At 40.6% G+C, this 72,089-nt stretch overlaps 1 long non-coding RNA gene across 1 annotated transcript; it reads left to right on the top strand.

Moving 5' to 3' along the window:
* Nucleotides 1-41,912: 41,912 nt before the first annotated feature.
* Nucleotides 41,913-68,347, top strand: LOC130183806 (uncharacterized). Its single transcript, XR_008829880.1, has 3 exons — nucleotides 41,913-42,178; nucleotides 50,096-50,225; nucleotides 68,103-68,347. It is a non-coding gene; the product is annotated as an uncharacterized LOC130183806 (long non-coding RNA).
* Nucleotides 68,348-72,089: the final 3,742 nt, after the last annotated feature.

Below are 72,089 nucleotides of genomic sequence, written 5' to 3'. Positions count from 1 at the left end.
TCATCCCTCCCTTGAGGGGAGGGTGGACACAACAGCAATCAGCCCCCTGCCTGTCTCACATCCATCACACCTGACCAGCACTGGGTGGTAGTTACACAATGCACACAATCACACAGTATGACACAAAACGCCTTGATGTGACTCACACCCCTGTACCCCAACTGCCTCCTCACAGAGAGCACCGACCGACCTTTTCCATCAGAGGTGTGTGGTGATGCCGACACCACCATTCACAGCTGGAGACTGCCGCAAACTTTTGTATCTTTTCAATCGGATGCACTTTACTGATGCATATGAAAGCTGCAGTAATGGAGGAATAAATGTAAGCAATTAGTGCAAATGTTATCACGCATTATGTAAAGGTCATATTGAATCGTCAAAGGACTACGTGTCCATGGGCATGTTAAAATTTTCATCCCATGGCTTCGTAAATAAACATGTAGAGCTGCTTTGTCTTCATTCTCATTCCCCGTCTACCTTGCAGCCATTACTCATGCACATTTGCATATGGAGTAGTTAGGGAGGCACTGCCGGTGTTGCGTGTGTGTGCGCTCACACTGTATATGTGTGGCTCCGCTTTCATTTATGTCCAACAAAGGCCTGACTGAAGAGCTCCATGTTTCTCCACTTGGTATTGATCCGTTAATTGTGCAGCTTAGGTGTAAACATGAATCAATGCTATGGTGTTGCAACAAACGAAGCACACAGCCTCTAAATTAATTACCCAAAAATAACGAGCGGGGGTGGGGGGGGCCCTCGCTGGAACAAACAAAAGGGAGAAGTGGACCACAGTTACACTGGGATGTTTGAGCTACAGGAGAGTTGTGTTAGGTGCACCTAATGGAATAGTCTTTCATGTGGGAATCTGAAATTATCTGCTAAAATAGGCTGGAGAAGTGCGTGTTGGTTGGGGAGAGAAGGCATTTCATTTCTGGTATGCATCATAAGGGACTGAATTCATATTATATGTTACTGGGGAAGACATTTTATTCCTGCTTTCCAAGTGCTAATGTTTAAAATTCAGTATGCTGGAAGAATAAGAATTAGGTGGCACACATGCATACATATATCTAAAATATTGGTTCAAGAGGTAGAGCCAGTATATCTCAATTTATATGTGAACATCCAGTAATAAAGGAATCAATTTCTTGCCTGCAGAGGAGAATGATATGTCTATGAGTCTGCTAAAGAGGTCACAGCAAGAATATCTGGTCACAGGCGGGGAGATTGAGAAAAGTACTGCGCCTGTGCCACCTCACACTTTCATGTTTATAAAACAGCTTCATCATTCGGTGACATTATTATAGCGAGCTGTGATCCGTTTTCCGAGCAGAGAGAGTGTTTTTTTTTTAATGTTCCATTGCAGAGCTTTTCATTTAGAGACAGACATTTGAAGTAACACAAAAGCCCACAATTGCAGATCTTCACTTTTTACACTATCAAATACCGTCACAATTCTGAGGGAAATGTCTATTAGCATAAAACAGTGTCTAATCCTTTTCATTTTCTTGACACAAGCTCTTCCTCCGTGAGGCATCAAACCTTCGTGCTGTTTTTTAAAAAGATGAAAAGCTGCTTTGGTTTATTTCTCGACTTTTTTTTTTTTTTCTTTCATTTAAGACACTCATTGCATGTTTCTTTTTTTTCCCCCATTGTCCTGTGTTTGTACTCTTTTCCATAGATGGCTTTTAAATCGTCAACTCTTTGTTCTCCGCTGCTGCCATTTTAATCCTTACTTGCAATTAGTGCAATGAATAGTGAACATCCTTGTGTGCTCTTGATACTTCTTGTCAGAAGATATATTTTTTTAAAGATCACACAATGCCTAAGAAAGTATTAAAGGTTGTAAAACTTTGAATCACAGTGGATTAATTACGCTTTTTCTTTTTGACATGGATCAGCCAAAAAAAAAAAAAAAGACTTTTTAATGCCAAAGTAAAGACAAATCGCTACAAACTGATCCCAAGTACAAAAACTACTTACTTACTGTTTGCACACGCTGTGCCCACACAAGATCCCGTTGACTTATGACACAAAACAAGAATGCGTTTCTTGTCAGAGAGATGACTGCCTGGCATAACAGTAGGTTTTCAGCAAGCTGACAAACTGGAGCCTCCAAGACTGCACAGTGTTTGACCCTCTCCCTCATCCCTCTAGGACGGTGCTGCAGAATAAAGGCAACCTTGACTGCAGTAATTACAGGCTACACATCACCACCCACCAATTACAGTGCAACATTTTGATTAGTTTGTCACTGCAAACAGGAGCCAAGGCATTTTGTGTGAGCCATAACAAGAGGGAGACTTTGAGAGCAGACACGAAAATAACCAAGAGAATCATTAACCCCCACATGGGCTACTGCTACTATTACTACTACTACTACTACTTTACTGCTACTGCTACTGCTGCTACACATAAGAATAATAACCACAATACTTGCCTGCTAACTCTAGATCAGTAAACTCATAAAAGGGTTCAGCCAAAATATAAAAGCCATATTTTGGTGCTGCTGCTGAGAGCATCATGTCTGTGGAAAAAAAGAAAGAAAAAAAGAAAAAAGGAACTGTCTCATTTTAAATATCGTAACAGCAAACTCCAGTCTCCAGTTTAAGTTTTAAAGACTCAGAAGTTGTTTTACATGTCTATGTCTCCTCACGAACACGGGTAAAGCAATGATCACTGAGCCGGCTCCAGCTGCTACAAAATTCATCTGCTGAACTTTTGACTAAAACTGGGGAGAGAGAACATATTACTCCATTTTTGGCATCACTACACTGGCTATACCGATTTGTTTTAGGGTTGATTTTAAGATATTATTTATTCATTATATATAGCTCCTCACGCCGAGGCTCCAGATTATATTTCAGAATTGCTCTTCCTCTTCCGACCTGAGCGCAGCCTCAGGTCCTCAGACTAGAACCTGCTGTCTAGATTTAAGACTAGAGGGGCTTGTGCCTTTTGCCTTTAAAGCACCTAAACTCTGGAATGAGTCAAATCAAATCATTATCATCGTAGCACTTTCGAACAATTGTTTTAACTAATTTTTGTTTTTGATCTTATTCCTGTATCTCTACTGTCAACTACTACTTTTTAATATTGGTTTCAAAAGATGCAAATAAACATATTAGCTGTAGTTTTCCTAAGTAATGTCAGATATGATCAGCAATAAATCTTGACAATTACCTTTGGTGTATAGGCAACAGAAATGCATCAGTTTACAGAATGTTGTTCTTAAGTTTCTATATGTTATCAGGCAATAGCCAAGCCTTATCTCAAGAGACACTCTCAATAAAATTGGACCAAAATGATAAGGGCGAGATAAGAGCAGTGCTTTCAGAAAACAGCTGCAAAAAGGTTTGCATATAGACATGTGCGCACACACGCACACACATACACACACACAGTGTGTCTAGAGAGCTGTCAGGAATGGTGCACATAGAGTTGAGGGGAGGTACTGTGATTGTGGCTGGTACAGGGAGAGACAGAGGGTAAGGTTCTCTTAAGAGAGGAGAATTGGTTTTACCATTTTACTGCCCTGTGCACAGAGACCCTCGTGCACACACATACACTGTTCACATACGTCACTGGGAAGACACAAGGGACCGAGGATCAACCTTCAGAAGAAAAGCTTAAATGCTGGTTGTTGGGCCAAGAGAGCAGATGAAAACAACATCCCTCTAAATCAGTTGCTTTTCTTTCTGTCAGCCCTCCTATCAATCCATCTCTCCCCACATCGTCCCCTGCTCTCACTCCTTCACTCTGTCAGCTTTTAAAGCCATCTATTTTGTGTTTCATTCTCTCCCTCATGCTGCTCCTGGCATATTGTCCTCTCTCCCAGATGGTGGTTGATCTGGGAGACGTCTCACTCCGCTCCCCACATATGGAGCCCCTTCGCTGGGCAGAGAGGCTCTTGATCCCCACTCCTCCACCCCCCCACCCACCCCCCACCCATTCCAATTCTTTGCCGGCTGGGGCGAAGCCAAAGCCCATATCAAGTCCCAGTGGAGGACACATCCCACTCACTGAGTGTCCAGGTACCTCCGACTGCCAGGAGGCTGGACTGGAATGACACACAAATACACCACAGATTCAAATTCCCATCCATTTCATGGTAGGTATGGGCTACACATGGTAACAGATCCATCCCATGTGGCCTGCTGCCACAGTGTGAAACGCCAATTAACGATGCTCATTTTCCCCCATTGGTTCCCGAAGCCATCTGATTATGGTTATATCGTTCCATTAGAATATATATATTACTTTAATAGATTCAATTTCATGATTACACAGATAAATATTAGATAATCTCTTGGGTGTTCATGGAATAGTTGTCAGCTAGGATACATGACACGTATTAGCATTTTTTACACGACGCATATGTAGATGACAGGATGTATGTACAAGATGGAATGCATGGGTTGTTGCTATGGGAGGTAATGGGAAAAGAGCTAGCACTCGCTTTCTCCCTAGCCTATCAAAACGCAGCAATTCACAGAGCTGACTTAAATGGATAACTAGCGTGCTTGGTGCATAGGGACTGGAGGGATAGCGATAAATGACTGTGGGCAAAAGAGGCGGGTGGCTGCGGGAGTCAGGGAGCAAAGCTGAGACATTAGACAGTGAGGCAGCTGGGGAGACACATCAAGCCATGTTCATAAAGTTTTACTGGGATGTAAAAGTTGCTCATTGTTTACTATCCGAGCGCGAGGGGAGTTGAAATTGGCCAACAAAGCCACTGTGAAGAGTGGTTATTAATTGCTGTGTGCTCTGTTACCGCCAAGGGTGTAATGATCAACTGTGGATTGTTTTAATCAAGCTTGGCATGATCTGATGAGCTGTGGAAACTTACACACTGATAGATTCTTGTAGAAATTAGAATTCTAGAGAGATCACCATGTAAAAAAAAAAAAAATAGAGGTGGCAAATAAACACTATGACTAAAATCAAGAAGAGGATGAAACAGAGTTGGACTGGAGGGATTATGGAGGCAGGAAGTTGCAGGGAAATGAATGTGGGGTACACTGATTGAGAAAATGCACACATGGATGAGGGTATGGCTCACACTCTAACTCTCTCACACACACACACACACACACACGCACGCACACACGCCGACTGAGTGAGCAGCAGGGCTGTGGAGTGTAAGCAGGTGTCCTATGGGAGAGAGTGTACCATTAGCAGATCATTTCCCTCTCCGCTCCAGCAGGCCCTCCTCTATCATACCTCTGCTGTCAGCACTGCCTCGGAGGATTACTGAAAAAGAGAGAAAGGGAGAGAGTTAGAGAGGGAGAGAGGAAGAGAGGAAGAGAGAGAGACTGAGCAAAAGGGTGGGAGAGGAGAGTAGAGTGTGAAATTGAAACTTGCATAGCCCCTATGTGCCCTCAAAACTGTGATTATTACCCGGTAGGCATTTTTTTTTCTCCAATCTATATTCCCCCCGGGAAAATATAACCAGAACATGTCTAGGGTCCATATTCACTGTGTGGTCTGTGGGCCATGTTACCAGAGGCTACAATAAAGTAAAAACACAAGATATAGCGGGTGACAGAGTTGTACTGAACCTCAAATGCTTGTCCCCAGCCACGCAGCAGACACCGCTGAAAAATGTTTTGCTGTGGTTTGTTATTTTGGCAGAGCGGGTCAGTCTGTGACACCTCCCCTGATCCCTGACCGTCTGACTCTCTTGAGAGCTGCACTAGCTGGGGGCAAAGTGGTGGCCTGGCTGGCAACAAGCCCACTGTCATCAGAGATAAGGACACCTCTCCACAGCCCCAGCACAGGGACAGAGGGAGAAGAGGCTGTGGAGATGGAAGGTCAAACAGGAGTAGGTGGATTAACGAAGGGCGAGATGGGGTGAAAACGGGGTAATGAAGCGAGCGGAGGGAGAGATGAAGGGAGATAGTGGGAAACCCAAATCCTATACGGCTGTTGGTATACTGTAGACACATGAACATGTGCATACAGAGATATCCCATGGGGTGGTCTTTACTGTGAAATGAAAGCAGACTGCAAAACAGTGGCAAGCTATAAATAACTTTATGTAAGCATGGTTACAATAGCACATGAAAAAACCTAAGACACGCAAAGACTCATATACACAAGTGTGAGCATTGTACACTGGTCAACAGAGTATCTAGGAATATGATGTTTTATGTCTGATTCGAACGCATCATACACTCCTATATGTAGCCCCGGTGCAGTATCCATAGGAAATACATTAATATTGGATTCCTCACTGAACAATTTGCATTCAAAGCCAACATTCATTGCCAATTCAGGGAGCAATGTGCCCTTTACTTAGCAAGGTGCACGGTAAGGGTGTGAGTGTCAAGGTAGTAGATGGATGTGTAGGGCACTAATTCAGGAAATGCTCCTTTGGGTCGCATCTATAGGGACAAACAACCTCACTGGTAGTTTAGGTTGGAGGAATTGTTGTATCCAAACTTAAACCAGAGTTTTTTTATGCACTGCCAACTATTGATGACCATAGGGTCTGTCCTGACCCAGCTGAGTACAGGTGTACAACAACACCTCAACACACCTTGCTTTGATCATGAGCAGGGATCAACAGATTTATACATTTAAGGTCTTCAGAGATGAAGGACCTATAGTTTCAACTGACAGAGGTCAGTGCAGTAATGTTGTCCTCCATTTAAAATCCTTGTCAACAGTCTTGGGAAGGACTCGCGAAAAAAAAAAGTTTTATAAAGCCTTTTGTTGCTCCAGGTGGAGCTGCGCAAAACTGCTGTGAGTTAGAAAGAAATGAGCTTGGCAGAACAATGTAGCCTACTTCGCATTTTTGCTCAAGGCTACAGGCTACATTAGCCAAAACTAGCATAACACACGCAAATCGTTGAATTAACTCTCCAGCAATTGAGTTGAGCATTGTGGGTAATGCAGGCACTGGGTTTTGACAAGGGAGGAATTAAAAAATATGGTATCTCTGGTTCTGCTGCAATTTGAAAGAAAACTGTCCATCGTGAGTAGCATCTGCCAGAGCAACAGCAGCAATAGTCTTATGTGAGCCCACATGCTTGTTGACATGTCATCATATGAAGTTGTCCTATATCCCTGCGTCGATTAGCCAGCTCAAGTAGTGCAGCAATTTCATCACATTCACTTGCCAGCCTTGCATATCCTGGCAACTGCTCATTACAGACTGTACTCCTGTCAGTGTGACACACCATGCGTGTGCTACAAGAGTTAAAGTGTTCCACGGATATTGTAAACATGTATTTGAAATTACATTCAATGTAAATTGATTTGCCCACTTCAAATGTTCCATTTTGCGATGGGTTCGTGCAGTCAAAAAGCATTAACATGCACATGTACAGACACGAATATGTGAGTTGGAAAGAGGCCTTTGAATTACCTAAGCTAAAAGCAAAGTTGGTGAACAGTTAAGGAAACAGATGCCCCTTTACATGTATTTGACCTTGATCAGCATTGCCTCAGTAGACAAAGAAATAAAAAGGAGGAGGGAAATAAAGACCTCACACAAATAGCCGTATAATAATTTGAAAAGTGGTTAAAACAAAATGCTGTAATACATCACATCTTCAGTGCTCACTCTGTAACAAAGCCCTCTCTGTTAGAACATCAATGATATGATGAATTAATGATTTGTGGGTTGTCAAACAACAGTATCTCTATCACAGCCAGCTATTGATGAGCCATCCTGCAAGGAAAGTAAATGATTAGAGGTAGAAACCGCTCCTGTGCGGAGTCACTGAAATATATCACATAAAAACTAGAGCTATACATCTGTATCCCAGACTTGTTATTCGGTGTTTGAAACATGCAACAAAGACTATTTCAAAATTTTTGCTGGAACCAAAAAAAAAAAAGAAAAAAGAAAAAAAGAAATCCATTAGGGGTAGAGGAAAAAGTAATTTGTTATTCATATAAACCCCTCAAAGCAAATAGCTTCAGAAACTATGCAGTAATACAATGAAAGAACACTAATAATTATGGAGCAATGACGTTAAAATGTTATTTAGATGACAATCCATCCATGTTGCATTCTGGTTGGTCTAATCTGACAACTGTCTGCAAAGAGGTCAGCCAATCAGAAGTTGTTTTGGGCAGCCACTCTTTTAAAGCAATGCTAATCTGAGTCTTCTTATTTAGGGGAAATTTCCTCCCAGCGCTGACTGGCGCCTAAGGCTTCGCTCGCAGCCTGCTGTAACTATGGTAGACTATTTCCGCCCCAGTGAAACAGACAGAGGGAATTGCAGCGGCAGCTTGATCTCATATTCACCTTATGATTCATGGATGACAAGAAATCACAGCGTTGGATTTACTTTAACCTATTTAAAATGTTGAGGGATCTGACAAAATTGTAGTGTGACACTAAAATTACAAAAGAAAATTTATCTTGAAAAACCAGGCCTCTTTTTTACTCTCTCTCTATAAATTACAGGGACTATCACAGGCAAGGCTATGTTATTTGGCTCTCTCAACAGTATATATACACATCTGCTAGTTCAGGTGCTGGATGCCATGTAAGGTCACCACTGCCAAAGCTGACCTGACAGACAGAGTGGCTGTCCATTGAGGGGGATGCAGAAATAAAAGCTTCGACCCGGATCAGTGAAGCATCAGACACACTAGCCTGAGCTCTTTGGGTCTCTGAGGCAGGAGCTTCTACTCTGTCACTCACTGGGTGAACACACACACATGCCACACACAAACACAAATCAAAGAGGCAGAAACAAAAGCATAAATGTACTGTACACTGACAATAAAAGGGAGATTTAACCTATTTTTTCAATCAGCTTCTCACAATGAGAGATGGAGTGCGACACAATCTGTTTATTTTCTGCTAAAAATACAAGGTCTGTTTATATCTCGCATGTGAGATTTCTGTATCTATCTTTTTGTCATTGCTTTTCTCACTGGTTTGAGGTCGTTGGAGAGTTTTGCAACATTTGTTATCAGCACTGTCATTTGGATTTAATTAAACCACACCTACACAGCCCAGATGAAGCACATTCTGTTTCAGAGTGTTGAACTCCTATTGAGTAAATCGGCATTTTTTTATACTTGTATTTCTCATTGTTGTATCTTTACTTGCTTATTTATTTTTTTATCATGCATTAAACTATTCACATTCCACACAGACTAACAAGACACCACAAATTAATATATGACAGATCCATGTTACACTACAAATAAGTGTTAACTTTAAGGCCTTCATCACCTACAAAAAGATTCATCACTCACCGAGAAAAACATTCACAATAAAGTGCTGAACAAATAGTAAATGAAAAAGAAGTAAATGCTAATTAAATAGTCCGTCTTTCCTCCTTTTCCATGCTTTGAGGCAATGTTAGCAAACCTAAACACATTAAAATTAAACAATCATTCCACTATTTGATCATCTGTACGCCTGAATGAGGATGGCTGCTTATTCACTCGTGAATATTAACGTTACAGAGAAATACTTTTAGGGGCCTTAAATACACCAGGCTGGCACAGTGGGAGAGATGAATCCGATCTGACTGTAGAAGGGGAGAGCGCATGTCAGAGTAAGGTGAGACTCAGTAAGAAGTGTGGATGTATAACACATGTGAAAAGAAAAAAAGGGAACACTTAAGGAGAAGCCTGTGAAACACGACAGAAACTAAGCACAGTATTAAAGTCAGCACTTTCCCCCTCCCCTCTTTTATCCCTTCATCTTTACCCTCTCGTCTGTGTGTGCCCCCCAGCTCTTCTGGTTAGCATGTACCCACCTCCCCACCCGGGAGAGAGGGCTGCGGCTCTGCTGTGAGATAAAAGCTTGCAGCCTCCTCCTTTAATCTTTAACTTCCATTTTTGAACTTTTTCCCTCCATTTCAGCCACCACCACCACCCCCTCCCCCCTGTGTCACCCTTCTATTTAATGGCACTTTTATCAATGTGTCATTTTGGTTTCTCCTTTGTTTCTGCCACAGACATTTAGTGCTTGAATTCCCAAATCTTTGTCTAAATCTGCCTGTCCTTTGATGTCTGTCCCCCTTTTTCCCCTTTATTCTCATCATTTCCTCCTTCTCCACACTGTCCTTTGCTCTTATGTTTCTCCTCCACTCTTGTCCCTCAGCTCTCATCGTCATAGTGTTTATACGATTTTGAGAGTTGATAGGAGCACCCTGGGCAATCTCTTACTCAGCCAGACTTTCATTTTCCTCTGCCTCATACATCAATCTGCACCTCGTTTTGTCTTTGTCCAGAGAGATACAAAAGAGGCAGCTCCAGCCAAAGCATATATATATATATATTTCTTTTTTAATAAATTTGCTTTCCCAAGCCAGGGTCAGATGCCAGCAATGAGAGACCACTGAAATTTTATTTATGCTCCTCTGTTTTCTCAAGCCTCATATCAAAGGTTTCATTGTTTTCTTGGTCCCAGTATTGTAAAAATTCTTTATTTGACTTAATGGCTTGGCTGACCTCCCTTATAAAAAATTGCAATTAATTAAATTGCACACAAAAATAACACGATTCCTTTGGATTATGTTTGCTGCTTATCGTTTGTATTGAAAAGAAAAAATAAAGAAGTGCTCATAAATCAAGAATAATCATACAAGATTGTCACAAAGTTTCCAAATTACTCTCACCTAGGTGTTGAGATATTTTGGCTGATTAGAAGTCGTCTCAGGATTCGTGCTTGATTGACATTTCCTTGACGCTCATGGTGGTTTTGTTGCAAATAGGGAGGAACAACTTTTACTGTCTTTGAGTTTTCCAAGATGCATGATGGTGTGGCTAAACAAGTAAAAACACTGCTGACGCCTGCAATGGAAACTGCATGAACATAATCAATATCAAACACACAAAATACAGTCGTAGATGCGTATGAAAATATTGTACAATACAGTGAAATGTTCACTTACACAAGTGTCAGTGGAGTTATTATAGAATTCAAGAGAACAAAGAAGTGAAATGTGACTGGCTCTCTGCCCAGTAAGAATTACATTTAAACACCCTTACATCCAATTGGCAAAAAGCCATGAACTGCTCACATGCCAGCACACATTGAATGCATGCATACTTTCATATGCCAAGCCACTTAAAAAATGCACATTGCCTCTTGCTTCTCTTCAAAAATAAATTAGTGTGTTTTCTGTATTTCAAACAAGCCCAGCAGGGCAGCTGTGGCTCAGGAGGTAGAATGGGTCGTCCACTAATCGGAAAGTCGGAAGTCTACATCCTGGCTCTTCCAGCCTGTGTTTCAAAGTGTCCTTGGGCAAAACTCTGAATATCAAATTCCACCCCATGTATCATTGAATGTTGTGCTCACATATGATAGGAATAGCACTATATGTGTGGGGGAAAAAAATCGCTTTATCTTTGTGTTTGAATTTGGCTTCCATTGTAAAGCACTTTGAGTGGTTGATAAGACTAGAAAAGGACTATATAAGTGCAGTCCATTTGCAAAGTGACAATGATTACTAACTCTCGTAGGCTTCAACATTTAAGAAAGACTACAGAGATGGTTCTGTGAGCATGTATTTATTGCCTAGATGTCAACCTCACGGTGGCACCAGAAGAAAAATCACAAAGATTTGTGCCAATCCATCAGAAAATTAAAATATTGGAGTCTGAGCTAAAGTGCTGGACAAGTCAACTGACCAACATTGCCATCCATTGAGCCATGCCACTAAGCAAGGCTAAAAATAACACCCAAAAAAAAACAGAATATGTCTAAACTTGTGACCTCAGAGTCATCATAAAACCATACAAAACTTTTAGTTAATATTGACCCAACCAAATTTTTGGTCAGCATATTTTTCTTTATTCCAAACAGTCAAAGATGAAAAAATCTAATCCATGAGACAACTCAGTTCAGACTAATGGTTCAGCTGTAACAGAGGAGGTGACTTGCTGTCAGCAGCAAGCTCCAGTGTGTCCAGCTCTAAATCTTCCATCCTTCATTGATTTGTGGACAACACGCTAATTTCAAAATGGTATCTCATTCTTTTTTTATGCTGTGGAATTCGCTTTATGCTGGCTGGGAGAAGAGGCTTTGAAGTGCAAAGACGAAAATATAGAAAAATTTAAGTTAGGAGGCATGTCTTGTTGTCTTTCTCTTTCATCTACTAGAAAACTATGACTAACTTTCTATTACAAGCTCCATAGAAAAATATAGTTGACTTTTATTCTATCTCATATTTGTTAAATACAATTTGAAAATAGTTTCTGTCATGTTTCATATCCTGTTTATCACCAGGAGCAAATAGCCAGGATCTTTTCTCAACATTCAAGGGTTAGTCCATCACCAGCCCATATATTCGGGGGCCTCCATACAAATTCTTGTATTTACATTGAGTCCAGTTTTGAATTTGTACGTCTCATGGACAAGGTCTTCAAGTACTTTGCATGGTGTTGAGCAGGGGTTCCCAAACTATTTTAGCTAGACACCCAAAAGAGAAATTTGGTCTCTCCCCAGGACCCAGACTTACAAAACTACATCATAACATCAGCAATCCAGGCTTACACTGATCAGTAATGTTAGCTAGCTAGCAACACACTAGTCACCAAGAAACAGACAACACATGACTCACACAACTCAACCGCTACACAAACAAACACATAACTGATTGATTTTTCCCCTGTCCAAACACTGTCTCTTGAAAGTCTCTTCACTACACAAAGGACTCGTTGAGGATGCTTCGTTTGGCACAACGCTCTCATCACTGAGCACCTCCCACACATACAACACACACTGAGGCCCCTTCTTGGCATTTTGAATGGTTTTGGTGAAACAAATGTTTATAAACTACCTCAGCCAAAGAGCGCAAACAAGTTTTCAGGTCCGGGGTTAACGAGGGGAGAGAGAAGAGAGAGTAGTTACTGGATGTAACTCTAAGTTCTGTGAGTATGTGAGCTTAACAGACAAGCACAGCAAAAAAGAAAACCCTTCTTCTATTTGAATTAGGAGAATTAGTTCACATATCATAGTAATGCATTATGCATTTTACTCTGCCAATTGGCGACCCAAGAAAAAGAAAGGAAAAGAAAAAAAGTTTGGGAAAGACTGGTACTGACCATGATTCAGAATGTGAAAGGAAATCCTTCTTTATAGATAAATATTTGTACTACCTGCATTATATGACTTGAATTCACTTCAAGTGTGGAAGATCAGACTTCCTCTACAGGAATATTGTGTCACTGTTTGTATTCAAGAAACAGAAGAAGAAAATTCCACCTGGTCCATACAAGGTGCCACTTTGGTTGACCACAGTCGTCCTATATATGAACATGCACGGTGCAGTACAGATAAGAAGGCAGCAAAAACTCATTAACAACTAATATTGACAAGAAGCATCAGAACAGGGTAACTTTACATTGATTGTTTGGGTTGTTGTGCATAATAATAATCAGACATGGAAAGTTGCATATGTGTGTGTGTGTGTGTGTGTGTGTGTGTGTGTGTGAGAGAGAGAGAGAGAGTCTGATTAGAATGTGTGGGATGCAGAATAGCAGACAGACATTGTGGCTAACAAGCATAGGCACTCCTAATCAAGGCTTCGCTCACTCCTCAGTAGCAGCATAAGGTCACCTGTGATTGATTCAAATGAGAGGAAGCTCCAAACCATTCCTTGCATGTCTTTAAACCCAAAAGGGCTGTTGTGTGTGTGTGTGTGTCTGTGTGTGTGGGCATTCTTGTGTGTATGAATTTGCTCTTGGAGTGTACGAATTACAACAACACAATATAATGGAATTGTGAGAGATCTAACCACAGCGTGTTACATGTTCAGAGAGATTCATATTCCTTAAGTGGGCAGCTGCACCAGAGAGTGTGAGAGCAGCTGCGCATAAGGGTTTGAGAACAGCCTGAAACGTGTGGGTGTTTTTGAATCAATAAGTCCTCCAAATCAAAGTATTTAATGAATGTGAACCACTGTTCACTTTTTTCATATCCAAAGCTTTTTTTTATTAAGTTCATGCCAAGCTTCACTTCAAAGTAATTCAGCCATTGTGTTCAAAATGTATATTTATTAATAAAATTTGAACCATTCAAAGGTGAGCAACTCTAAAGTGAATCTGTGAGTTATACCCACAATCCTGGACACATAAACCAGTGGAATTAGATTAATTTAGTTCATGCACAAATGTTTTATGTAAGAGAAAAGGAAATTTACTGTCCAACACTGTCCTCAAATGATTTCTATTGTCAGTGAAAGTGTTCCTTGCTCAGTATTTTGATGATTATCAATGTTTTTGGGAGGGATTAAATGTTCCTTCCGAAGCACACAGAAATATAATGTTTACAAATCCTAGATAAAACAAAAGGAACTTACATTTACACAAGTAATTTTTTCATTGTCAGGTTTTACACACTACCAAGTAAGCCGTTGTAAAATTCCACACATAATGCAAAAGTGGAGTCCATATGCCACCTACATTGTACCAATTTAACAACAAATCCTTTTGAAAAGCCTGTAGCTACTGCAGCATCTCGTGGATGAATGAATTCCAAAGAGCCATCTCAAAATACAACAACACAGATGCAAGTGATACGATGCTATAATCTTCAGCAAGGGTTATTACAACCTTTCTATTAAAGGTCAAAATATGAATTTTACATAAGGTCAGGGGAAACAATGCAGCAATGATGTTGTTAACTTCAAACATTCCACAGCTCATTATATAATTTAACTAAAACTAACGCTAATGCAGCTGTTAGTTTTCTGCACTGATGATTCAAGTGGGACATTCCATTCAAGCTGTGGAATTTCTCCAACTATGAGTCACGTAACATTGTCTATGGAAAAATTGAACAGAGCTCTTCTGCAACCAGCTGCACCCGAATTAAAAATCGTTCACACGCCAGTGGCTGACGGTGACAACTTGTATCCTCCGTGTGATGAGAGCAGAGTTAACAAGCTCACACTGATGACGGGGCATGCATATACAGTACATACACACTGGTGGCTGTTTGTAGTCTCACTGTCTGCAATCTGTGTCACATACTGTACGTACAAACAAACTAGGATGTGGGTGCGTTCAATCACACAAGCAACATTTAATGCAACCTAATATCAGACACAAACTCCAGATCCTGACCTTAGGTCCTGACTTACAACATACATCCTCCATACGTTAATTCAGACAGAGAAGCAGCATCATCTATGGAAACCCTAAAATATGTCGGTACATGGCAGCATATCTTTGTGGATTACCTAGTACAGTACAAGCAATTATTATTAAAATGTAATCCATATCATGATGTAGGATCTTTGATTGTAAAAAGCATAATTTTCCCCGAAAACATATACATTTTCTAGGACGTTTTATTTTCTCAGTGTCTGCCAAACTCTCAGGTTCAGTCAGACTCAAAGCCTCAGGATGCAACCCATTGTCAATAAAGAGCACTTCAATCAATAAAGTTGTCTGAAGTTGGACATCAGGCCAACACTGGAGTTTACTCAATAAAATGTAATACATCAGAAGATATAAATTGCACAGATCAACCTGAGGTTGTTGCAGCAAACTTATGACTAATGCTGATTCCCTCAAATCCTTGTGAGGGATGGGAATAGAACGAGCAGGGCCAAGTTTGGATACTGAAATATGCACAACAGAAAGATGTACGACAACAGAGGGAGACAAGTGTGAGTCATCTTCACATGCGCTACTTAGAACTGACATGGGAACCTCCAGGAGTCAGTAGTTTGCAACCGAGGTGGAGACCTGCAATCATGAACCCTTTAATTAGAGAATGAGAGAGCACATATGAAAAATCAAATTCTACTCAGAAGAATTACCATTTTAATGACATTCACCTTTCTCAGTGCTCAGTTTTCTGAACTAGAGTATCAAGGATGTCAGGGATTTTGGAGCCCACTCTGCATGGCAGCTAATTGCAGCTCCTACAATCTTTTCGACATAGCAGATTGAAGTCTAAATGAAGCTCTGACCTTCAATTTGCTCTCTCTTCATCAGTTCCTGTTTTTCTCTAAGTAGCTTGATTTCCTCAAGGTTCCTCTCTTTTTTCCCTTTTATTTTCCTCCTCCCTTTCATTTAATCAAAGCAACTGTGTCTTTGTTTCTCATCTCACACCACATGCTACATCATTGTCTTTGATAAGATCTGCCCACACTCTCCACAATGTTTGATCTTTGGCATGTGTTTTTAATTGAAACACACCACACAACATCTATATGGAATATCTTAATCCATTTAATATGCTTTATAATGTACCTTAATAGTTGTATATTTTCTTAAAAGGAAAAGAGCCTAATGAACACTTACAAGGCTTTTATAACATGAATATGGGGGGCACAGAGAACAGCTTTGAATATAATGTGGCTGCAAATACAGTGTAGTTATATCAGTGCATGCACACTTAAAGAACACACAAAAACAAAAACCCAGGCAGCAGGCGTCCATTTGACCTCACTTGGACTAAGCTCTCATCTATCTGTCACATAGGCTTTAGATTAATAGGCAGTGCATAATAGAGTCTCATGTTAGCTCTACAGAAAAAGAAAACAGTGTTACATAATGGGAAAGCTGGAACTGATCAAATGGCTGGGCTTTAGGTCCCACTCTTGACAGTCAATTGGAGTTGTTTGAAAATTAAGTGATTTCATCTGAACTTCATTTCACATTGCATTCAATGACACTTTGCGTTTTAATGAACTTTGATTAAGGATTTACAGTACACTGCCCCCCCACCCCCCCACCCCCACCCCACGGTAAACGGTGGTTTTCAATCTGTTGAAACTCTGGTTAGTGGTCTTTTACTGGTCTGTCATACAAACACACAACATGCTGTTTCTAACTAACCGCTATGACCAACCCTCTGGCTTTAGGTGAACGTAAACAGCACAGAGACGGCGGCAACAGACGCAGAAAAGAAGAGGGAACAGAAAAGCAGCTCATTATCACAGCTAATGCTCTTGAGTCACTTATCACTAAGTAACAGTACAGGTGCAGGCGAGACATTATAAACAGTTGCAAAGTGTGTTGGGATAATGAACGTGCCCCTCCAGACCCCGTTTATTTTCCCCCTACACCTGCAAAGGCAATTACAGACAAGGAGCAACAATGCACAAGATTCAAGAGTGTTCACAGTGCAATTTCTAATTAAACTGTAGGGCAGAGGGATTGGGGGAAAAAATCCCCATCACATTGTGTTATTGGACAAACAAAACAAGGACAAATCGACTGTGGGATTGCTCGGATGAGGAGCCGGTGAGCTCCTACTTCAGGGAAGGACAAACAACAGAACAAACAAATTCTAAAGGTACCTATGAAGCTTCCTACTCATGTGCTATATGCTGTTCCGCTAATGAAAAAAGCTGTTACTGTGGATTTCAGAGTGCATCTGTGTAAAATGCACTTTGCTGAATTCATTTTTAACCTTGGACTTTAGGTCAGGTATATGTAATCTTAGTATGTGCACGATCGAATGTACATTTATATGCTTTGCTGTGTTGCTTTAGAACAAAATGTACAGACATAACAAAGGGATTTAAAACAGGTCAGAAGCGGTGACTATGTATATTTCTATAAGCAAAAAATAGTCTAATACAACCTGAGCCTTATTGTCAAGTAGGAACTGTAACCTAATTGATCAGAAAATCAGACTTTAAAAGCACAGTTTGAGATTTTAATAATCTTCCTTCTTCCTTTTTTTCTGTTAGTTAGATCAATATAACTCTCATATGTGTATATGAAGCTACAGCTACTAGCTGGGACGTTTAGCTTAGCACAAAGACTATAAACAGGGGAAGCAGCTAATCTGGCTCTGTCCAAAGGTAAATAATAATTTAAACTAGAAAATTCCAGGGAAATTTTGAGTGCCACGGGGGCTACTGCCGGGATGAGTACATGATTTATTTCCAGTGTTCAAAAGTCACCCTGATCATATTCTGGTTTTGAGAAATGTCTTGATATAAAAGACTCTGATATAAAACAATGTCACATCCCTCCACCATGTATTATGTGGGAAATATCTCATATTCTGTCTTGTTTTTTTTAATAAAACAAGAGGCAACATGTCTTCAAACTGGCATTTAAAGGGTTAAAATCCTGAAAACTAATAAACATTTGATAGGTTTGAGCAGAACTGAAGTGGTTTAAGAGATTTATGCAAAAAAAGCAGAAAAAAATATAGATATATGATGATTTTATAGCATTTTCTTTGTGTGTCCTTTTTTGGACGCGAGGAACCCCAGAGGGTACAAAATGTGTTACCAGTGTATAATAGACCTGTAACAGTAACTGACATTAGATTTTAAAAATATGTCAAAAAAGACACTTTCTTGCAGAAATCCATACCTTCAGCTGTAACACAGCCAAAATGATCAGCAAATCAAAAAAGAAAAGTGAAGAAAATGTCCAAAAAAGGACAGAGGGACCCCTGAGGGTTAAAAAATCCCATGAACCACTATTTAAATTACCACTATTATGTTTTTTTCTGTGCTAAATTTAACATTACTGGGGAGGAGAGCAACGCGACTAGAAGTGACAGCGAGAGAGGGCTAGTAGCTTCTCCTCTCCTCTGTCTCAGCGGAGACCGTCACAACATCTGGAATTTTCTAGTTTCTCATATAAACAACACTCAAGTATAATAACAAGCTAGCTGTTTGCCAAAGTTTTCAGTCTGTGGTTAGCTAACCTGTTGGTGCTAGCTAGAATAGTATCAATGTTCTCCTCTAACTCTAGTGAAGCAGTATGTCCTGTCCTGTGAAGCTAATGTTAATGTTAGCTTAAGCAGCTAAAGGTAGTGCTAACTATTCCTACAAACAAACCTGTAGGTTAGCTGCATTTATTTGAAAGTTTTAGGCAGCAGGGATTATAACTAGAAAGTTGAAAAAACATTTTACTGTAGTGTCCATGCTGTAGCGCCGGCAGTTTTTGTTTTTTTTCATGGGAGCTGTAATTTTTTTCAGTAAGTAAAGTAATCATTGTTTAAGTTTGTTAAAATCACAAAGAATTCAATTTCTTGTAACAAGTGTTATAGCTGTTAAACCCTGGGAGCATGCTTCATTTTTCAGATAGACAGATGAAACTGTCTAAACTAAATGAGAGATTGCATGGAGTTACAGAAGCCAGTGGAACAGAGGTTACATGGTGTCAGGGTTTCTACTCTCCATTAGCCAGACTGTATACTGTAAACTGAGTCAGACTGACTTCTTTGTTCAACTTTGACCCATTCCTTTCGCCATAGCTCTATACAGAACTGTATTTTGGTTTATAAATTATATTGCTTGTGTTTTTAGACAACCGGTCTGAGGCAGAACAGTCTTGTGTATTACCCCAATCATAGAAGTATTCTATTAAAAAAAAGGAGATACAACAAAAACTAGCAAAGATAAGGCGAAAGTTGCAATTGACAGGAATTTTTCATTAAGTTAACTCAGCAGCACATGTCTAACATTGTGATTTCTATTTTTGAATTTAGTTAGGGATATACGGTATAATATTTAAATTCTCACACTTCCCTGTTAAAGTCAGAAAGGCGTGAATGATGTGTGTGCGTCTACATTTTACAGCGACACAGCCGACCCTCTTAGCCCGGTGTGTGCAGACAGCCGAGCACCTGAAGAGCGGTGGGTGATTACCGGCCTTAATGGGCTTAACAAGCATGACAACGGGAGGTCTGCTGTCCGTCAATCAGAGGTGAGGAGGTGAGGGGAGCACACAAGCCATTAGAGGCAAACAGAGAGAGAAGGAAAGAAGGTGGTGGGGGAGAGGTGGAGTGATGAAGGGATGAAGTCAGAGGGAAGGACAGGAAGGGTAAAAGCTGTAATGAAGGAAAGTCCTGTAATGAGCTGCCCGGTCAAAAACTAAAGGGGCATTTAAAGCTCTTTAACTCTAGACATTCAAGGTGAGAATTCTCGTAAAGCTCAAAGCAAACAGACTCTCTCTCTCTCTTTCACTATATTTTCTTTTCCTCTCAAACACTTCTCCAAAACGTTTACATAATATCTATAAAACCACCATCTCTTTTCTATTTTTTTCCTGGTGCTAGACTGAGGGAAGGGCAGATTAACAGATCTGTGATGCAGCACTTCAGCCATCCTCTTGCATTTATCAGAGCCAGTGCCCCTCCAGATCTATTTGTCATCACAGCTGTTAGCATGAGTGGAGTTAGTCAGACTCTACTTTACCATGATGGGGTGTAATGATCCCAGCTTCCAGCTCTGCACAACATTCCCAGCTCGGATACATTACACACTCATTTAGCAGAGGGAAATTCAAGCTGGTGCTACAATCGCTTTCTTGACTACAGAAGCTGCTGAGAGCTCTTTACTTTTATTCACTGTGGAATAAGTCTTGAAAAAATCTCATGCTGTATTGTAGTAGAATATTTGATGGTAGGTGGATGTTTGGACTGAGGTGCTTTTTTGGTAACTTGGCAAAAACACCAGGGTTTTAGATTTGCCGCCGACTCTTAGTTTGGTGATGTTGCAATTATGGAAACACATTAATTTTAGAAAATCACCTGGTAGTCACACAGACATCAACTATAAGAGGCACTTTTTAGGATTTTAGGTGGATAAGAATGAGGGCCTGTGAAGAGCATTTTACGTGGGTGTAGATGAGAATGGATTGAAGGGGGATGTTAATGTGCCATGGTGTGATAAAGAGAGCGACAACACCTGTGTCTCACTACTGTAGCTCAAATAGTTTGGGACCGACGGATGAGGTATGATATTGTCTGGGGTTCTGGCATCAAAGCCTAAAAATATCAAACCTGATTTCATGTGAGAAAAATGACACAGACGACAACACAAAGTTCCAAAGTCAAAATTAACAAACTTGCTGCAACTGTCTTTACCCCATGGTCCTTTTTTTTGCATTGTTAGCTAAGCTGGCAGTATGGCTCAGCTGACGTAGCTTAACTTTTCAACTAGCGCCATCATCAGGTCAGAATTAGTCATTCCCATCAGCCTTAGCTGTACTTTGTATTTAGTACACACAAAATGTAAATGGTAAACATGGTAAGCAAACCTGTGCGATGTCCTTATATTAGCCTTGTCATCGTGAGCATGTTAGCATTTAGCTCAAAGAACTGCTGTGCCTAAGTAGAGAGATGCTAGCATGGCTGTTGATTCTTAGTCTTATTTGAACTATTATTAATGAGAAAAATTTACACAGATATAATGCTGTAAAAGTTCCAATTTTGCAAGGGTGTGCAACTTTACACATATTTCAGCTATAAACCACATTATAGAGTCTAGCACAACAACAAAAACCCACCTTCACCTTCTGTGGCTGTGCTGTCTGTATGGTATAATTAAAACTCTCAGAGCCTCCTAATGACTTTCAAACAACAGTATCATAGTTTCTTTTTGTTCTTAAGGTCTCAAAGACTGAAAACCTCATTGCAAAATGATTGGTGTCGTTAACGTTTTGTGACTTCCAATTGACTTCTAATTGAATTTTAATGATCATGCAGTTGCATGACATCATGATCGGGCTATGGGTAAGTATTCACTCCATAAACTGGCACAGTAAAAGCATCCCTCCCATCTGTCTCAACGCAGAAAAGTAAAATCATAATGGAGAAGACATTATTGTTGCATCTCTATCTGAGCACGAGGATAAATCTAAACAAGTAGAACCAAGGAAGAGTCTGAAAGTTGTTAAGTACTGGAGCAACTATCGTTAACAAGTCGTAGCTGTCATTAGTGGACAGTCACCATAGGAACACATTAAAAGTCACTGCCTCTAAAGGTCGACACTCTGGCCATTGTTTAGAAATATAGGATCTTTTATTGAGATGAATTTTGTCTCTGCCTGCAGATTAATCTGCACCTTCTTTATGGGCGATCCCATTATATCAGCTCGTCTCTGATCAGATCTCTCCCTTTTAAGCTGCTGTTTAGTTCACATTCCCTAATGAACTCCTGTCCTGATGGAGCAATTGAACCTTACAGATTAGATAGGGATTCTAACACAGTTTATCTTTCAGGTTGATTATTTCTGTATGCATGTGTGTGAGTGTGAGTGTGTGTGTGTGTGTGAGAGAGAGGGGGAGAGAGAGAGAGAGAGAGAGAGAAAGAGAGAACAAGCTGGCAAGCCTCTGTTGCACTTTTTTTGGTTTGTTTGTTTTTCTGGCATTGTGTGTCATCTTTGTGAAAATGTTAAACTATACTTTAATATTAGGTTTTGCTTTTCATATGCCACTTTGTTGGCAGTGAGAACTTCACAATTTTAAGCCATAGCCTGGGGTCATTTTTGCAATTTTTCAATGGAAAACAAAACCCCTCCATATTATACCTTCAAAACTTTTTGTATAAAGATTACTTTTAAGTTGATTAAGTTTAAGTTATGGGTACCTCTCAGGGGTAAGCCAACTTAAAACTACTTAATTCAATTTCTAAAAGATGAGGCAGTCATGTTGCTTATGGTTTTACATGAACAATACACGCTTTGATAGTTTAAGTTAAGCTTTATTGAAGTTAAAATTAAGAGAGTCGTCTGTGTTAGTCAATTTATCAAAAACAGGTCTTTGTTTACAAGGTATTACAAACTCATTATTAAAATAAAAGTAAAATTTAAGTAAAATAAATGAGGCTGACCTAGCTTATTTTTGGTGACCCTGCCTCAAGCAATTGTGCCTGGAAGAGAGGCCAGGAGAGAACACACCAGCCAAGAGGCATGGGGACACTTTGGCTTTCCATGCTAATACAGCATTCCCCCTCTCAGCTCTCTCGCTTGCCTTCTGTTTGCCCCCCCCATCACCAATCATTCTCGCCCTCTCTGTCTTTTCCTGTTCAAACACTCCGAGTATGGCTCACCAACTGCTTGAATGGGACCACAGTCACATCGACATGTCTTCCAAATTTACTCAGACAATTTACAGAGCCTGCTGGATATGGCAGGGCCAACAAGGCTTACTGCTGCCATACACCAAGTGTTTGGTTACTAATCAGTATGGGAGTCATCAGCGTCCCTTATACAAGTCACTGATTTCACACAAGCAGGGAGGGGGGCGGGGGTGCTCCCACTTTGTAATTCAGACAGCAATTAATAAGTAAAAGCTCTGGCTAGTATGATAGTTATGACGGAGAATGAAAAAATGAAGCATGACTGTGGATACAAAGCATGTTCCAAATAGTTTTAATATACAACGTAGGAGTCATAATGCACTCATACTCCATGAGATCCATCAATTCATTGTCTGCTATTGAGTGCAGCTCTCAAAGCACATTTTGTTTCCCAGGAACGCTCTGCTCCCTGCATTGGAAATTAGCAGCTGCTTTAAAAACAAACATTCATTTATGCATTGATTTGTCTGAATTTCTGAAGGGTTTAATAGAATTAGATGGACAGACTGTCATATATTAATGATTAATTCACTGGATTTTTATTTGCAACAAGCAGATAGTAATCATGGTGACATATGGGCAGTAGCAGGGGGCTGCAACCCATCAATCGATTAATGATTGATTTTTCGATCATTATGGAGTCCCAAGGTAAGCGCGAAGCATTTCATCTTAAAGGTAATGTGTTAATTCTTAGAGCTGCTTCTGCTGTGTTAACTTTATTATGACGCAGCTACAGGAAATGGATTGTTTTTTGCATATATAACAATTTCTTTTTTCAGCTGATTGTGATTGCTTATGGCATGAAACAGCGAATGAAAAGTATCCTTACTGTAATACTGACCTGTTGCCTGATTTCTGCTGCATTTTTAGTCATGCTAGTGGACTGAGGCAAAATCTGGTGCAGACATTCCACTGTTCCCCTCAAAGTGAATTGTAGTACTATTGATGATGATATAGATGAATAGCAGCGCCAACATCAGGTGAAAATTTTAACTTGTCCATTGCTTTGTGGTAGGAATAAAAACTTTCAAATCAAATGCCATTCCCATCAGCATCAGCTGTACTTTGTGTTTAGTGCTAATTGGTAAATGTGAACATGGTAAACAGGAGCAGGAGATGAGGGCCATTTCATTATGTGTCTTAGTTTCCTCTTCATAGTCAAATGAGTATTTATTATTAATCAGTATTTATGTATTCTTTAAACACATCTACACCACAGACCGTGGCTCATATTTAGACATCAAAAGTAATCTTTGCATGGACAAGGTTGATGAGTCACATAACATACTAAGTTATGAATCGGCTGCAACACACCAGTGTGATCTCATGCTATCACAACTGGTGTGCTTGCTGAGAGAAAAATAAGGTACTGGAATTAATGCCATCAGTCATCAATACATATTTCTATTGGAGCCTAGCATCCATGCTACATGAGGTCTGACCAATGATTAGGACCTGCTATGGGTATCAGACTGTGCTGTCATAAATCTGTTGCGCCCTTCGACACCATTGACACCAGCCTCTAATTTATTGTAATTCTTATAATCTCTTATAATTTGGTATGTATGGAAGCCCGAGGGGTTTGCACTGCTCTTCCTCTTTGTCACGTTTTATGCAGTAAGCAACAGTTGTCAAAATAATCAGTATTGAGAAAACATATAAAATATTGTATAATATGTTTTTTTCAAAAAATGGTTGAGACATCCAGAGGCACTGATTTTGATACTGGCTCTTGTAATCCTTGACATTCTTGCGAGTGCACAGGTGTGAGGATGTGCATGTCTAGTTTTATGTCTCAAAAATTCACCTACACCGTCTACAGGTTTCTACAGCTGTCCACAAAGAAACACCAGAGCTGTCCCAGGTTGACATCATTTCATCTCATGTTTGTGTCCCCCCCCCCCCCCCCCCCTCTGTCCCTCTCTCTATCCGCCCTCCCTGAGCTGAGATGTCTGCTAAGATGAAAGAGGCAGACGTGCAGACAGACAAAGAACACTCCTGACAGTGTTCATCACAGCAGGCTAACATCATGCGGGGAAAAGCTGGACGCGTCAATATTTTTATTTTTTTTCCTGCTCCTCACTCAGTTTTGTTTGCTAGTGGGTCAGTCAGCACCCCCCCACCCCCCACCCCCCCTTCACATCCGTAATGACATAACACGGCTCCGCGTCCCACTAGGGTTGTCTGGGTGGTCACCAAACACACACACGGATAGAGAGAGAGAGAGGGAGAGAGAGAGCGGGCGAGCAAGCGTGCAATCTTTTGGACCAAAGTCATCTGCTATTTGGCTGAGGAGTGAGAGACTGAGGCAAAAGAAAGGTTAGCTAAAGGTCTAGCCCACTGAGTAAAAGAGAGAGAGAGAGAGAGACATCAAAGAGAAATTAGTGCAAGACAAAGCCTTCTGGTCTCAATCAGGCTGGTAAACAGTTGAGTGTAATACCTCGTTTTAAATTAGTCACTAATAAGAGCACAATGATAGGACAGCCGCTTCTCTGCAGGAGACAGGAGAGTAGCCTAATGGAAGTGGGATTGCCTTTTTCACCAGCTGAGCCCTGCAGCATTGTCTTCTTTTTTTTTTTCAAGTCCCAAATGAGCAATTTACATGACTACATCCCCTCTTGGTGTTGGCCACCTTTATTTGTTTTATTTTATTATTATTATTTTTTTGCATTTTAACATTATTTAGGTCTATTTGGGTCGAGGCAATGGGATCAGTGGGGATAAAGGAACTTGAACAAACTGAATCATAAGTGAAGGGTAACCTTGAAAACAATCTGGCCACAATCACAAGAGTTTGAGGAGGAATTAGGAGTAAATGAGCAGGACGCGTCACACACACACACACACACACACCCCCAGTACTCTGGCGTGTAATTGAACAAAACAGTTTTGAGTGAAACAGTTTCGAGTGTCACCTGGGAACCTGTTCGTGCATAGGCAACGGTCAAATGGCAAATCACCAGCAAAATGACTATGAAGCCATTTGTCGTCCATTTGGCAGAACATCGCCTGATAATTTTATTTATTTACCCCCCCCCCCCCCTTCTCTATTTATAAAAGCTTGTTGGAGCCGCTTTGAATATTGATAAGTCATGGATGCCTGCATGTGTGCCGTTCTGCTTCAGACCTTTTTAGCAGACGGACATGCATCATTGTGCACATCTGCACTCCTTCACAAACACGCACACACATCACATGCTCAGCCACTTGTCACAGTGAAGTGCGTGTGTGTGTGTGTGTGTGTGTGTGTGAATGCGTGCGTGCGTGCGTCTGTCTGCGCAGGAAGGACGAAGAAGGGGGAGAAATTGATCAGATGTGGCAATACGCTTCTCTTGTGTTTTTCCACTCGGCCCCTCATCCCACTCTCATCTCACTATCTCCCCCCTCTATATATCTTCAGCCATTTAATTAGCTGGACAGGTAATAAATTCCACATCTTATGTGCTAGCCGCTAGTTTATTTATTTATCTATCAGCCTTTTAGAGCAGTACAGAATCTGAGGGCCAGACTCCATTATAAGGCAAGTAGCATCTCCAGCCTCTTAAGGTTTGAGTCATTAGTTAATCAAGGCGACAGCGTGACAGCTTGAGGGCTGTTGCGTCAACTTCGGCAGCTGTTGCGTGCAACATTGGCACAAAAAGATGTTGTGCATAAACATCTTGTGGATACATAAGATTTATAAATACATTTGTAGTGCATGTTTGCTGTTGTGTGACAGTTACAAGCAAATGATCCTCTGAGTCTCAGAGTGTGTGTGTGTGTTTGTGTGTGTGTATTCCTCTGTGTGTCTGGCTAGCCAGATAAGAGCTTGTGCAGCCAGGTCCTGCCATATCGCGTCACATCATTTAAGACTCAATGAGCTGTCAGTGATCTCATTGCCGGAGGACATATGTGTCAACCGCTGGGACGCCGGTGAGGTCAGGGCACTGGGTGTTTTCCTCTGTTCACTGGTCCTGCACAATGCTCTGTCAGCACCTCCACCGCCGCTTAATATTACATGACATGCCTTTATATCAGTGGCTCTGCTTAATCCCTCCCTAATTGAATCAGGCTGGATTTGCAGTGCTTGTTACAGTAGACTTCGGTGACAGCCGAGTTTATGTGTGTGAATTGAGCCTGTGTGCACTGGGATAAGCATGTGTTAAAATCATTAGCTCTCATCTCTCACCATTAGTCAGATTGGCAGAGCTGAAGTGGGGTGGACCCGTTGAGGATGTCCTAATTAAATGCTTACAGTGCGGTAAAGTTTAACATGTATCCTGTCATCGTAATTGGCCACTCCAGGCAAATACGAGCTTTCACTGAGAACAAGAGGTTAGTATTTCACCAGGAACACCGGACGTGTATCTGCTTTCATGTGTCATTTGATGTAGTAGGCCTATATACAGTAAGAACAAAACCATGATTATGTTGGAGAGCTTAGGAATAACTCATCACAAATTAAACAAATGGCACGTGTTTCTGACAGCACGGCCTCACCTCTCCTCCCCACAGCAAAAAGAAAAAATCGAACTGCTCATACAGAGTGTTTTAAATTCACACCTAGACTGCTTCAGCCAGAAACACAACAAAGCAGGTTGATCTACACAGTGATATTAATACAAAGAAATCAACCAACTCTTTATCAGCACATTTACATTTTTAAATGGCTTCTATGTAAAGGTAAGTAATCCAACACATTACTGTTGAATTCATAAATCATCAAAATAAAGTATTTGACAGAAAAGAAGAACCTCCACTTGGTTTGGCCCAACGATGACATCACCAATACTATAAAAGTGAGGAAGAGCTGGGCGACCCCCTCCTAAACAATAGTCCTGCTCACATGCTTTGGTGTGAACTGTAACATATTATCAACACAAATAAACTCAGGATAGTAAGTGATGCGATGTTACAGTAGCAATGGTAAATGATGGTAAGATGATCTCACTTACAAATTTATGACTCTGGAAATGTACATACAGTATACTTAAAACAGAGGGTGATCTATACAGTAACTATTGTGCCACATGTTTTTAGCTAATACTGCAATAAATTCAGGATATCAGAAAATTGTTCAGTTCAGTAAGATAGTTTTAGAATTATATATTAACTATATGTCAAGTGCAATGTGCAATTTTTTTCCTCATAGCTTTTGCTGGTGTTACATTTCTAAAGAATTATGATTCTATGTGTGTGCAGTGTGCATATAGTTGAATATGGCTGTATGAGTGTGTGTACTCATACTGGCGCACTGCTAGAGTGCTTGATGGAGAGCCATTACATTCTCGTTAGTTCGGCTCCAGTGCTCTGGGTCTGGAGCGCACCTGCCCCCGCTCCCCGAACACCGGCAGAATCGGACCCAAAAGGCCGCCCCTACTCCCCTATATATCCCTCTCTCCGTCTGCTTGACCTCTGCCTCCACCCGAGTGTCTACTACTTCATCTTCCTCCCTCCGGACTCTCTCTAACACTGTTTTTTTTCACTAAGAGCATGCTCAGTAGTGCCTTCTAAAGGACTACACTAAATCCAGAACTTTGCCACCTCACTACTGGCTGGTTACCCATGTGTACTGTGGATCTAAATGGTACAACCTCCTTATTTCCTACTGTAACACATCAGCATTTACTTCTAGTCATCCTCAGACCTCTTACTGTGTCTAATCATCTCAAAAGTTCTTTTTATCTCATACTTTGGTATATTGATGACTTTCCAAGAAATGAAATGTACATGTAACGTTCCTGCTCATCTAATTTTTTGTTGTTGTTTTTGATGTTTTACAACTACACACTCCCAAGCAAACCTATGGCATGCCACAGAACCACCCACTGTCAACACATTCCAGTGTTGAAATTTAGTGTTCATTCAGTGAATCGTTTGTTTCATATTTTCTTAAAATATGAAACAGAGATGGCATGGGTATGGCGTCTGGTAAGGGTATGACGCATGAATGGAGTAAAGATTTATTAAGGTGTGGACAAACCATCGATTCATCGATATTTTTCTAACTTCACGCAGTTTCAATCACCAGCTTTCACAGTATAAAATGCGTCATAGCTACTTTTATTTGATCAATTTAGAGATACTGTCAGTACTTTGTTACACAAAACCTGTATGTCCTTGTGATCAAATTCACTTTGCCATTCAAAGCAAAGAGTGAAAAAAAAAAAAACATAAAAGCATTTAGAGGGAACCTATTATGCTCATTTTCCAGCTTTATGATTTTATTCCTGGAATCTACTAGAGTAGCTTTGCATGATTCAGAGTTCCTTAATTATATCAAACTGGCTGTTACGCAGCCCCTCAGTTGAACTTCTGACTCAAACAGGAAATATTAGCTCTGGCCTCCTTAAGAGACCTCTTTACACAGTAAAAGCCTATTTTCTTCTGATTGGCCAAACCTCTGGAAGCCCGCTGAGGGGCAGCGCACCCCTGCATCACCTCATCCTCTAACCAGTGTGACAGTTCAGAAAGCAAACTAGATACTTAAGCTAAGTAACACAACATAACTGATTGAGAATGGTAACTTCTCAAATATACTGGTACATGTTCATTTTCAGATCCAGAACGACGATTACAGCAGGAAATGTCTGTTCAGTAAATATTATGCCCGTTACCTGCATAACGGTGGATTTAGTCTTTTAATCACAATCTGTACGTAAAGTTTTCTCTCTCTCTCTCTCTCTCTCTCTGTCTCTCTCTCTCTATATATATATATATACACACACAGTACCAGTACCGGAAAATGCGCTAAAATCCCGACTGAAGTGGAAGGCCTCTGTTGTTAGGAAATACAGAAGCTAATGTTGCTAGTAAAATGTTAATCTGCTGTTGCCAAAGACTGTGTAGTAAAACTGCACTGTCAGTTAATTGTATGCTGGAATATATTAAATGCCTTTAACAGTACTCAAGTGGACTGTTTTGGGAGAACGAGCTGTGCTTTGAGTGGATGACCATATAAAGAAATCCATGATGTGCTGACGTCGGTCCATCGCGGAAGTAGAAAAAACAGTTGGAAACCTGTTCAGAGCAGTCGGACGCCATTTGCCTCATTATTTGAAACTTTGACCACATTTGTATGGACATCTGACATTGTGACAGACACGGGTTGCCACAGGTTTCCTTTAAATGAAAAAGTCAATAGAAATGGATCTGTTTTTTAAACCATTCCTATGGCAGAGATTGTATAGGGGAGAAGAAATGACTCGGAATCGTTGGTCAGGACACAAAAACTGACAGAAAACCTAGAATCAGATTGACAATAAAATATCTTATTTATAGGCCCATGTGTTTTTACCCTGTCATCTTGCCTGGAGATGAATCAAACTATCTGAAAAGAAAAACAACTACAAACAAAGACGACAGCAACACACAGAAGTTCAAAAAGAAAAGTTTGGGGAAAAAAAAGTTTCTTTGCCGAGGTTTTTTTTAGGGGAAAGTCAATGTGGGGGCGGTGCATGTTGTAGTGTGTGAAGCAGAAGGGAAAGATGCACTGTCATACGCCGATTAAGACAAGAGTCAGTGAGAGAGAAATTGAATAAGAGTATTATTCATCCATGGGCGGCCTTCCATCAAAGTACTCTTCCCTGAAAAGCACACACACATAAAGCAACACACACACACACACACACACACACACACACACGCGTGCAGAGAAAAACAGACACACCCAAGCAGACAGGGGAGACAAATACATGAATTTCTCAATACTCCAGAGTGCACTCTATTCTCATTCAAATTCTGTGGCAAGCAGAGAGTTTGAGAACAAGATTTGCTCTCTTTATCACCTGAAATACATTTACCTCAGCAGCTGGTGGAGAAGCTTTATCTTAATGAAATCTATCCCTGCTACCGATCTCACTGACATTACACTGCTCCACATCTTAAACAAGCAGCCTGATACCACACCGAAGAAATACTGATGTTTTGTGTTTGTTTCTCTGTGTGTGTTTTTTTGTGTGCGTGTGTGTGTACATGTGTGTTCAAAAAGAAAACTGACAGAAAGAGAGAGAGAGAGAGAGAGACATCTCGCAACTTAATATTTGTCATCTCCACTGATGATTGTGATATTTTTGTCAATGAGTCACTGACAAGTTGTGCCCTCTTTTGGTTATTTATTCCTGGTGAAAAAAAAGATGACTCTGATTTGGCACTTCCTGAGTGTGTGTGTGTGTGTGTGTGTGTGTGTGTGTGTGTGTGTGTGTGTGTGTGTGTGTCGCTGATGCACCATACATAATTCAAACATTTTACATCTCTATATTTCTCTTTCCTAAATTATTTTAGCTGACACATCAGTGCATTCACCGTCAACGAAGCATGACAACATTCATGTAAAAGGGAATTTCACTATCAGCTGTGTATACATGTCTGCGTGTGTGTGTGTGTGTGTGTGTGTGTGTGTGTGTGTGTGTGTGTGTGTGTGTGTGTGTGTTTGTGTGTGTGCGTGCATGCATGTGCGCATGTGTGTGTATATGTGCGTGTGTTCCCATGACTCCAGGGTTTAGTCCAGGACTCGGACACTCCGCTCACACCGCATGCCCTCAGATCTGTCTAGCATTCTTAATGAACATAATTGGCTCAGACAAAAACATTTAAATGATGATGAGCAGATGGCATCATTCACTCTGGCTGCATAACAAGAGGTTGGCACCCCGATCTGGTGGAAAAATAACAGGTGAAACTTCAGAAATCATCCTCTTAACTCAGGACATCACAGCAGTAATCAGATGTAAATTACCTCACCAAATAAATCTTTGATTAGCTTTCATTACATGCTGTTTCTGTTGTCTCTGGCCTGCTACCGGTGGCTGCAAACACAGTAGCAACCCGCTATACCGTGAGGAAGTGTCTTAACACCTGAACGAGCCGTACATGTTTTCACCTGAGCGGCCTTTATATATGTTTGTGCCTCACACACTCACAGAGCCTCCCTGCAATAACTCTATAGCGCTAATGCTGCGATAAATCTCTACAAACATAATAACAAATGCGTGCACACTCCTAAGATATGTATTCGAGTCGAGTGTTTGGATTGAGGATAAAGTAGCAAAGCTCCAAATAATAATAATGTTTGCAGAGGTTGGCAGGTAAGTCGTCTCTTTCCTCTGGCACTGCTAATTAAAGCCGGCACCAATGGGACGCAGAGGGAAAACACACTAATATAGCTATGGGCTTGAACAGATGCTGCGCTTTGATGAGCACCGGGGTTAGCCTATCATACGTTGTCTCCAATCATCAGGAGAGCAGGAGCAGGACAGCTTTAATTACCTGGAGAATATCTGAGGGCTTTCGTATAAACCAGCAAAGGACAGAAAACATGAATGAGAATACAGAGCAGGGACAGTCAAGTGAACAAACTGCTTCTCCATAATATGTCAGAGTGAGATATTTTGTGAAATTAAGATGATGTTAACTGTTATTCTTTCTTTTGGAAATGGGCTTTTGGAAATCATAAATTCTTTGCAACAGCACATAATGATGGGTAGCAGTGAGAGTGATGACAGCAAATAATGAAATTTGATGCATAAGGCAATATTTTGAAGAGATGAAAATGTTAATATGTAACAAAAATTTCTTCCCAATCACTTTAAATACAAACGTAATCGGTGGCTGGAGGCCATGTTTTTTTTTTTTTTTTTCTTTTTTTTCTTTTTTTGAAATACATTGGAGTTGTCAGGAAGTGGATGGGATTGATGTTGGGTGCACAAAGCATACGATTAGGGAAAGATTGGTTTTGGTTAAATGTAAATAAACAGGTTGTGTCTGAAGTCACTGCTGATTTTTCTAAACATAAACATAAAAAGCTTAATGACTTTTTTGTTACTGCAAGTGGATACTGTACTGCAGGATCTATTTTTGCGCCATCAGTGAACATCTCATTGATGCATTCAGTATCAATATTTTTGAAATTTGCCAAATATGTAAATGTTGAAATTAAAACATAATCTAGCATCACATTTCCTTAAAAATGTATTCTCTGTTGCAAATTAGTTGTTTATAAATGTAATTTTTTGGATACAGAGTTGAACTGAAATATTTCAGAATTGATTGCCATGAATTTTATGCATTCATGATGCCCAGAGGATCGCCTAAGAAAACCGTCAATATTAGACAGTTCTTCAAAACCCTTGACAAACTGACAACCCCTCAAGCTGTTCTGAATATTACAAGTGTTGTTGGAGATTTAAGCCACCAAATCTACTTTTCATGCTCATGCATACATTATTCTATGTCTACTGGATGTGACCAGTTCAAATACAGGGTGACTTCTCCCCCCTTGTTTTATTTAAAAGAGTAAATTTAGTCAGTAATTACTGTATGTGAACTATCTACCAACTACCATCCACCACATCATCCTAAGCCTCAAGCTGCAGCATGCTTCTATTCGACCTAAGACACACACACACACACACACACACACACACACACACACACACACACACACACACACACACACACACACACACACACACACACACACACACACACACACACACACACACACACACACACACACACACAAACACACACACACACACAAACACACACACACACCTGTCTGACGTCGGATTGTCTCTCACCACTTCTGTTACTTTCTGAAACAAACAATCTGACATTCACCTCCACATCTGTTCAAGCACAACCTGACCCTTATTTTCTGCCTGGATACATAAAGGGTACACTGCTTTCTACGTTGGTACTGAACGGTGACATTGGATATACATTGTGAGGTGCAGAAATTACCAATATGGACGTAATTCCTTGAGATTCCTTGGCTGGAAACACATAAATTGAATCAGAGTATGATAAATTGGCCTGTGGCAAGCAGAGAGTTTACTTCATCATTTATTTTAATAATGACAATGTTGAACTGTATTTAACTTTGGTATTTTATGGAAGGTCATGAAAAAAGTCACGTAATCTTTAGTTAGAAACAGTGAGTTACAGTAGCCTACACACATAACTACACCTATTCAATGCTGCAGAAGAAAGACCCTACTTGCGTTTGAATATTAGAAAATGTAATTTTTCCAATCCATTTTTCTTAAATTCAATAGCGAGGTTCCATGGATTGCTGTCAAGAATGTGACCTGTGAAAACTGTGACTCAAGGAAAACCAACACTGGTGTGATGAGAGTCTAATGAGCTGTGTGTTTCAGCACCACGGACAGAGACAACACCTCCTCACAGACACTGTCAACACCCTGATGAAGGCCTCTTCTCAAGTGTTAGAAATAGATCAGACGAGATAAAAACAACGAGAGAATGTTGAAATGACAATCATCAGATACACACTTTGTATCATTATGCCTCATAGTCCTGATAAAGAGATTAATCAGATTTATTTGAACTCTTTAACCGCAGACAGGTAGATATTGCAAAGAGGAATTAAATTTAGACATTCAACAATAGATTTAACTGCACAAAAATACAATTTAAAGGCGTCTCAAAACAAAACACAAACCCAACTCAGTTAAAATGACTTTAGTTTCATCCTTTTAAATATTTGGCACAAAAGAAATTCAACAGAAAGTTATTGATAATAGTGGGTTTTTGTTCAGAGAACTCTTTGAAAACAGTCAGCTGTTGCACAACTGAAAATGCATCAAAGCAGCCGCAGCAGTTCATTAGCAACAGCGTTTTAACAAGTTTTAATTTAAAAATAAACTTTGTTTATCTACTCATTATAGTTTCTCTTTAATTGTGCTTTATGTGATGATCAACAATTACTCCAGCAGTACATTGCTGCTCATGGTTTCCAGCCTGTTGATCTATTCATGCTAGAAACTTAATGTGCGCGCACAAACATGTACACGCACGCACACACACACACGCACAAGCACACAGTCCATGTAACTACACACACCATAGCTGAGTGTTTCCTACTGCTCTGGAAGATTCCAATTACCCAAGCTTCAATGATCCACAGCAGCACCGCCTACTGTCAGTGTGCTAATTTAACTTGTGCTAATTAAATATTCATTTTAACAATCAGCACCACAGGGGACTGGTTGTTGGCAGGACCACTGATTGCAACAGAACAAGAGTATAAATGTGTGCGTACATGTGCGTGGGGGAGCGTCCCTCTCTGTGTCACATGTGACCTTTAGAAACATGTGCTGCTATTCCTCTTTGTGTTTTCTTCCTTATCGCTCTTTTCATCCTCTTCCCCTCCTTTCTTTTTTCCTTTCTGTTCCCTCGCTTTGTCCTGAGGCCCTGCAATTAGACTTTGCTCCCTCTCTCCGACACGCTGCTGAAAGAGGGGGGACCACCCCGCGCGAGGGGAGCCCGAGCGATCAAGCCACAGGACAATCCCCGAGATTTCATTAAATCTCCATTTAAGGTTTCATCTGCCTCGGGGAGACAGGGGAATGGAGGGTGGAATTTGTGCCACCGGCTGAGAGGAAGGTGGAAAGAGGCGGAGGAAGACAGCAGTTGTTCAGATCCCTGATTTCCCCTGTCGAATAGAGAGAGAGGCTGGGGGGAGTGTATGTTGCCTTGGAGACCACAGGTGTGCGGAAATGCACACACACAAACACATCACGCGCTCCCTGTTAGAGTGGAGATTCCCATTGATTCCTCAACAACCTCTCTCTCGCTCTCTGCCTCGCAGAAAACATAGATGCAGATATCGTCTTCAACAGGGGAAAAATTTTAGCTGTTGACTCTGTGTGTAGCTGCCAATGATCAAACAAAGCAGGGGAAATCTGAGTGGAGCAAAACATCCATTAAATTCAGCGCCATAACTCTGGTGACATGCTGTGCAACAGGAGCGAGGACTTGTTTGCTTCAAAGGAAAGGTTATCATGCCGTTTCATAGAGATATTCAAGCTGCCATTTCATTTTTTAATCTCCAGATTCATGTAACTCGCTTCTTCCCTTTGAGCTGAACACGGCTGTTTGAAGTAATAAATTATCAATGCAGTTTGTGTTTTTTTTTCTCTCTCTCTCTCTCTCTCTAAATACCTCACACACATCACTGCTAGTTGAGCTCACACACACAGAGACACACACATGCTCTGACAAAGTGGCACAGACACACATCACGCATAGACTAATTAAAAAGAGCCAGTCTCAGCGGTGGTTTAACTCTCTCGCTCTATTTTGACAGAAAACACATTGTTCTGACAGCCATAGCTTGCTCTTATCCTCTTGTCACAAATATACAGTCACACACTTGCACTCAGACACAGCTCTTAATCCAGAGGATATAAACTGTTTATCCATGAGATTATTCTATGAGGTTTTTTTAGTCAGATTTAATTAATGCACAGGAAATGATGCATTAATGTACAGAAAATGATACATTTACTATGCAGGAGTTGCCTGTGGCTGGTTAGCCAGAGGCAAGCCAGTACTTGTTGCTCATTATTAGCCTGCGGCAGACAAAGAGTTAAAAACCACTGGATTATATCTGACATAAAACTTTTGACACGCTCCTGCCCATGCTTATTTGTTCAGCGGTGTGTGGTTGTATGCAACACCAGTTGGCACAGAAATGGCAAAAACAGTCATGGTCATGGTCAGACTCCATGATGCATCCCCCTCACAGTCAAATAATCCAATGTACTTTGAATGCAACGCTCAGAACTGCATATGAAAACACACTTTATTTGACCAGCAGTCACCGGCATTGTCACCAAAGCCATCAACATGCAAGGCTAAAGGATGATTTTGAAGATTTATGAGGTTTTGTCTGTATTATAATGCACTATACTGATGTATTTCAGTATAGTGCTGCTGTGGTTCCTTCATCGTGCAGCGAGCAGTTGTGAAAGTGTGATGAACCCATGATAAGGATGTAGGAGGTTGTGTAAATGAACATGAATAATGCATAGGCCTGCTTTGGGGCGGCTGGCAGCTGCCTTTGAGAAGCCTGTTTTAAAAGTGGGCCTCTCAGCTTGATGCGCATGCAAACTTTCCCATGCTGTGTTATGTGAGGTGAATACAGCATGGTGATATGTGGTGCTGCAGTCATACAGAGAGGCATATATTTGTGAAAGACGGGGGGGTCATGGCATGAAGCGCAGCGGTGGTACTGTACATTTGAGGCTCAGCGAGTTAACATGCTCTCGAGTACTCTGGCATCAGTTGTGCGGCACAGAGGCTGTCTTCTATTTGGCCAGCCTCTGCACTGCATTGTATACTGTGGTTGGATCAAGGAGCTGTTGTGTCTGTGATTTCTCTGTGCGAAATCGTGAATCTAGCAAGGTACTGTCAAAAATGCAGATATTTAGAGAAACTGGAGCACCAAAGTAGAGCTGTAAGGTGATTGAGTACAGGCTTTAAATTTAACAGGTGCCCAGGAAGACACCTCCAAGGAGAGGTGTGCGTCGCTCTGTGTCTGCTGGATATGGAACCCGGCAGTTGTTTGCTAAAAAACAAGATATAGCCTAATAACATATGCCAATGCACAGATGAATGACAAATGAAAAGAAAAACCTGAATAAATGAGTGAAGAAACATAACAGATGCAGACGTTCTATTATGTTCTGTGACAAGTATAAAAGTGTTGGCTGGACTCTTTGTGTAGTTTCTGTTCATTTCGCCCCTAACAGCTAGTAAACCGACTGCACAGATGATATAGGAGTAAGATAGGTAGCAACATATGCATCAGCCATGCATGTGTGGTCTTTGTGCAACTCAGCATCTGATCAGGAACTGTATGTCTTTGTGTTATTACCCACCAGCAGTGACATAAGTAAAAGCAACAATACCACAGTGTAGAAATACTGTTATAAATGCGAGTATTAGCATCAAAATATACCAAATGTACTCCTCCTGCACGCATGTAATGCAATCATTTCAAATAAGATACTGTATATTATGTAAGTGGATTACAAAAAAGTGGAGACTGTTTTGGCTATTTCATATAATGATGTGTTGTTTAATCAACAGTGATACACCCTAATTTACCGGTACTTTTCTATATTTGAGAATATTTTTGCTTCTATAATCTGAATCTGAAAAGGAACTAAAGATGTCAAATAAATGTAGTGGTGTAAAAAGTGAAAATACTTAATTAGAGTAAAAAGTATCTCAGATTGTACAATAGTGTAGTACCTGAGTAACTCTATGAACATTAATGAAGTAGATCCCCAAAACCCAGGGATAGGTGCAAATTTTTTGCTTGAGCTGAAAATCTTTTTGACTCCTACGGGTGTATATTGGCCTTTTTCCACTCACATTGTATATAGTCATGCCACATCTAAACTTCATCTTATCTGAAGACATCTTTAGACAGTACTTTATACCACTATCACCAGGAGTTTTGTTTTGAGGAATGGTGATCCTCCCTCTATAAACTCCTAGCTTCAGCTGTTGGAGGAAACAACACCTTATTAAGGTTAATTAATTACTTAATTACTTTAAGTTTTTATATATTTGATCTTGTTTGTCTAAAATTGTGCCAGACTGGGGTTGAATTTCAGTGTGTTTGCTTTTTAAATCTACTCAATGCAGCTTTAATGGTCCATTTTTAGATACTTAGATAGACAGATAAGTACAACGTGATCCAGGTTCTCAGTCACTCATGTTTGCTGTAAGCACTCACCTGAGTGAGTGGATCCTTATATCCAGACAAAATCCTGCTCCCAGTGCTGTCCATTCTGGTTGCTGGACCTCTTCACCGTTGTCATGGAAACGTCACTGTTGCTGTGCCATTTGCGGTGTACAAAAATCACCCCTACCTCCACTTCACCTCTGCAGGAGGAAAAAAAAAGAAATGATTAAGCACCAAGTAACATCATCATAAGGATACATTTTGAAACCTCAGTGTGTTAAAAAATGTAAAAACACAAACTGTAAATGGCTTATGTATTTGATTTAAAGGTGTGGTGCAAAAACACATCAGCAATGAGTCCTACAGATGCTACAAATATGAAGAGTACAAGGATCTTACAGACTATCACTTTAAGAAAAAAAGGCCTAAACTGAACCGAGAATATCTACTGATCAAAGAATGAGTCATTTTCAAACTTGAAAGCTGAGCGTACGTAACTCCCCCTGCATGTAAAGTACTCATTTGAAAAGAAGAACGGATATGATAAGTCACATGCAATCGTGTCAGGTTTGACAGTCGGATTTGACAACAAAAGCTTTGAGCTAAATAAGCAAATAGGGCAGACTTTTATTAAAGTAGATAGGTATCCGGCATCGCAGCCTCTACCTGTTTTGACAGAAAATCTCTGAAACATTCAGATTGAATTCATGAATGTAAACAGAGACTGTGACAGCTGGCGAGGAATTTTGAGTTGGAACAGAGAACGTCTGCGAGGGGGAATGAAATGCAGCCTCGACTCTCATGTTTCCTCTCACACTGACTGTGCATGAGCAGAGGCAAGTTCTAGAACTAGGCCTCCCCCCTCCTTTCTCCCACCGTCTTTGCTGCTGTTGTTACTACTGTACGTTCACAGCCAAATGATGGCATATGTCAAATAAGGACACCTTAAACTAGGAGGCGTTTTAACCGTCTCACCTGTTCTTGGATCAGTCTGGATCTTTTACAGTCCTGAGCTAAACGAGAAAGGAAAAATAATTAGGTGGTGTCATATACATTCTGTCTGTTTATCTGACTCAATGAACACAGTGTGTATGTGAATGCTCCTGTGAGTCTGCGCTATGCAGTGTGTGTGTGTTCTCTGAGAGTCACTATCACACACACATACGCAGATCAATGACGAGAGAGTAAAACTATGACTGTACACCCTGGGGAGACGACATCGATTTATGACTGCACTGAGAAAACATGAGACCTGTTCCTGAGATTCTAACAGCACGCACGCACGCACGCACGCACGCACGCACGCACGCACGCACGCACACACACACACACACACACGACACAACAATGTATTCTGTGAAGTCACCACAGTCTGTGTATCATCATTCATTCATTAATTTCAGTCTCTCTTAAAGATGGGAAATGAACACTTTCCTTGTGAGTATTAAAAATTGAACCGAGTGTTTGTTTATTTGTTTTAATCTTGGAGTGGGTAGAATGATTAAAAAGACCAGAACCAGAAAATTAATCAGTATGTCGCCTGTGTACTTTTAATCATTTGTTTCCTGAATGAAAGCAAAAATTCCTGGGTGGCTGTGATTTGAAATATTCCTGTTCTCTTTTATAATCACTAAATTAAAATGCAGCTTGAATAACTTATGCAAAAGAAAAGCCGGAAGAATATTTAAATATGACTTAAGCGCAATCAAATCAGGTCTCCTGCACAGCTCTGAGATCAGCTAGGCACATTACTCTTCGTAATAGTCATTATGACTGGTCAGAGTGTGTTTAAGTTTTTTATTTATTATCATGTCTGAATGTGGCTGTTCAGAAATGTGTTTTAATACAATACTTAATCATGCAAAACACACAATGACAGTGGGGACTCATTTGGGAAGTTACACAAAGTCCAGAGTCTGAACTACAAAATCCAGAGTTCTAAGACCTAGACTTAGTGTGGAGTAACTAGCTGATTATGGTTATATTTTCAATCAAATATATATTATATATATAGTTGGGTGAAAGAGTATTTAATAGAACCAAGAGCTTTTATTGAGAAAAAAAAATATGGAAATCTCACTTTCTATAATATGGGACCTTTAAAATATTTGTCATATACTTCATATAAGAGATAAAAATTACTACTTACAACAATACAGAAAAAATGAATATACTGTACATATGTGGCACTTCTGCCTATCTTAAGGTTTTTCCACTAAATACATATTATTTTCTTTGAGGAAGTCAGTGGGTTGATATTCATGGCAACAAGGTAACCTGTTTTTTTTTTCCATATTTTATTGAATTTAGACTCTTTAATTAGTGCTTGTAATACAGAATACGAGGGTATTGTTACTGTTTAAAACCTCTCCAGTTTCCTCAGTAGTGAGTTTACTGCCAAAATGTTTTTTATCAAAGGACAAAGCACTGTCATATCTGTTCTTCTTCATCTTAAGTTGTATTTAACAGCATTATTTCTGCTTCCTGTTGTTAATATAATGACAAGAGAATGAAATAAAAATGACTGTTTTTCTTCCCTTTGCAGCTGCGATGTTAATGCAGACAAAAATAATTGAAAAGCACATGAACCACAGCACAGGCGGGTTTGCTGCTCTCATGAAAATGAAAATGAATGAATGAGACCATCGGTTGCTGAAACAATTGATAGAATATTGAATGAGTGCATTAAAATGTGCCTAACTAAGCCAATACTGCAAACAAAGCTATTGTATGGTATCCACCGTAGCCCTCAATAACACACTGCCTGGTGACTACAGGAAATCAATGCATTAATGTTTTTCAACCTGCTCCCATCCCTCTCCATCCTCCTCCTTCGTGTCAGTCCAGGAGGCTCCCACTGAAACGCCCCCCCCCCCTGCATTGGGGCTGTCGCCTTATGATTCAATTATGAGTCACCCTGTGTAACTTAAACCCCTCCGAAGGGGGCGAGAGCAGCAGACAGACAGCTGAGCGGTCTGCTATCAATAATACAGTGCAACATCTCATTGTGGATGAAATATACATGAAAACGGGTGCATATACCCGTTTTCCAATCGAAAGTGGACATGTTCCGAACTCTCTCTGTCACACACAGACGTGTTAACACTCGTCAGAACACACGGCTGCAACTTCTAATTCCTTGTTAAAGTCTGGCTTTAAATGCCAAGTAAAGAGCCATGTCATTGTTGTTTAAAGAAAGATAAAGGACTGGCATTGATAAAGACTCTGACAAATGAACTATGCTTTTTCTCTTGATTTTAGTCAGCCGTAAAGGGTGTTGTGACAAGTCCCACCAATTTCACTCGGAAATGATTAAACTGGAAACTTGTTTTTCCCCTTTTTCCTGTTGAGAACTAATGGTACATGACAGAATGTGTTAGTGGTGCTGTCTGCCCTTCTACATCTCCTTCAGTTCATTTTTCTCTGCCTCACTCTCTACTACTTAAACTACTCAGAAACGCCACTTCATGTCACGTCCTTTCTCCACTGTACCGGACTTTATTCCCCTTTTTTACTTTTTGTCTGCAAGTGATCACACACAACATCCCCTCATCCTGCGCATCTAATGAGTGTCCATCTCTGGCGTAGAGGGTGTGCCCTCTCCTTCACTTTGTGCTTTGATCTTGTCTCTGACAGGTTGGGGGTCATGCCAGAAATGGCGCATGATTGGTTGTTTACTCCTACCGAGGAAAACGGCTCAGGTCCTCTGGAGAGACGGACCTCATAACATATGAGAGAGCCATGGAGACGCAGCAGATGAAGGGACACAGAAAGGGGTAGTGAGAAAAACAGCAAAGTGCCAGCTGAGTGTGGGAAGAGTGGATGAAAACGGGAGTGGGTGAGGAAGTGGGAAGACATGCATGATGAGAAGATGGTGCAAAAAATGAGGATGAAAGAAGAGGAAGAAAACACGATGGGAGTGGTAAGTAGTAGCAGATTTGACACAGCCAGCTTAACCGTCACTCTGGTTTTATGTGTGGAAAATGTATGATAAAAAAAAGTAATAAAAAAAAAAAGTGGTAGATGAAGTTGAAAACTATGACTTTGTTCCTCTGATCTGAGATGAAAGCAGAACAGGAGGGGGGTGGGGTGGTGGGGGGGCAGAGAAACAAAGACTGATGAAGGGAGACGGAGGGAAAGAGCAGTCGCTAACAGAGACAGCACTAATGATACCAAATACAGTGTCACAACTCCAGCTAAAAACAACAAGCACACAAAAACAAAGCAGAAGCCCTGAACTTCAAAACAATTTAATTGGAAGTGCTGGATGCCACAAGTGTGTGGGTGGTTGGGCCTACTTGCTATGATCTATCCTCTTCCCAATGGTGCTCCCAGTAGCTTCTCACTTTACATTTATTATAACACGTTTTAGATCCACATCAAGTCCTTAGACCAACAAGTCCTCCAACGCTTGTCCCTACCCTCGGATTCTACCCATGTGGGAGCGGCAGGCGCATCAGACCTTTGTTGTCATGGTAATAATAATACAACCAGTAGGAGCATACCATCACCAGGCAAACTGGATGTTCGTCATTGTGGTAGCAAAAATAAACATGCGGTTAAAGTTGTGGAACGGTCATGGATTGGTGAGGTTTACACACGGAAACTAACCTGGTTAGGTTTAGGAACAGATCGTGGTTTGGATTAAAATAAGTACTTCCTTAAGGTTAGACAAACTCCATTGTCATGGTTACAATAATAAACACACAGTTAAAAGGTAATGCTATGGTCATGGATAAAAGAAACAACGTCAGTTTCACACGGGAAATGAACTGTGTCTTGTGTGAATGTCCTGTGTTTTGTTGATGCATTCCTCCTAGCGCTAACTTTCTTATTCTATACACTACGGCACCTGACTTCCTGCTTTGCCTTCACCACAATTACTACGGTCTCTATTGGTTGCCTAACAATAAAGCATAAAATTGTAACTATGGGTTGGAATAAGCTGCTTGTACAGACGACCTAATGGCATCAGTTTTTACAGGATATTCCCCATTATTGACTTTGTATTGATTCCGATCAGACACCTTGTTGACAATTTTGACAAATTGAGTCATTCCATGAATCCTGTAGCTTCATTTCATGGTGTTTTCTGTCTTTCTCTGGTTTGGGAGCGTAGGAGGGATGAGAGGGAGTAATGAAGATGAGATGAGGCAAAGACATTTGGGAATCCTTCACAGGCCAGTGGGGGCACAGAGGCTCCGAGAAGCCGAGGTCTCCGAGGAGTTTCTGTTCGCTATATACAGCATGTGGTAAAACAAACATTACAGAATTTATTTCAGGCAGGCTTGGATGCAGTAATGGTGGATGCACATTGCAAGACTTGAACATTTGTGTTACTAATTAAGCCCTAAGATAGTACAGCAGAAAAAAAAAAAAAAGTTTTCCAGATCAGACTTCTGTGAGAAAGCCTCTGAGAAAACTATGAAGTTGAGTTTTTCATCCTGAGAGTCTAAAAGTGCCTCCTGCAGTGTTCGCGCGACTGCATGGTGTAGTATAAATCTGTAATACATAAGAACACGTGGCTGAATGGTGATAGCTTTTGATTTATTTAGTTTTCTTGAGAGGAATAAGCAGAAGATGATTGAACATGTGTGTCCAGATGTGCAGACGTGTTTTGATCTCCTGCCTGTGTGTGTTGAAGTGGAGTGTTTTGAGGCTTTGATATGTCATCTCTGTGATGGAGGCAAAGCTGTTTGATGCCTTCAAGAATCACAGCCGTGCTCTGGGTGTCTTAAGTGCAAGTTGAGGGTTGTGTGTGTGTTTCTATTTCTGTGTATGATTGTATAACATTGCCTGTGTTGATATTCTTTCATTTGTTGTTTTTTTTTTTTTAAGCTTAAATCAAATCCGGTTTAAAATTTCCGCAGTTCAAAAGACCTTTAAAACCACAATGTGAGCTTATATTTTTATTGCATTTATGTCAGCCTGATAATCAAATCGAATTGCCACGTCCTTTTACTTCAATATTCAGTTTGACTGAATTTTCACGATGGTTGAAGAAATATGCACGTTATAAAATAATATTTTAAAATAATATTTTAAAACGTGCATAATTCTTCAACCATCAATGTCAAACTATTCATTTAATAATATTAAAATATTATTTTAATAGTCTTAAATGAATAGTTTGACATTTTTGGAAATATGTTCATTCAAGTTTGATACTACTCACATATCTGTCCAGTAAATACAGGACTACAGCCAGCAGAAAGTTTTGTTAGCACGAGCCGTTTCCCTGTTTCCAGTCTGAATGCTGAGCTAAGCTAACTGTCTGCTGGTGGTAGGTTCATATTTAAAGGAGCTATTTGTAAGCTTTGCTATTGCTACTTAGCCAGTGTTACCATTAACATCTGTTTGCTTACAGGTCTAGAGAAAACATTGCGAGTTCAGCATCAAACGTCATTCCTTTACTCACTAAGAGCTGTCTCCAACATTGGAAAGCAATGCCAATATGAACTCTTGTCTCTATCACATCTTTTCTTCTACTGAAGTTAGCACGCTAACCAGCTCGCCTCAGCCTGTTTCACCATCCGATAGCGGCCTGCTGTAGCCTACAATCTGCTCTGAAGACGTAGCGCTGCTCAGAGTGCATATTATAAACTTTTGTTTTACAAAAACAATGATGGACAAAGCTCTTGTCACACGACAATCGCCACCCCCTGCTCTCGGCAAGAAACCACGTTCGGTGGCAGAGAAAACTTACAAATAGCCTCTTTCAAAAAAACAGATATCAGTGTGGTGTTGGTCCTCAAATCTAACTCTCACCAAGAAAGAAAATAACTATATTTCCAAAATGTTGAGCTGTTCCTTTAAACAGCAAAACAAAACAAGACGTGGGCACTGATTCAGAAGTCACAAACCAAGCTAAAAAAATATTTTAGATGGTTAGTTGTGTTAAAGCTGTACAGAATGTTACAGCAAATATCATTCACGCTGTCAACCATCTTTCATAAACTGATAAACTAGCTAGACAGGAAGTACATTCTGTATCTTGAGGATGTATTTTCCATTTTGTTTGCAAATGCACGATATCCTGCAGTTTTACAATTAGCACATTATGTGTCCACATATCTACAACTATTTTTGTAATTGCCTATGATTATCATGTAAATCCTATCAGGTAGCATCTTTGAAACATAAACCATTTGTAGGATTTGTCCACCACACACAACCACATATACATACAAATCACCGTGCAGCTTAGATAACTAAACCATCTTGCAGTCAGACAGCACGGAGGCAAAGGAACTCTTTCTAGGCTGAGATTATGAACCATAATTGGATTGCATAATAATCCGCTCAAGTGATTTTCTGGATTATGCCGCACTAAAGGGGCGAGGGACAGGAATGGAAAGCTTTGGTGCTATCTTGCCTGATAAATATGATTTGTGTGATGGTTTTTTGATTATATGATTATAATAGAACAATGCTTCACCTTAACTGATATGTCACTGCTTCATTACTCAGCCTCAAAGTGTTTCCTTTGAGGCTTTATGAAAAAAAACATCAAAGCAAAAAACAGTTTACACTAATCATGTTGGGGTTTTTTTTTTTCAAGTTTGCACATGATTGTATCATTTTTCATTGTTTGGCAGGGCAGAGAAAATTGACATTCTCAGGTTGTTCATGACTGTGTAATGAATTCTTACTTGAGTTGAATCCTCTCAAAACTGATGATATGAAAACAGATTTCCTGCTCAGCCCTCACTGAATCAAACAAGTGTTCATGTCAGCAAAACTGTTGGCTGACAGCAAATGGTGCAGTTTCTCAAAAGGTGCGATGTTGGTTTTTGCGATGGAAAAAGGATGTTTTAATGGGAAAATGATGAACTTGTTGTAGATATGTTTTATTGCCTTGTTTGGCAGCTTAAAGACAAATAGTTTGGCACAGCTACTGTATATCTGCTGTACATGTCTCTGGTGAGGACTTTCAGAGCCATTCTAGATTGTGCTGACCCAGTGAATCAATGAAGTGAAGATAATGTTAAACGATCACCGAGCCAACGATTCTGCAGCTGATTTTACAAAGTTAACCAGGCCTGTTGTCCATTCAAACTTAAAGACCTTGACAGTTTATATGAAAGTTTACGTCACTTAAGGTTGACCTCTTCTGATTAGTGAGTGCTCCAGTGGTTGTGGTGTGGTGTGTTATTTACACTTGTGTGTCCAAAAAAGGCAAATTTGTAAAAATGTAGTCATAATGTCTCTAACATTAAGGGCCCGATTATATCAGGTACATCTGTATACTAATCAAACCCAACTGAACTATTTTGCTTTAAAATCTACTTTAGTTTATTTTTTATCTTTTTATTTTAATTAAACACCTCTCAATATAAAGTAATCAGGGCCATGTCCGTACACTTTGGTGCCCTAGGCAAGATCTCCTTTGGCGCCCCTGCGGCATCTGATTTTTTTCATATGAAGATTTTATGACAATAATAATTATTTTGTAATAATTTGTTCTATCAAATTTAACTTTATTCAACTTCTGTTCTCTGTCATGTCATCAAGATCATTGCCTTTATCTGTATGTTTACATGCTCACTATTCCCTGTCATGTATTATCCTGGTTTGAACCATATTCAGGAAATGATATAGAAGATAACCTGATTATTATATCTCTGTATGAGTCTAACATGATATCAGGTTACTGCTCTTCGGTGCCTTTTTTGCCACTTTGTCATTTTTGTTCTGAGGAGCAGGTGTGATTAAGATGACTGTCCTGAACTCCGTAATCATACAACTTTCAGCGCACACACAGGAGAGAGGATGTAAGTGTTTTGTAGCAGGAAGGTTCGGACAGGATTTAGAACGACACTCTTTAACTAAATGACAAACTAACAGGAGCGCTGTATGAGGCGTGTTCACTTGCTCGCTTCATTCACTGCTCTGCACACACTCTGCTTTTATATATTTCAAACTGACACTGACTGCTAGTTTTGTAAATAAGTGAATTAAATATCTTTTATATTATATCACTTGTGGCTTTTGCTGTTTTAATGGAGCCCAGTGGCATGATTCTGACAGCAGTCATTCCATGAGCAATAATCTAGAAGTGTAGCGGATAGGTTACCCATATTCGCCCGCCTCACCACATCAATGACATTACATTAATTTCAGCCTAATTGTTCATCATTATGAGCTTTCTTTTACTAAACCTACTGACAGTACTACAAAGTTGAGAACACACCTGCTCACATTCAGTATTAACCATATCTCAATTATCATTAGTCCCAGTGAGGATCAAATCATTATTATTATTAACATGGAATAACCTGGTTACTCATGTGGGGTTTAAAAAGCAGAAAATGGCAGGTTATGCCGGAGTCAGCCCCCAGCAGTGTTCTTCTGCAGTCTGTCTGGATTCTCCTCTCAGTATCAGCTGTATTAGTACAGTGTGTGATTTTTTAAAAAGGGGCACATTGGGCGTCAGAGACAGACTTTGAAAAGTAGGTCAGAAGCAATTACAAAATATTTCTTCTTCCTTTTTGGTGCCCCTCCAGCTGATGGTGCCCTAAGTGACCACCTCGGTGGCCTATGCCTAACGTCAGCCCTGAATCTAGTCCAGTACAACACCATCTTTAAGTATGACATGAGTAATAAACATCCAGTATCATTGAATTTAGATTTTTCTTTTTTTTAATTCAGAAAAACTGAACAATATAGGCTCTGTAATGGCACATGTTGTATTGGGTTGCATTAGATTGTACAGGTGTACCTTATAAACTGGCCATTCAGTGTATTCTTGTATCTGCTGTAACAAGTCATTGTAACAATGAAGACAAAGGCTGGTTATCCAAGTACTGTTGTTGTTTTGTTTAACCCGTAGGTCTTTTTGAAAAGCTCATTTAGTTTTGATTTGAAAAAGTATAGAAGCACCATCTGTCTTTTCATCTCCCGCTCCTGGAGTGGCTAAATGAAAGCTTATTGCAATTTCTTTTTACAAGCATAGTACAATTACAATAGACATATTTAAATTATTGCAGCCCATTGCGCTGAACGATAGCAACGCACTGCATCATATTGCGAACGAGGCAGAATCAAATCGTATCCATATGATTGGCTGCTTAAAGATGCAGATACATGCATTGCATCACTTGCTTATCGAGATGTGAATGAAATCAGCGGGTGTCAGCGGGTGAGATGTACACAACGAGATGATGTCAGTCTTGCACATGTCACACCAAAATCACAGACGTGGCAACAAAAAGAGCAAGAAAGCAAGCCGGGGGCCCCTATGTGTAGGGGCTTTATGTTGTGTCTCACAAACCATTTACATGGCTCTTTATCAACCATCTGTAGCAGACTCCACGGTAGCATCCACAACATCTAGCCTCTTAAAATGACTGAATGGAGGTTCCCCCTTTGTGAATTGGGCACCATGATCTTATTATCCGGTTCCATAAAGAGCTTGTTCCCAGCTTGTTAGAAAGACATTACATCTAAATGATCATTGTTCATACAGGCTACACAGGCTCTTTCTAGAGAAGAGGAAAGAGAAGGGACGTAGTAACAAGATACATAAGAGTGGGCGTTATGGGGAGATGGGAAAACTGCATTGGATAATAGATGAATTATCTCTTCTCAGACCAAGAAAGTGGGTGGTGGGGGTGAGACAGGGCAAGGACAAGGGATGAGCCGGCATGAAAAAAGCAGACACGGTTCAAATATGAAAACGCTCTGCACAATTCGGAGATTAAAGCTTAAAACAGAGCTAGCAAACATGCATAATGAAAAAAAAACAAAAAACACTTGAAATACACTGCAACATATTTTGTTAAGAGACACAAGAAAAGAGCAAAGCAAGATAAACAAAAGAAAGGAGGATATTTGAAAGGAAGGGAGAGATAAAAAAGAAGGAGGGCAAAATGCATAAGAGTGAGAGAAAAGGGGAAAAACTGTACATGAGCCAGTGGAAGAGAATGAGAAGGAGAGGGAGCGGCTTGCAGCCACTAATCCCAACAGAAAAACATTCTGATTAGACTTATCCTTTCCTCTGAGGATTAGAAGCTTTGATAAAACCTTCAACCCAAACCAAAATCAATTTAGTCAGGGTGTAACATTCCCAAGCACTATTTCTCTTTTTTCACCCCTGTAGACAAACCTCTAAGAGTGAAGCCCTGTGAAATGAGCAAGTCTTTTATTTTTCTTACTTTAGCCACTTCCTATTCGCAAAAAGCTTCTCTGACTGAGCCTGATTGGCATGTCCAAACAGCATGGCACAACGTAAACTAAAGTGGTCCTGTGGATTTGCGATATTCACTCAACTCGGTGCCGCAAAAAAAAGGGAAATATTAAATTGCAATCAGATGGGGATGCATTACTCTTTGTTGTAAGATTTTTAAAATCCCCTGGGTGCCAAAGGAGATTCTCTCCAAAGCTGGAGGGCCCATCGGGTGCGGCGAGAGTAAGGAGACTGTAATCAAAACAAGCCAGGCAACATCACTGACCCCCCCCCCCCTTATAAATGATTCATTCAAGGACACAGTGTTTGTCAAAGTTGTCAGGCTTTAATCATACTAAAGGTCAGGCTTAATTGAGTTCTTGCTGTGAAGCAATTTGGATTACTAAGCTTTGTTGTTGTTGTTTTTGGCCACAATACGTCTCTTTTACACCCCTCTTATTTCATTTTGTTTTTGCAATAAATAGTTTCTCAAACGGGGCGGCACGGTGTTTAGCGCTGTCGCCTCAAAGTGAGAAGTTTCTCGATTCCAACCTGCTGGTGGAGTTTGCATGTTCTCCCTGTGTCTGCATGGGTTCTCTTCAGCTTCCTGTTATGTTAATGGGTGACTGCCCCATAAGTGTTGTTTGTCCCTATATATCAACCCTGTGATAGACTGGCGACCTGTCCAGGACCCCGCCCTCGCCCAATATCAGCTGGGATTAGAGAGGATGAGCGGTATGGATAATGGTGGGATGGATAGTTTCTCAAACCTACGCCAGGAATGGAAGGATGCGTGCATCAGGTAATGAGATTACATATAACTCGGCATATTTTATTTGTGTGTGCTAAAGGATTTATAAATAACCATTTCATAGCTGATTTTTCAGATTTGATCTCATCCACTTCCTGTAAATGATCTAAAGCTGACCTTGGGTAAAAGTTTGTCTTTTACCCTGCAGTGAGAAACACCCCAAGGCAATACACCTTGACTGCTGCTATAGAACCATACCAGTGTGTGTGTGTGTGTGTGTGTGTGTGTGTGTGTGTGTGTATGTATGTGTGTTTGCTCCCCTTTCACAACAAATCAGCAGAGAGAAACTCATTTTTCCCACCGTGGCACAGTGCTGGGAGTTTGAGTGTAGTCTTAACCGTGCTTGGCAAGCAGAACACACAGTGTAGCACAAGTCCTGAGAGACCTGGCAGCTAAAGCTAATCACTGCAAAGACATGACACACACCCACACATCTGCCTGTGCACACCCCCCCCCCCCCCCCACACACACACACACACACAAATTTACACATGCAAATGCCGTCCTGTACGCATGCACACACACAGGCTATTACACACACAATTAACAGAAGGGGATGCAGAAGAGCGAGGGAACGTACTTCCAACTAAAACTGGATTAAGAGTGTCATCTAATATAGAACAAGCGAGAGAGGGTTCCCCTGAACCTTTGCGGTAAAGGGATGGCGGCGTTGAAAAATGAGCTGCATGCTTTTTGGTTAGGAGACAATTCAGAATCATCACGGATGGGGGAACAAGGGGGCGAGAGAGGAGGAGAATGGAGGGAGGCCTCTACATCCAGGGAGATGATCCTCCGTTTGAGCGCCCATCGGATCATGATCAGCGCCCACGCCTTGATACAAGCGGGCAGTCTTAAAATATGAGAACAGATGATGCATAGGACCGCTCTGTCCCTGCTCCTCTTCTGACTATCTTTCTGACTTGCTTCCTCATTTACCTCCTAACTCTCCTCTGTCCTCTGTTTCTCCCTTTCTTTGCAATTTCCTCCCATAGCACTGACTATGCGTTTGTGAATCTGCAGTGCAAGCATTCTCTGCTCGCCCATTCCCTTCTCATAATGTATATTCTCCATCTGTTCATATGGGCCCATTTGATGCAGTCTGTCCCTGGGGTGGGCAGAACCTCAGGGGCAGCTGGGGGCATTAATGCCCACTGGCATACCCATTATACTGCCCAAGGCGTGCCCGTGGTAAAGAATGGCCAAGTATCCTTCACCATGAAGGAGCCTTGGCCATATAATTGACAAATAGGGAGCAATAACACCATAGGTAAGTGTGGTTTGGAGATATTGACAACTACAACAAAATAATGGCAAATAAATTAAACAACAGATACTACATGTTACAGCCAAGTCTCAGCTTTAAGTAGGTTCACATCAATATAAAAGAACTGTGTGTGAGATATTGCCTCTTTAACACCTACTGCCCTAATTGCAAAGGTTCAAAAGTAACCAGACTACTAAATGTTTCTTGGGCAGCTGAGTGTTGTTTCACATAGGAGCTCAGAGTTTATTAAGAGCTGACAGGTTTCAGTGTCAGTCGGAGGGGGAAAGAGGTGAATATGCAAGTGAAGAAGATAATAATGAGACTAAAAAGAAAAGAAATAAAAGAAAAAACTATTAGAGAAATATCAGAGCTAAGATCAACATTGGGTACATTCCAAAAAAGCAGGTGCACAAAGGAAAAGTAGAAAATGGCAAACGACTCGGTCGACCGAGGAGCACAGGTCTCCCGGAGGAGTGAAATAAATCATTTGCATGGTGAAGAAAAATCTCATTATGACTTCACAGAAAGTCAGGAGGTGTACATGTTTCCTTGTCAACGATCAGGAGAAAACTTGCATTACCTCGGTGGATTCACCACAAGATGCAAACCACTGGTAAGACTCAAAAACAGAAAGGTCAGGTTGAAGTTCACAAAAACACACTAATAGAAACGAGTAAAGTTCTGGAACAAAGTTCTACTGACTGATGAAACAAAAATCAACCTCGATCAAAATGATGGAAAGTGGAAAGTGGAGAGGAAAAAAAAAAAGGAACAGTTCCTGACCCAAAGCCACCGCCTCATCCGTCAAACATTGCGCTGGTTCTGTTACGGCTCGGGCATATGGAAGCGGCACACTGGCATTTATTGATGATTTCACTGATAACTGAAGGAACAGGATGGATGCTGAGGCACACAGTGTGCTCTGATGAAGCCAAATGCATCAAAAGTCATTGGACAACATTTCATCATTCAGCAGAACAAAGATCCTAAAGAGCAGCTTAAGAGCTTTTCAGGCTGAAGAGGTGGAATATGCTCGACACCTGCTTTCAATCTGATGGAGCTGCATTCCACTTGCGAAAGACCAGACTAAAGACAGACAGAGTGAGAGAGAGAGAGAGACACAGAGAGAGAGAGAGAGAGAGAGAGAGAGAGAGAGACCCGACAGCAAGCAAGAGCTAAAGGCGGCTGCAGTGAAGGACTGGGAGAGCATCAAGATGCAAATTGTCTGCTGATGTCTAAGGATTTTCCACAGGTATTAAATATGATGAATTTGTTTGACTTCGTATGTGTCTGTCCTGTTACTTCCGAATGACTTTGGACACTTTGTGTTAAAACTGCTATATCTCCTACACAGTCCTCTCTGTATTGATGTAAACCCATGCAAACTAAAGCTGAGACTTGGCACTTTAACGTAGTATCCATTATTTTATTTGAAATTGAATGTGCTGTGTAGCACAGACCCTGAAGGATAAAAACTGTGTTACTGTGCAAATACTTACAGCCTGGACTGCATATCATATTTGAATCTGGTTGGAAATATGCTTTTTAATGAAACTTGAACAGCTTTTTTTTTTTTTAATGCATTGTGGGTGACTACTGGCAGAAAATGTATATCATGAGCCTCATAGTTTCATTCAGTGAGAGGAGAAGTAGGCCCACTAGACTTATAAGCAGTTCATATTGTTGGCAAAGATGACAGATGAAACAAGTGAAGGTGAGACAGTCAGTCCTCCATTTCATATGCAGTGTTTGAGGTTCAAAAGGTGCAAGATTAATTGGCCGACATAGAATTGGACCTGAGAGGTTACAGGGGTGGTGAAGTGCATGAAGTGAAAGCACATGAGTGTGTCAGCACAGTTCTGTCAACCTGTTAAGAGGTAGTAGTGTGTTAGTGTGTGTCTGTGTGTGTGTGTGCGTGCGCGAATGCGTGTAGGTACGTACATGCTGTAAAGAGATGTTAAGGAGCTTGTTCCATCATGCTGATGAGCTCTGTAATGCAATGTAGTTGCGATTCCCCGACAGAAGTGAGGACGCTTTCCAGAACATCATCTCCATTATCTGTGTATACATTAACCTTGAGTGTGGCGGCAGGCAAGGGAAATATTCTGCGCACACACGCGCACAGGCAAACACACACACAAATACACACAACAAACATCCATGCATGAATACACATCGAGATATTTACTTATGTAAATTGTACAGACAACTGCCATTCAGGAGCTACACTAAGTATCATGCAGCATCAGTGCAGCAAGCACACTGTGCAACTGTCTTGTCATGCATGTGAGAAAGAAGGCAAAAATATTTCATGTGTACTGTATCTCAAATATCTGAAATTGTGAAAATATTCAGCACAGACATGAACCACAAGTCAAAAACAAGAGAGGAGCAGCACCAACAAAGACGGCCAGATTTAAAACTTGTTGTTTCGTGCAGATTTTGTGTTTAGATACACCATTACCACACACACATACCACTTTAAAGTAAAAGCTGGATTTGTGTTTGGATCAATTCTTTACACACCATGTGTAAAACACACTGCATGGGTCAAACTACGAGGTAAACAATATTGAAGGTGCGGGGGGGGGGGGGGGGATGTTGTTTTTGTGTTTCAGACTGTGGAGAGATGAGCATTTTATATCAGTTGTATTTCTTTAGTGTCTCACAGTGACAATGTCAGTCTCAGTCAGGAACATTTAAGTCTCCAAAGCTGAGTGCCCCTGTTAACAGATGGAATGATATTGCTTGCAATACCCAGACTACATCCAGATTTATGTTGGTATAGGTGGTATCAAATAGCTCGTTTAGGATATGGATTTTGAGAAAGGATTTATTTAAAAGGTCCCCTGTGGAGTTGTTGACCCCCTATGGAGCAGTGCTTTTATGCATACAGAAACCCCCTCTCCCGGCCTCAGGCTCAAGCTATTCCACTGATCGACAGTTGTTAAGAGTAACATGCAAAGACACGTAGCAATGCGCCCACTAAGGTGTGAAGAAAAAGAGTGCAAGCTTGCTAATGAGGCTAGCGATAATAACAATAACAATAATTAAACTCACTGAAAATTTTGCTTCTCTCAATTTCCAATAGTAGAAGTTCAGTGATGTAGAAATGCACTCCCAGTGTTCTCAGTCGACTGTGTTATCACTCGGCGGGTGTGGTCAGAAGTAAAAACAGACTCAAATGCACCCTGGAGAGGAGAAACAATGCTTTCTGGGCCATTAATGCATCTTTTTGTATGCGCTGGGTTGCTTTGAAAAGACAGATGTAACCATATCTAAATCCCATCCTCATCTTTGATCATTCATGGCAGACAGCAGGGTGGCAGAATAGTGTGCTGCTGCCTTTTAAGCTAAAGAAGTGGAACCTGCAGCATCCCTTCGAGAGAAATATTGCATAATGAACCGATCCCTCAGTCAAGAACCTCTATTGTCAAGGACATACACTGCGAGCCTAGTAATGCTTCCGTTCCAGTGTGTGTGTGTGTGTGTGTGTGTGTGTGTGGGCGCGCGCGTGCGTGTGTGTGTGTGTGTGTTTGTGTATACCACCAAGCCGACAAACACAGCTCCAGCCAAGGTTCACCATAGTTATAATGTTGTATTGATCAAGATGCGTTCAGCGTGGGATGGGGCCTTGAGAAGGTCTCCACATGCAGGTAAACATTCCTCTTCAAACACAGAGCAAACACAACAAATGAGGCGCAGTCAGGTCTTTAGTGAGTGTGTCTAAGTGGTTGTGAATTGCTGTCAAATCAGATAAGGTGTGCCTCAACTTGCCATAGAGCGTATGTGGTTTGATGTCGACATAAACCAATGCAAATGAGGGCTCTGACGGATTGTAACCGATGGTAACCACGGCAAGCAGCACACTATTGCAATTAGGGCCTGTGGAGGTCCCCTGGGAAACACACACACACACACACACACACACACACACACACACACACACACACACACACACACACACACACACACACACACACACACACACACACACACACACACACAGGAGTCTGCCCACATTTTTTGTGCAAACACAAAAGCAAGCATCCAAGAATATAGAATTTGACATTTTGTGTCTGGGAAACAACAGTTATTTTATCCGTGTTTGGTAAGAAATGATGACTGCCATGCATAATAAACAATGAAAGGGGCACATACACACATGCTGGTGATCCCTGCGCACACACAAACATGCAGCAAAGACATCTTTCCACAGTTTTCCTGCTAAAGCTGCGTGAGTCGTATTTGGTTTCCTGTGACGGCGAGTTGACGAAGGGGTAAAGAAGGGTTTATATCTGAACTGTAAACAACCTTTTATTTCTGGTGCGTGCATGCGTGCGCGTGTGTGTGTGTGGCTGGGGCGGGGCGGGGTATACAAGAAAACTGCGTATGTTCGCTTCTCTGCACCATTAAAAATACAGAGAGAAGGATAATGTGCTTGTGCATGTAGCATAAGATCCGGCGGATGTAGCTGGTGGCCGTTTAACACCCTCCATTTTTATAAGTGCTAAGTAAAAAGGATGTGAGCATCCATAACTGAAAGTTGTCCTTTCAAGCCTCTGCTCTTCCACTCTAAAAATCTGAATCAGACTGTGTGCATAGAATTTAAAAGAACCAAACCCTCACTTTCTTTAGCCATTTCTTAATGTATTGGCCATCAGACACTGCGTTTGACATTTTGATAAATACCACTGTGATTATTATGGTAAATGAATTACATGTGTGAATTGGCAGATGCTTTTATCCAGAGTGTTTTACATTTCAGTGGATGCATAGATTTGAAGTACAATTTGCCCTAAGTGAAGTGTGGAAGGGCTCCACAAACTTAGAGGCATTCAAAGGCAATTGCGAGGCATTCATAGAATTCAGCAGTTTAGATGTTTGTTTTCATTCCCAGAACATTCGAAACTTTACGTATTGAATTTTAATGTATTCAGTGGACTCGGCTGCAAACAGCATCTCTCGCTCTTGAATATTCACATGGTAGCTACACGCATGATATGTGAAAGGACAAGCTAAAGCTACATGTTCATGTCAGCATCCTGGCAAACCGATGAGCCATGTATGGAAATAAAGGTAGAGCTGTTTAGCTCTAGTATTACACAACAGAATTATAAATTAAAATTTGGTGAATATGTTCCAAGTTACATACAACATAGAAAACCACACTCTGATTACAACGGCAAACGTGACACATTCAGGTAACAAGTTCCGCTGGAGCAATAAAAAAACAGGACAGAGCTGCTTTCGTGTCGCTAAACTCTGGTATAGTAGTATCTTAGCTTGACAGGTCTGCCGTGCCTAGTTACAGTTACTATGCTATGATTGGATAATTTCTTCTTTCACAAATACTTAAATAGGTTTATACTTTTTTTCATGAACATGTCTCTGAATATATTGTGTTGGATGATACTGATGTCAAATGAGAAATAAATCAATAGATGAGAAATTTGCTATGCAATGTATGGTAGGATAACAGTACAAGTACCACTCACATTCTGCTGTCTTTATTGTAACAACAATTACCTCTCACCCTTCAAGTCAGCAGCAATAAATAGAACTTTATGGATTTCAGCTTCAAATGTAATGGCCAAGATTTGCTGAAATGCTAACCCTGTCACCTTTCCAACCTTGACGGTTACATAGTTTTCCAACCCCAAGACGAAAACAAAAAAAAAAAAAAAGTTTTTATTTTCTCCCTCCTAGAGAAAGAAAAGCAGTGACTCTGTTTCCATGTAGCCATTACCAATCCAGGCTGCAGTGCCAAGGTAAAAGAGAAGGCAATGATACGGAATTTATCCAAAGCAGGAGGAGCTGGGGTTTCAATCTCCATGGATAATGTGATGTGGCATGGCCAGAGCTGAGAGCCAATCCTTATGTGGGAAATGCTTCATTGTAAGGTGAATATATGGGAGAGACAATAAAGCCTTTCAAATGTTACTCCAAAGACACTGGTTCCCTGTGGAGTTCCTGGAGGCAGTAGTGACCGACAGCATGGAATAAATCTTACTACTGCACATGCACCATATATTAGTACACCCCATGTATCCACTGGTGAATAACAGACATCAATTGCTCGGTTCAGCCGTTCTGCCATGCTGCCTTGGATGCACATATATATAGGACATGTAATAGCACTACAGAATGAGCTGGGATTTGTGATGAATCTGTCGTTCTCTGGCTCTTAGCTCTTTAGTTAATTAGAGACGATGGGCAGATGAGCTGTATATCTACAATGCTTGTAGCAACAGGTGTGGATAGCACATGCCTGCCAAGGGCATGACAGACCACAATGGGAAGGACTCAATGGTAAAAAAAAAAAAAAAAAAAAGGGATAGATGCCAGAGAGGAATAAATTGGAAATGTGTTAGTGAAGTACAGTGTGAAAAACTTATTATAAGGCCTAACTTCATTATATACATAATTCAAATAATCAAACATTTTGTTTTGTTTACATACATTCATAATTCATACTTGGAGCGGCTCCTGAAATTACATACCACGAGTCAATCATTCTAAAAATGCAAAAATAAAAAAGTAAAATACAACACTACAGCGGTGAATTGTTGGTCACAGTTTAAACTTTAAAATTCATTAAGTTTGAAGCTGAAATCCTAAAGGTAAACCATGGTACACAGTATATTTGAGCAAGTGTGTATTTGTCTCTCTCCAAGGTCACAGAAAAGTCTCGTGCGCATCCTTCCTCTACAGTAAGGCCTCTTTTTGAAATTCTCACCGCGTTATTACTTTCAGTCACAAACATATTTTCTGACAGGGATGCACATAAATGTGCATGTGTCCACATACGTGCATGCATACATATACTCACATACACATGGGACCCAGGAATGCGGTCTCTGACTTTTGCACCCTACTGTACATGCATGCGAATGCAGACACACACACATTAATCAGTTTGTGAGGATCTTCCGCTGCTTCCCAATACATCTATGGCACAAATACCAATGTATATATGCATTCTCAAGCTCTTTCTGTCTCTCTCTCACACACACACACGCACAAAATCAGATCTTAATTATTTTATGCTGTCATTCCAAATTGACACGTTACATTGTTAGGCATGCCTATTTTTGGATTGCTCAGTTCTACAGCGATTTTAAATAATGAAAAGCATTGTGGAGTAGAAAGCCCAGAGCTCATTGTGTAACGTCTGCCAGTCTGGGCTGACTAACCAAATCAGTCGCTAGTGTGATAGATTTGTTTTCCAAACCTTGTGACAAGGGGAACATTATGTAAGTGCTCGGGACTTGTGTTTGTCTGTGTGTGTCTGTCTTCATGTATGAAGCTCCATGACTGACGTGTAAGAGATCACAATGTGCTACACAAAAATAATAGGCACAGCAGAGGCGAAGAGCGCCACCGAACGACGGCAAATAATCGTTTTTTTTTTTGGTTTTCTTTTGTTTTTATGTATTATTGTGATTACTTTTGTTTTGTTGATTACTTGTGAATACTTTGGCCACTTTCCAAAAAAAAAAAGACTTCCATGTGGGCTGAGCCTTTTACTGTTGCCATGGTTACAGGTATATCAATCAAATGCTGGTGATGTACACAGCCATTGCAAGCCTAATGTGTGTCTTTTATGAATAGGTTATTATTCATTTCTAATGCAAATAAAAAATTTTGGCCACTAACAATCATAACAGACTGTATCAATGCACAATTAGAGATGGAGCCTAATTTCATGTATGTCAATTTGGCAAGCAACACAAATAGCCTGGCAAAGGACTTAATCTGTTTCCATGTTTAGTGCTGCCATTTAACAATGGTACTATACTGAGTGTACGACACTGCTGGCGTATGCAGCCTTTATGTTTTTGGTTTTCTCAGAAGCGGCTTTCACAGAATCTATTGTAAACAACTCAACGGGAAAAGTAGGACATTGGCAAAAACGAAAGATTGATCATGTTTTATACAGATCCTTGTTTGTTAAAAACTGATGACAGGGCGTGTTCTGCAGTGAATTACAGCATATTTGCTTTAATATGAGGGCAACAACCCACACGGATGAATCACAGTACTGCCCTTGTCATCATAATGCCACTGAGTAAGGGCTCTAATTTGACAGCATCAGCCCAAATCCAGTGGCGTGTGCTCACGGGCAATGATCCAAGCACACTTGCTACTTTCGTTCACATACGCAGGGAATATATTCATGTGGCACAAAGGGGTAAGGTGAAGTGGAATATGTGTTAATGAATCATTACCTTGTAAGTCTCTCAAACCTTTTAAACACCTGAGGAAGTTTCTGTTTCCTTGCCCATGATAAGCTCACTAAAAGGACAGGGGAAGTTGGAGGATTGGTTTCTTCTTTTACAAGGTGCAGGTGTTGTATGTTGAGAGCTTGTTATTTTTATTTCTCAAAGAGAAACCTTGGGATTTACATGTCTGTTTCAAATACTAAAAAAATATCATTGCACGAGCAGACTTTTGAAATATAGCGCAGTATAATTTAACCATTTATTGTTCAATTACTTTGTGGCAATCCAGCATAATCAGCAACTAATTAGCATTTTCTCACCATTGTCCTCTGTTCTTCTCTTTACGGTGCATCAATAAGGCTGTAAGCTCTCTTCAACACAAGGAGACCTAGTTTATTGTAAAGTGAAGAGTGTCTCTTTGAAGCAAAAAAAGAAAAACATGTCTCTCAGATAGCTAGGGACATAAAACCAAAAGAAAATCTGTTTAAATCTGTCTACTGCTTTGAAAAAGAAAAAAGAAATCTCCATATCTTTCAGTGGAAATTGGCAAAAACTGAAAATGACGAGCCTTAAGTATATGGCACCATATCTTATTTCTTTTGTTCCCTAGACTGTGCTATAGCAACTTTAAGCAAACCCAAAGTGAATTTTTTTCTGGATAATCCTAACACTAATTAGATATTGTATCTTACACAGTTCTTAAATTTTGCACTGTAAGGAATAGAGAAAAGTGTTACCCACCTAAACAAAGCCTTTTATAAGGGGATAATTTGTCTCTGGACAAAGCTTTATACTTGTTTGCATTTCCGTTGCTCTGATGTTCTGCAGTCCCTGTCAGGGTAATGGGCCACATAGGTAATAATGCAAACAGCACAGAAAAGCTATTATGAAGTACATTGAATAATAGATGCTCGCTATAATGAGTACAGCAGACTGTTTAAAAACTTGCGCTGACTAGCTGTAAAAAGCCATTCATTAAGAGTTCACGCCTAAAAGGAAATTAAATTCCTCCTCAAAAACCTGTCAGAAAATAGCAGATTGCTTTCCTAAAGAGAGGGGTATCTTTAAGACTCGCTGCTTTTCTACTATGAATACAGGGCAGACTCGTTTCCAGTGGCTGTGCACACCGCACAGCCGTCCCTTTTATCCACAGTCAGCAGTTCTGTGGTTATAATTAGTGTGCTAATAATGAAAATGAAGATCGTATAATAAATCATATCTCTCTTCGCAAATACTTGACGTGTTGTGACGCTGCTTCTCAGACAACATCACAGAGACCCTGTGAGATACGAGCTGTCGCTTCACCCGCAGTGAATGGGCTGAGTGGATGGCTCAATATGTGGTGTGCAAACTGTTGGAGTGGATGCGGAAGAGAATGTTCTTTTGCTGGAGGCACATTATGCTGTGTAGCTGTAAGCTGTGTATTTATGAGTTGGCATCTCGCAGAGTTCACAGAGAGGTCAGTTTTGTAGATGGTTAGTTACTTTGAGCCTTATGTTCACTCGGGTGTCAACAAACAAAAAAAAAAAAGAAAAAAAAGGTCTGTGCATTAGCTGTACCATAACCTACTGGAAGCCTGAAGAGGGGAGAGAGACACAGAGATAGACAGGGAGAGTGAGTGAGTGAGTGAGTGAGTGAGCGAGTGAATGAGTGAGTGAGGGAGTGAGTGAGATTACAAAGCACACACAGATAACCAGAGCAAAGATTAATTACTATTCTCTTCATTAGGTTTAGGTTTCCTAATGCAGGATTTAATGTTATGCAAAATGCTGTGACCTGAGGCCCACCCCTCAGACAAAACTGAGACAATGAAAACTGAGTCAACCCGCCCCTGGGTGCTTTGGCTAAATGTCCACTTGTTTTGAGCACAGGGCAAACGTCTGTACATGAATGAGGAATATAAAAGCCATGCTGATGGGACATTCAGAGCCTTAGTAATGTCGAAAAAAAACTATTGATAGAATAGTGCGACATGAAAAAAGCTCACACTAATGGATTTTGTCACTCCTGTTATTAGTCTTTGTCCTACTTCTGTGTGGGGGATAATCGTGTTCAATGTTTTGGAACCACAGTTCACATATTGGGGGCTCTAAGCAGGAAGCATAGTGCTTCCATGGAGTCATTTATTTAGCTGTGTGCTACAAGTCCAACCTCCTTTTTTTTTTTAGCCTATATTTGGTTACATTTTGGCAAATTGGACAATTAAAAGTAAGCTAAATTAGCTATTATTCTCAAAGAAGTTCTGGAGTCATAAGAAATGTGATTTTTAAGGGATATATAAGGAGATTTATGGATATTTTATCCACAATGGACACCAGATATAATCCTCTGGAAGTGGCAGTCAGATGTACGGAATGTATAAGTGTATAAATTGCAGCAATCAGGCGTTAGAGGTTAGTTTAAATAAATGGTGATTTCTCAGCCACTGAACGTGGTTTCTTGCCAGGAGCTGATGGAGGTGATTGTTACTTGACAAGAGCTTCAGCGTGCTAATTTCAGTAGAAGAAAAGACATTATAGAGAGTTAAAATTGGCATTGGCACTTTCCACAGCTGGAGACAGCTCCTGGTGAGTAAAGGAATCAAGTTTGATGCTGAACTCACAACGTTTCCTTTAGACTGGTAAGTAAACAGCTGTTGATGCTAACGTTAGCTATGTAGCGATAGCAAAACTCACAAATAGCGCCTTTAGAGTAACATAACTCCCCCCTCGAGGTGTGTGGCACAGCCTCTACTGCAGCTCCAACTGCTGACTGTGGTGATAACCGAGTCAAATCAATGGGGCAAAACTACAATAACTGAGTTCCTGTTGTTTTTGGAATACCTGCATGCACCTGTCTCTTTCACCTGACACAGTGTCTTGCCTCTTCAACCCTCCTGTGCCTCCCGAGGGGGGTGCGACTCGAAGTTTGAAAACCTCCAACCTAAACCAAACATTTTCCAAAGTGAATTCAGAGACACAGGGGATGGAAACACACAAGTGAAGGAGAGGGTCTAACAGGCAGAAAGGTAAAGAACAGAGAGAGAAAAGAAAGAAAGAAAAATATCACAATGTTAGCATACATGAAAAATAAATTCATGTTCAAGTAAAAAAAAAAAAAAAAAACGAACAAAAAAAGCAGCATATTATAGAACATCTTTGATACATTCAGTCATACTCAAAGCACAGGATTTAGCCTGTAACAATAACGTACAAGTGTTTAATCGCATCCTTTGAAGCCGAACTGCTTCTTTTGTGATGTAAAAACATAAAACCATAAGTCTTTCCAGTCATACCTCAACTTAATCTTATTATTATTGGTGGTAGAACATTCATATTATATCGGGATCAAAAGATGAAGCTAGAACCTTTAATCGCTCAGTAATTAATGTGTGGATTTCAAATGATTACTCATGTGTGATGCCGACAAGCATAGAGCATTGCAGACCAAGTATGAATACTTTATATCCATTTCATTTTCGGTGGCAGACAGCTCATCTGAGCCCACATTAATTTCTTGCTTAAATTAAGGAAATACTCTGAGCCTTAGTTGCCTAATGAATTATGGTTCAATTTTCCATCCACCCCTTCCCAGTAGAGCTGAATGAGCCAAAATCTCTCCAGTTTCCAGTCTCTCACTATAATGGAATTCAAGCCATTAGCACCTTTCCCCCTAATGTCGGGCAGGCAATTGTTCCTTAGTGATCCTGCCATTAGAACAAGTGTTTTATGTAGGAGCTGCTCTTTGAACTGTCATATCTGGGACCGGGTTCCGTGAAATATATTGTTTTTTTTTAAAGATTTCTTTTTAAAAACATGCTGACTACTGTCCCTTATTAATCGTCTCTTTTGTCCTGTCTCCCATTCTGAGCCTCTTTGCTTGCCTGCTCTTCTGTTTTGTTCTGCCATCTGTACACATTGAAAATCAATCACCTCCTAGCCTCACCCCCTCACCCTCGCCAACCCTCCCAAACCCACATCCATCATTTTCTATTTGGTTCTCCTCTTTGTTCTGTCCCCACAGTTGTTGAATAAAAGAGGGACATGTGTACAGTGTAGGGGCAGGGGATCCAGCAGTGTGGACATAAAATGACAGCGGCGCTGCTTTGTGTCTTATTATCGCCTCTGGCAGTTCCACTGGAGGAACCTGCACTAAACAACTGCTTCTGAAATCCTGGATCTACCTCTCACTGGTTTGGATTATGACAGTGAGTTTAAAACTACCACATGGACACGTAATGTTGTAATGTTGAACACGTGTCCATCTGCCCAGTTTTAACTGACAGTCGTTGGACAGGATCTTTTACTTTTGCACTCATCTCCAAAATCCTCTCTCTGTAAATGTTGTTCCATCACGACGCTGACGTGGAGAGAGCAGACAGGGCAGGTCCATCGGGGTAGTGGGCCAGCCAGCTCAGTAATATGCTTCTTATCTATGGAGGTCTCTCTCAGGGATAAAACGGGAGGATAAAACCACTGGAACTCACTTTAGCCTGCTTTTGAAGCTCTCTCTAATCTATGTGGCATCAAGTCATGGTGAGTTCATGGATTTTTAAAGTTGGAAACTAATATTATCTCAGAGTTTTGACCTTTTATGGGCAAAAAAAGGGATAACTCTCCTGCTGTCAGACTGGAGGAGACTCTGGTTCAACACTGGGAAAATCTGCAAGGGAAACTCTTCTGGGAGGCAGTCAAAAAAGTTGTTAAAACATTAAGTTAAATGTTGAAATTTAGGCTTATGCCTTTTCTTGTTTTGGCCTTAAAGGGGAATATTTTTACAGATTAAAAAGAAAAAAAAAAAATCAGCCCAGATGGTAAATCTGATCATAAAAAAAATACCATTAATTATCCATTTTATGGTGTGCTTGCCTACTACATTTTTGAACAATACATTAAGCTGGGAAGCAACAAAAACACGACAGAATGCACTAAGTAATTAAAAGTGAAGAAGCTGAAAGAGCATTAAAGTTTTAATTAATTTATTATGTCTGTGCTCTAGAAATGAAAAACTTGTGAAAACAAAAGGCCTACTAGTTTATCATTTTATCTAATCAAACCACACGAAAAACAACACACCACCAGAGTTGCATGTTCATGTTGTAATGGTGCTGCTTTTAAGTACAGACACATCCATTTTGAATTGCAGCTCAAGCACTAAGTTTCACCTTTATGTGGAGTTAAATTGTTAAGCTAAAAGTTTTCTGCTATTATCATTCTTCAAAGGACTTACCTGTGGCTGCACTATTGTGTTACGCCTTTCAATCAAAGTATGAGACTCCTCTTACTGGTCTGGGTTACTTATGCTTTCCATTCACATAATAGTATTGATCCACAGTTATAAGGCGTCATCTGACTCCCCATCCATCTGGCTATATACCCTGCTTGGTTTTAATATGTGTTTTAGTCCTGTGACAACCATTGCAAACACACTTAACACTTGGTGCGAGCATGAGTAAAGAGTTAGGCTTGACAGAGCACTAATGGAATTCCCCCATGAGTCTTTAGAAGCCTTTCATATGTCTTAATGAGAAAACGCATAACGACTGCATAATGTGTGTGTGTGCGTGTGTGTGTGTGTGTGTGTGTGTGTGTGCACGCACTGTATAAGTATGCCTTGTCTTCTGCATTTTGTGTGTGTATATGTGAAAGCACAGATACTTGTTTCATGTGCGAGGCTAATGCTGCATTAGCGGCTAAGCCTCTTAGCCATTTCCAAGCTAGGCCCTTACTCAGTCTGAGGTTAACGCTGTTGTTGAGCCCCGTCGCCACAATTATCCCCAATCTTGTCATTCCTGCCCTCCCACTGCTCCCCATACCACCTCCCCTGGCTCCCCTCCCCCGCAATTCTTGAGCTAAATTACCTAGCATGCACCCCACAGCACACATATTCCCTTTATTTATCATTCGGGGACCAGCTTACTGTTATTGATCTCCCCCATGTTAATTGAGGTAAGGGGTCTTTTTCTACCAATTCCTCTATTGATCTGAAATGCCATCAGTCAGAGGCTTAATTAAGCAGCTAATAGAGGGAAATGCTACTGTATTGATCCCATAGTATTGTGGCATTTGTGTGTGTGTTTGCGTGTTTGGTTGAGTGTTTATGCGGCTTAATATTCCTAAATGTCAGACGCTGACCATTATTTCATATTTAACTCAAACAATGTAACTTAACTAAGGTACAAAGGCCTTCGCAGAAGCAGCATAGTTGTCTGTAACGGCTAATTTATGGTCTGTTGACTGAGCAATAAGTGTGCGACTAGTTTGTAGGGAACAAGTGAAGTTAATGGGAAAATTACTGTGAATAAGTAAGAAAAGGTTTGTGGACTTGGACAAGCAACAACAAGCCGGAGCTTTTGTGTCAATCCATCTGTGGACAGTTCAATGATCTGCCCTTGCTATACTTAACTTAAAATAACATATCTTGCTATAGTCATCGACAATATGGCATACTGTAATTCATCTGACATATTCCTACACATGCTTCAGCTGCTCCACGTCACGAGTTGTAGGTTTGTTGTAGCAGGACTTGATCTAAAGAGGGAAATTTGCACAGGATTTAATCAAGGTACTGCCTCTGGATCAGGGATACATGACACTACAGATGGAGTAGTGCTGGTGGATATATCAAATTAATTTGACTGATTTAGATTTTTGTATGTCACACATCTCCATGGTGAAAACTGAGCTACTGGAATGTACAAAAATGTGTTTTTAAAGTCAAATGTTAACTGTTTCGAGTTATGACAATCTTGTAAACTGTGATAACAACATGTGCACCGCCACAGCAAAACTATGTGAAAACTTATTGTTAATCTGCTCATCTGGACCATCTATGGACATAAGTGATAACCGGTATAAAAATGTGTTTCAATCATGTTTTTGTCTTGCTGCATTTTACAGGGAAAAAAGATCAAGATTAAGATTAAAATCTTGAATTGTGCCAAAGCTTTGCTATTCCATTTTTTGGCCATGATGTTGGGGTTGAAAAAAAAAGATTATAAGGAAGGAAAAATAGAATAGGAAAGCATACCTAAAAGGAGTGAGTGATTTGAGGATATGGCTGCAATATCTACAATACCAGTACCCAATGCAGTGACAAAAACTGCCTGGAACAAGCGCACCTGGCACAGCTCGGCTTGGACTTGGTTTGACTTGCCTGTAACACGTCCACTGTTCAGTCCCTTCGATGACTTTGCACATTGTGAGTGGACAAAATATGGAAATAGGATCCTTATGGTAAGAATGACACATGAAAACCAAATTAGTGGAGATTCTTTCAAAAATGTTCTCCGCAAGAGCTCTAAAGTCAACTTCTCGGATTTAGTAATGACACAAAGTATTAAATCTCAATAGAAGAAAAAATGGTCTTGTTAAATCACTGTCAGCTTGAACAGTGCCCCAGCTAAGCTCTCAATTAAAACATACGGTGACATTTTAATTTCAGTGGGACACACACACACACACACACACACACACACACACACACACACACACACACACACACACACACACACACACACACACACACACACAGAGAGGACTGAATTTGAAGCACTGCCATGTTGAGTGAGGTCCATTCCCTGTGGATTCTGTTTTGTAACCTCACCTTTCCCCGTGAAACGCACAAACTTGCTCTATGACACTGACGGACGCCTAATCTTCATCGTGGGTGTGGTGTTTGTAACTGCGTGTGTATAGTATCTGTGAAAAGAGTCTCGAGTTCTCTTGTGAGGACATCACATCTGTCCTGTTCCTCTCCAGTTTCACAGTGCGCCACATGTATACGGTTTAGACCTGCTCGATTTGAAAAGTGCCTTGAGCTAACTTCTGCTGTGATTTTGCGCTGTATAAATAAAAATTGACTTGACCATGACAGTGGAGAAAATCAACCTGTCGTTTTATAAATCGCACCTGTCGTCTGGAGAAGGTCAGTGCTCCGCTTTGAGTGTTTTTTGCCCTCGCCCCCCCCCCTTTTTTTTTTTGTTTTTCCTCTTACTGAGTATCCTTCTCTCATCTTTTTTTTAAGAACCAAAGAGCAGAAAAGTCATTTAACAATCTAAAAAGTCACTGAAAACTATGTCAGCTTTACCAACCTTTGAGCTCAGACCAGACCCTGTTATGTACTGTATGTTATTCGAGCACCCTCCCTTTCCATGTTCTCTCGTCACCTGCAAGCATTTAACATCAAAGATTCATTACAAGCGCAACGGTGCCATATGACCAACATTCTGCTCCGAGCCAGCTGCTACTACGCTGAAAATGTGATGTGACAATGAACATGTAGTGTGCATAGTGAGTTCATCAGTGTGCTGCAATGGAGTATGTTGTCTAATGCAGAATCTTTTTGTTCTGTGTGTTGTTCTTCTATGTGTTTTATGTCCACTTACATGGATTACTGAAGGGGGCCTACCGGCAGAGGCCCAAGGGCCCAAAGGGGGAGAGAGGACTTCACTTGCAAAACTGTCAGATACCAACCCCAAAGAGAAACAAAATGGCTACAGAGAAATTGAAAACAACTGCAAAGAGATGCAAAGTGACAATTAAAGGTGGAAAAATTCACACAAAATGACCACAAAGAGGCACAAAGCAACTTCAGAGAGATGCAAAACGACTACAAAGAGATATAAAGTGACCATAAAGAGACAAATAAACAAATACAAACCGTTTTGTGTCTCTTTCCATCTGTGTGTCTTGCTCCTGTGTAGGAGGGATGGGTAAGCGCTTTACATGTCTGTGCCAAAGGATCCATTGTCTCATATCCATCCAGGCTTACACCTACTACACACACGAGCCTCACTAACTGTAGAACTGGACAAGTTTCACAATACCCACGTTTGCACTACAAGTCGTGACTTCAAACTTCAAACACGGGTGGACGTCTGGCAAACTGGTTAATAGTGAATGCAATACATCTAACATGACATGATGTAGGCGCGACTCTCTGCATGGAGATACCATCTCTCCGGCTCCAGGTTGCTCTTGTATGTGTTCCAATCAATTTTAAAGAAAATAGTTTGACATTTTCGCAGCAGTTGATTAGCTTGCTGCAAAGACTGGAAAGAGGGAAGATTATACTGTTTGTTTAATTTGTACAAAAACTGATGTGTTAAAACAACACCTCGCGCTTTTACAGACTGTGTGCCAGGCTACTTCTTGGCCAGAAATATACCGTGTTAATTAGTCAGCTTTGGATGTGCTGGTAGGTGTATTTTTATGATGAACCATGACAACTGTTTCCCCCTTGTTTCCAGTCACCCTGGTAACCTAAGGTAACCGGCTGCTGTCTTTAGCTTCCTGTTTACATTAGAGACATGAGAGTGGGATCAAACCTCTCATCTCCCTTTCGGAAACAAAGCAATCACACAAATTTCCCAAAATAATGATCTATTCTTATGACCAGATGGGCCACACGTGATGTATCTACGCAGCCCCGTTTTGCCAATAAGATGGCCACCACTTGTGATGCATAACCACATCGACTCTTAATTAACCAATACCATTCGATGCCAGTCATGGTGAATATATATAAGCTTGTTCATTCATGTATTTTTTGTCAAAAATTTAGTAATGACTGACGACTACATGGCAAACACACATATTTAACAAGGAACTGAAAGCTCTAAATAAAAAAAATAAAAAAAACAACTGACCGGCACACAATGGATTTTGGGATACAGACAGCTGCACTTGTGTTCTCCAAGACTGAGCCAAATGAAGACTGCGTTCTGAGAGGCTGTTGAAATGTGACAGGCCTTGTTCCAAACTTCTGATATATGCAGATTTCAGGAGCCCCTGAATGGGGACACAGTGAAAAATAGACCTGACCCACAATGTGAATTTTTTCCTTTCACATAGCAAGAAAAGCACAGGTGTCCCATTTAGATGTGCCAGTAATCCATGAGACTAGCACACACAATACCAGGACCACGGTACTGACACCCCCTGTTATTACAGCCGGGCGTCAATGGGGAAAAACTCCATAATCACTTTTCAGCGTATTGTAATTCAAGTGGTCTGACAGCAAACTAGATGTCTGCACCTCCTCTTGGCTCTGTTTTCAGACTTTAGAAAATTGAGTCCGTGACGGGAGACTTTGGCCAATCACAGGTGTTTTCGGAGAGAGGGAGCATTCCTATTGGCTGTTCTACAAATGCAGGTGCGTGTACACGTCCCTTCAAATGGATATGTGCCAATATCGGGTTGTCAGAGATGGATAGAGGTTGCTGGATTTCTCTTGCATAGGTAGGAGGGCTGCTTGAATGCTAATAGTTTAGCCTTCTGTTGAGCGTACTGTGTTACTTTTGTTGTGTGTGTGTATGAAGCGTGTGCATGTGGACATGAGGGGAAAGCTGCAGGATCTTTCACTCTATCCTTTTTTTTTCTAGTTTTCTTTAAATTGCTTTAATCTTTAATGTTTTTAGTCTGATGAGTCAAAATATTCTCAATGAAAAAAAGTCTGTGACGGTTCCAAGTGGTTTTTAAGCTCATCATCATATTTAAATGTAAGACATGGTCAGGACATTTTCTTTAGGATTCAAACAATCCATGATAATGGACTGTGAGTTCTATTAATGATGACATAGTAAGTACCTTAACCTTACACAACCAGCCCCACTGACGGACAGATGTTTAGATTACAGATGTGTTGCAGATTTTTTTTTTTTTTTTTTTTAAATCATTTTGTAATGCGTGCATACATTAACTTTTCATCCTCTCAGTGAAAAACTCTATTATGGATCACAGTATATACGGTGCAATAAGAGAAAAAAAACCAACAGATGACGTGTCAATAAATACTAAATAACACTGTAAATCAAAATTAAAAAGAGCATCTTGGTGTGTGTGTGTGTGTGTGTGTGTGTGTGAGTGTGAGAGAGAGAGAGTTATTACTTTGTATTGTTTCATATCTTGACAATTTTATGCTGTATTCTATTTATGCAGTCCATGAAGAATTATATTTCCTCCTGAATTTGTCACCACTCTGCCGTCATGAGGTTTGGCGTTTGTGTGTGTGTGTGTGTGTGTGTGTGCGCGTGTGTGTGAGAGGGAGTGACGACTTACTCTCAATACTACTGGTGGTTGCAGACACTTTATTGCAAATTTATTCTGTATCAAAGATGATCAAGCGAACATCTTGACTATTATTTCCCCATCAATTCATTGCCATTTCCTGTTATTTTTCACCATCGTCTGGCATGAATCCTTTTGGTCTGGGCCCTCTGCACATCTTCATCGCTTCTTTGATTTTGATTTTTTTTTTATTTTTTTTTTTATTTTTTACTTAAAAACCCATTGAAACAGACAGATGAAGCGGCTGTAAATTCCTGGTGTTGTAGACGTATGCTTTTGAATAAAACTAAATTACTCTCTATTATTCTTTCCTTTTCTCCCCTGTAGGCAGGTAAGTCTTTGAAATATTTCCATTTCAAGGACTCTCACTCAATTACTCACTGACTAATTCCTTTTCAATGATATAGTTTTAAATGATTTATTCTAAAATAGGTGAAAAAGAAACATGCCTTATGTATCTGTGTTTGCAAAGTCGAACTGGTAAAGCCACATGGATCATGTCAGGGTCATCAAGCTATGATGAAAAGACAACTTGATGTGACACAGGCTGTATTGTGTATGGGCAGCAGTGTAACTCAGGCCTTGGGGTAATGCCCTTCTGATCCTGATCTCTCACTGACTTTCAGTCCTTCAGTTGCTAAGGGGTTTGCAATGTAAGCAATGGAAACATACAGAGGCAGTGTCCATATCATCTAAAACGTTCACTCACTGCTCATGTCTCAGACTCCACACCGCTTCCCCCTCTCTCCATCTCCTCTTTCCGCCCCTCCGTCTATCGTCCATCTCCCTCTTTCAGAGGCGCAGTGAACATAGAGGCGAGCTCGTTTGATTGCTGTGAAAAACGAGCCCTTTCAGCTTGCAAGCTGGATATCATGTCACAGTGTGAAGCCCAAATCCGATTGCTATGCGAGCAAAATTACCATCGATTTGATTTGCAGAGATTAATTAAGTAGCATTACAGAAACCCTCACTTGCCTGACAGCATTACCACTGCTGGCTCAACCAATTAATTGTTGTTTCTGGGGGTGGGTGGGTTGGGTAGGGTAGTGTGTGCGTGTGTGTGTGTGTGTGTGTGTGTGTGTGTGTGTGTATGTATGGTGTTGAGTGACGCTGCTTCTCTCCACTGCTTGTGTTCGCGTTTGACAAGCTGACGAACTCTTCTGTCTGCCCCAGCGATTTAAATTCATCTTTTGAATACACTCATTAATATCTTTGACGCACGCTTGTGTACACATACACTCAGATACGCGCGCACACACATGCACTCACACACATGCACTCTCACACACACACACACACACACTAATGGCTCTCTCCA

The sequence above is a fragment of the Seriola aureovittata genome, chromosome 16 (genome assembly GCF_021018895.1).
Source record: "Seriola aureovittata isolate HTS-2021-v1 ecotype China chromosome 16, ASM2101889v1, whole genome shotgun sequence".
Lineage (NCBI taxonomy): Eukaryota > Metazoa > Chordata > Actinopteri > Carangiformes > Carangidae > Seriola > Seriola aureovittata.
The sequence above is the reverse complement of the archived record's forward strand: the minus strand, read 5'-3'. Positions and strand labels throughout refer to the sequence as shown.